The sequence below is a fragment of the Oryza brachyantha genome, chromosome 4 (genome assembly GCF_000231095.2).
Source record: "Oryza brachyantha chromosome 4, ObraRS2, whole genome shotgun sequence".
Taxonomy (NCBI): domain Eukaryota; kingdom Viridiplantae; phylum Streptophyta; class Magnoliopsida; order Poales; family Poaceae; genus Oryza; species Oryza brachyantha.
Window position 1 is genome coordinate 1,641,759 of NC_023166.2, and position 55,627 is coordinate 1,697,385.

The 55,627-nt window shown below is 39.0% G+C and overlaps 1 protein-coding gene and 2 pseudogenes across 1 annotated transcript; 1 reads left to right on the forward strand and 2 right to left on the reverse strand.

Annotated features, from left to right (window-relative positions):
- The first annotated feature begins 13,701 nt into the window (after positions 1-13,701).
- On the forward strand, positions 13,702-15,747 carry LOC102711695 (annotated as a pseudogene).
- Positions 15,748-25,666: 9,919 nt separating this feature from the next.
- LOC102711970 lies at positions 25,667-27,901 on the reverse strand. Its single transcript, XM_015835877.1, has one exon. The coding sequence runs from the start codon at positions 27,899-27,901 to the stop codon at positions 25,667-25,669; it is 2,235 nt and encodes a 744-aa protein (XP_015691363.1).
- Positions 27,902-42,349: 14,448 nt separating this feature from the next.
- LOC107303982 lies at positions 42,350-44,275 on the reverse strand (annotated as a pseudogene).
- Between the last annotated feature and the right edge of the window lie 11,352 nt (positions 44,276-55,627).

The following is a 55,627-nucleotide window of genomic DNA, read 5'->3' on the forward strand; positions in this document are numbered from 1 at the left end:
GACCAAGGCTTGGCGGTGTAATTTTATCCAGTAGTTAGAGTTAGTTAGGATTTTATCTCTAATAAATTAGAGTCCAACTGGGACTTGTTTGTTTTTTTTTATCTATTAGAAACCGTGTCGGGTTAGAGATAGAGTTTGTTATTTCTTTTTATCTATTAAGAGTCATGTCCGACATAGACTAGCATCCACCTGAGGGTATAAATATGTATGCCCTGGGTCATTGTAAATCATCTACATCATAATTAGATCAACTACTTTCGGCGCATCATCACCCTCCTAACTGAGGTTTCAACTCAGGCGGAACTTGGCAACTGACGCGGGGCTGCATCGCTTCGATCTCCGGCGGAGGGGTAAGTCCTTCATTCCGCCGGGCCACGGTAATCGCATCGGCTAGATTATGACTGTCTCGGTTAGGTCCGATCTTTTAATCTAGTCGTGCGATTGCCAATTATCGTATTAGTTTCAGGTTAGATCACTTTCGTGCTTTGAGTTGATCCGGTCGACCACTTTGGGCGATCTATGTTGGCATGATATTTGCTATTTGACATATTCAATCTAGTACTGTCTCGGTTCGGTCCGATCAAATAGATTGCGTTTATCAGATAGTTTATATCTGATCAATGTATTTTGCTCACTGTTTTATCGGACTAACAACCGATAAATTATCAGTCATCGGCTCGTTGGCTTAATAGCAATCTAGATCTGTTTAGCATTTAGCCTGACATTGCTAGACGTAATCTTGAACTGTCTCGGTTGGGTCCGATCTTCTATGATCATTCTTAGTGATCTGGGCTAGATATTTTATAGATCTTGATCGTTTGTTAGTCGTTTATAGCCGATGGTCTTTGCCGATCTACATATTTATCATATTTACATCTATAGAATAGCTGATCGCCTTACCGTGCTATTTTTATACCAATTGGCTTGATTTAGTTTAGATCGGCAGTTATTTATGTTGCATCGGCTTATGAGAATTAGACGCAAATTGGTTTTAGCCGATTGCAGCACATGATTCATTGTTTATTCCAAGTAATTCGTTGGTTTATTTATTAGCCTTATCGATCTTCATGTTTCCTATAATTATATCGTGCTCGATTGTATACTGTCTTGGTTAAGTCCAATCTCTATACGTCTAGTTCAATCTGGTTATAGGGGCTCGTCCGATTGACTAAGATTAATAAGTAACTTGGCGGATTACGTTGGTCTAATATTTTCTCTATCTATATTTCTGTTGAGTCTCTAGCCGATCCAAGTTCTTTACAGCCGATCATTCATCCTATCGGCTAAACGCTGCTACACTAACATTCGATCGGTTGGATATTTAGTTACCTATCGGCTCGATAGCCGATCGACTTGTTTTATTCTCCATCTTATCAGTTGCAGGATCAAACTGACTAGCACGCCCGCGCATTCTAAGATTTAGGTCCTGCACTGGAGCTATCTAAGATTGACTCCCTAGCCTTCGTGTGTGACATGTCAGATCATATTTTTGACGTCAACATCAATTAATCTATCACTTATTAAGTGTAATCTTATGTTGCATCGGTTCACTCCGACCTATCAAAATTATCCTTAGTAAGCTAGATTAGGTAGACTGTGTGTTGGTAGATATATAATTAGTATTAAGAAACAAAATAATATAATTAGCATGTATTTTTTTTCAGACGATACAAATTCCAAAAGCCGGGGCTCTTTCCAGTTCATATAATTATAACATTTTATAAAACAATATTATGAAAAATAATTTCATCTGTGTTTCATCACTAAAAGTATATTAAAAAACTCATTTGTAACATCCCTTGTTTAGCAAAGGTATTTATTTTAAGTATTCGAGTGCGCAGGAGGATCACTTCTTGAGTAGGGAGGTCGATATACCCTTTTTTTGTTCGGCCATGAGTTGCGGATGTAGCGTAGAGTAGAGATGATGAAGGAGGATATGTCGAAGAAATCCCACAAACAAAATACTTTATATATACAGGTTCAAGTTGTGCTAAGGCATAGTACCCTACTGCTGTAGTGTGAACGACTGAGTATGATTTTTGGTAGAATATAGATGGGAGGAAGTTCAAACTTGAGGCAGCAACCGGGAGCTTCTCGGGGTGCTCTCCTCTTTTTTTTTACGTGTGTAACTGATGGCAACGGGGTGCCCGATCTTCCGTTAGGTAATGGTAACTATCGACTTGGTGAAAACTTGATACACATTATCCAACTTCTCAGCACGATCCAAACATTGTAATCGTATCACCATGCCTCCTTTGGTTATCAATTGAGTCAACCCGATTGACCTCGCCGAGAAGGCTAATCCCAGCGTATGAATGGAAGATACAATCAAGAAAAAACATAGCAACTTAATTGCATATGAATAATTAATCAGGAACTCGGAGTTAGGGTTTTAGAAACTGATCTATTGGTGACATTGCGATGATAAAATTAATCTAAATAAAACCCAAAAACCCAATGTGTGAGGATGCCGAGTAAACATAGGGTATCTAAGATATGGTTCCCTTGGATGTGCCCCCTTAATAGGCTCTAAGGCGTTACACGACCCAACGTTCAAAATGACGGTGTCATTGCACGCTGGTAGAGTTTGGATGTTGACTTGTTTCAATGATTTCCGTTGAATCTGATATAATTTTAATGTCAAACAAAATCCATTGGATATATTATAAAATTATCTTTTATTGAACATGTGGATCATCAAAAATAGAGTCTATATGCATCCTAGGCGTCTGTTTTACTCCAAACTGGTTATGAAGGTCGAGGCAGACTCGATCTCTAGTTAGACTAGGCCTCTTACTTTACTTGGACATCCCTAATGGTATTATCTAACTCCACATCTCTCTCCGAATACTTCATAATCCTCTCCAATATTTCTATGCATGATAAAAATCATTAGGTAGTAATATATTCTCAAAACTATGAAAATAAATACTTAGGAATGAGCTCACCTATAATTTCAATTGGCAGGCACGAGCTCTAGTTATTGGGCCTTGCATAATAACTTGTGTGTACGTGTATCTAAAGAAGTGATGTTCTCATTAGCAAGAGTCCCAATTTCTTCCTAGATATGTCTCTCCTTTTATAGTGGATACCACAATGCCATGGGTCGAATGGGTACAGTAGAACCCTCTAGAAAGACAATGTTACTAGGACCAAAGTGCTGCCCTAGCCACAGGGGTATCATGGTCGCCCAAGCCCCTGGATAGGGGCCGGTTCAAGGCGCATCCGCTCAGCCATATGGGGCTTCAGGCTAGTCCAACCTCTCTCAAGGTTGCTTGAGCCCGTAGGGTGAAGTCAATTCTCGCTAAGGAGGGGTTAGGGTAGTCCGACACCCTCGACATCGACGGTGGCCACCCCCTCGTAGGGCTATGCACAGGTCTCTCTCTGCCACAAGCCATTAGGGTGAGGATCCTTGTTACCATAGCACCGATGTAGTATATTTCTTGACTTTTTGTCTTGTTTTTAATTAGTTGAGTCATCATTCCACGTCAATTAAATTTAACCAAATTAAAACCCTAATCAGCAAACTTAGATCATCTTCTAAAAGTGCATCCAACATAACATAAGTGTATAGCGGATATAATTTATTAAAATAGTAGTATATTTATCATGAAATGATATAAGTTTTTAGAATTTATTTAACAAGTTTACACCCCCTACAAATTCAATAAATTCTAAACCAGAGCCATTATCATCTTCTGAGAATAAAAAGTTCAATAGAAAAGTTGATTTAATAATAATATTAATTATTTATATATTTTAAATAAATAATAGTGCCCTCATGACTCATCTCATTCTCTTCTTGTAGTTCTTTTCCTCCTCTCAAACTTATGGTGTGGTTCGTTCGAGCAGTTTCAGCCGAGCAATTTGCTCCACATTAAATGTGGTAAATCGCATGATTAACTATGTATTAATTATTTCAAGTTAAAAATAAGTTTATTTGATTTTTTAACCAACTTTCCTATTGAAAGAAAAATTTAAGAAGGCATATCATTTACTATCTTCATCTTAAAGTATAATTATTTTTGTTTGTTTAGTAAATATTAAGGTTTAAAAAAAAATACATTAATAAATGAGAAACTAAAGGGACGAAAGGATGCCGAGGTTAAAATATATAAAAACGTTAAATGGAAAATAAAGAGAAGTATTTAGGTTCAAGACTGAAATATCATAAATACTACTCCTTCTCTTTTAAAATATAAATATTTATAGATTCAAATATTACATCTCAGTACAAGCATTTCTATATCAATTTTAATGATTATAGATTCAATCATATATATAGAAAAATATAGAAAGAAAATCTAACTAATTTAAATTTTAATATTAACCATTAAAATAAATAAAGAAAAATTTTAAACATCTTTATATTCTATACTAAACAATTTAGAAAAGGTATATTTTAGAAACATTTTCGACATAAACGAGGGAGTTGCTACGTGTACAGACATGGAAACATCTCGGTTCTGTCAAAATTTTATGTGTAGACCACTCGGTGCGCTAAAACATGGAAAAGTAAAGAACCGGGCACCCCTGCTTTCCACGTCTGACTGAAACCACCCACCGCAGTACAGGTCCAGTCAACGGAGAGGAGTAGGATCAATCTCCGATGTCACTATTCTCATATACAGTGAATTTAATAGTTAATTAATATAATAGTTATCTATAAACATTATATATATCATACATATTTTGTTTTAAAGCCCGTATACAGCTAGCTAATTAGTAGCATAACTTTCTCTCTCATTTTATTTCTTTAAAAATATACTTATAGGCCAGTCTACTGCTCTATTAGGGTCCTGACACAACCCACGCCACCATCGCTGCCTCGGTTTGGATTTGGCTGCCATCTCTTAATTTCGTCTGGTCGCATCGCTCTTCGATTTGGATGCCAGCTGCACTCTCAACACAGTAGTCTGCCGCTTAAGCTCCTCAAAAGCAATTTTAATGGATCTAATTCATCCGTAACCAATATGATACGTAATTCATATAATAACAATCTATGAAATACTACCTCCGCCTCCGTTTCATAAGTTTTTCGAGTCTTAGCTAGATTCATTCTTAGATAAATGTATATAATTTATATATGAGTCTAGATTTATTAACATCCACATAAATCTAATCAATGCTAAAAAGACTTACATTATAAAACAGAGGGAGTATATACTTTTATATCACATCTGTTACACACATTATGTCTTAGAGTACGTGCTGCAGCTGGCTACAAATATATAGCACACCTCCTTCTTTCTCATCTTTTATCGCCTTAAAATATATTTATAGCTCTACTACTGTACCGGCTCTTATACCCACAACACTAAGAGCAAGTATAATAGCAGACTATAAGCCGGCTAAATAATGAGGTGAAGGAGAGATACGAGGAGAGAAAAGCAAAGCGAGTTGTAAGTTTATAGCCGGCTCTGTCATCAGAACCAACAAACTTTATAAGAGATAAGCGAGTCATGTATTAATTACGAAGAACTAAAGGGGGTGTTTGGGACAAGGAACTAAACTTTAGTCTATTTGGATTTAGTCCCTTTGTCCAATCAAATGTTAGGATACTTATTATAAATAGTAAATATATTATAAATAGTAAATATAGACTATTAATAAAATTTTTCTTAGACTAGTTCACAAGACGAATCAATTAAGCTTAGTTAATCCATAATTAGCCTATACGATACTACGGCAAACATGTTTTAATTATAAATTAACCTAACTACTATATAAATATACTGAAACAAACTCTTATAGCCGGCTTGGTGGATATATATTAGCCTTCTCTAGCAACCTACTGGCAAATACTACATCCACGAGAAACACTTCGCTTCTTAGTTTTGTGTGCAGTGTTTGTGTTATTTGAAAAAAAATTAAAAATACTTTTAAAAAACTGCGTGGAAACTACTATTCATTTTTTTATATAATAACAATAAAAATATTAATCATTTTTTTTAAAATAAGATGAAGAGTCAATTATTATATTCCAAAACTAAAAAGTAAACTTATCGAAGAAAGCACGCGTGTATAGACAAGAGAGAAAATATACGCCTCCATCTTTGATTTTTCTTGTGTTTAATAGCTAAAATTTAAATTTTAATCTTAAATTAAGAGTTGATCATGAGAGTTTTTATTATAATTTGTTTTTTAGCTTTAGTTTTTAGATGCTATAACCACATTATAATATTTTTAAAATTACTTTTTATTTTTAAATAAGTCGTTTGGCCTTTTTCTTTTGAAACCTAAAAAATGACGCTAGGTTATTGGTTCCTACGTAAGAGTCGGCTCAAACTGTTTGAAGATAAATACATTAAAAACATAAACAAGATAAAGAAATAAAAGAAAAATATTTAGATGAATGAAAAGATAAGGACCAAGTTTTTATTAAGTTAACAGCCCCAATGGAATTTGTATGTATATAAACGAGGTTGTCTCACTGCAAACATGCCATAATATAAATTTATGACCGGTAATTGAGTATTAATACTATTAAACTTGCATTTCTTACTGCTCTCCGTTTGTTTTATCACGCCGTATGTCAGCGAAGCCGAAAGTATAGCAGCCGTCTCGCCGTGTATTTTTATTTGTGCATCCTTATTCAGTGTTATTCTATCTTTCGCTTCTGTTCATATTTATATTCTCAATTTTAAAATTAAAGTAGATTTATTGGTTCGTAGTTTATTTTTTGATCTTAATTTCTAAATCGTTAATAAACGTATACAAAAAATTTAGATAAAATTGTCGGCTCAGTTTGCAGACGGCCGTCCTGTCTTCTCCTGAGGCGACGGCGAGAGCTCCTGCTCAATGGACGAGCGCGACTCTACTGTACTGCTTGAAAACAATCACCTTCGTCTTTTTATTACTAATTATATTTATAAGCTAAAATTTGAATTTTTAACTTTAAATAAATTCGATGGATCTTTTCACGGATCTTTTCGCTGAAGTTTATTTTTCAGTCTTAACTTTTAAATCTCTCTCTATATATATTTATAACTATTTTTGTTGCAAAATATGTTGTATAAAAAAGCCAAACGATCACTAAAAATTATTTATAGTTAATCTTTAATATAAGTAAAACATTAAATAGCTTACGGACAATAAATATAACTTATTTTTTCATGTTTGTACAGTAAATTAGAGGTGCGTAGACACGACCCCCTATGTGGGTTGCATACATGAGGACGATACTTTTTTTATAATTGTATTCTTTGCCCACCATTAGATCGAGAAACCAATTGATAAAATCCATACTATAGTCGACTCAAACACTAATCGCTGCAGTGTTTTTTCTAGAGCAGTGCTATGCATACGATGATCATAAGTACGATTAACGACAGGGAGAGTAGCGGCGCGAATTGGTACGCAGCGGCAAATCACGCGACAACAGCTAAAATCGTACATATTTCATATGATTTCGTTCGTACGTTGCAAGATCGACTCTTAACACAAACCTAATATGTCATATAGGACTAAACGATGAGGTGAAGATAGAAGAGAGAAGATAGGGGATGAGTCACCCCTTGTGCAGGGATAGCTTCCACACACCATCTGTTAGAAAAAAGACAAAGACAAAGAGTTGATTGATTAATTAATTTTTAATATTAGAGTATTAGTACACTGGAGATAGCGTAGAGGCGATGTGTTGCATGTGTCATCTTTTAATTGATGAGTTGAGATAAAATTAGAGGTGGCATCTACGTCTACTATAAAACTTGCTCTAAGTTATTATATGAAGATGGCCGTCGGATGAACGGGATTTGAATTTGTCATTAATTGGATGTCATGGTTTTTTGATGGAGTATTGTACCATGGACATGGTTAAAGGTAGAGTCTAGTATTGACTCTTTCCCATCTATATCGGCAACACTTAGTTTATAATCATATGTAAAAAGGTATAGTCATGATTTCTTTCAACACTTAGTTTATAAGCATATGTATAAAGGTAGAGTCATGTATGGTTTCTTTATTAATAAAATAAAATATTTTTATTACTCTTTTTTTTTATCTACACCATGCAATAAATTTCCTTAAATAAATGCTAGGAGTCTATTCTAAGCCATTTCCACGCGTAACAACCATTTTTCTCGTTCTTCCATTCTCTTTCCTCTGTATTATTATATTTGTTTACATGACAATTGAGAGAGTCAATAATAGCATTTGTACGTGTCGTAATTAATATGGAGAAGATTTAAAGTCAACCGTGCTTATCTATGAGGACCAGTACCATTCCCATTTCCATAACTACTATACTATTGTTCTTAAGTACATACCACATCCGTGTAAACGAATTTTTGAGTTTTTGATAGAATTTCTGACTCTCATCTTATTTGAATCTTTTATGATTATTATATAATAAAACATGAATAATACTTTACTTGTGACTAATTTTTTTAATTTGTTAATAAATTTTTTAAATAAGACGGATGGTCAAACCTCGACACAGAAAACTAAGAAATTTGTTTATTTTGGGACGGAGTAGTAAATATTAATGGCCTTCCGTCTATCATGGCATTATAAGTTTCTTAATATATTACTACATTATCTAAATATTATATTATAGCATAAGGTATTTCAAAGTCATATTTCTCACTTTTAAATTTAAATTTTAAGACTCATTTGACTATATTTTTTTTAGGAAAACACTATAGATCACACATATAATAGGGAATCAAGGTCCGGGATATATATATATCCCTCCATCAATATTGATTCATATTTAAATATGTTCTATCTCCTTTTTATATTATAAAACTTTTTAGCATTGTCTAAATTATATATAATTTATATATATTTCTAGATTCGTTAACATCCTTATGAATCTAGGCAACGCTAGAAAGTCTTACAGTGTGAATGGAGTAACAAATTATGTCAGTGTGAACCCACTAGAAGGGGTAGCTTTATGGTACAAATAAACAAATTTGATAGCAACAACAGTTTTTCGAGATTAGTAAAAAAGAGAGCCCCACAACATCTAACATAAAAAAAGGGAAAACACCCTACTTTTAATTTGCACTTAATTTGATAGATAATTTCTTGCAAAGATGAATTAAATACTTATGTAGTATAAAGGTAATGAATAACTTGGAAAATGCACATAAACAATGCTGACGAAGAAAATTTGTGGAGAAATTGCACTTTTTAAATATGAACGGTACCATCTGATTAATATTATGCACATAAAAGTTTCTTGAACACACGCTACGATATATACCCGCACATGCGGGACTGGATCGTTTGTAGTACTACAGTGGATATGCGCCCTTCTAGCGATGGTATAACATTAGCATCAATGATACTCATTGCGTGGCTGGGCGAGCTGTGCTTATGGACTATAGTCCCTTCATCATAGAAAATAATCAATCTCTGAAAATAAATTTAGACATACTATTATCTAAATTCATCTTTAAAAGTTGATCCAAATTCATCATAATAAGTTGATTTTTCCAGAACCGGGCAGTAAGATGGTGCATGTTGCAATAGTTTGTTTTTAGTACATCGGTCGTCCTTGTTCTATAACGGAGTACTACTACTGTGGAGAAGATATGAAGCCAACCTGCTCATCTATAATGACAAGTACTAGCCTTGTGTCCAGCTTTGGAATGGTTACAAGCTTGAAAACCTGAAAACACCGACAACTTTGAAAAAGCCTAGGGTTAAGGGTATCCCCAACAGCTCATCTAAATTTAGTCATCTATATCTTTATTTGGATGAACATCTAAACTAGTTTTATTTTTCATATATCTTTGTACTCCACTAGATCATCCATATATGACATCCTCTATATTTCTTTACAGGATGGATAGAGATCATTCAAATATAAAGGTTCTCTCCTAATATGAATGATATCTAAAAATAGATAATATAATAGTCGTTCTGTTGGAACTCAATTTGTAGCCTTCATCCTCTATGTTCAGGATAGAGGATGGGATAGATGAGCTGTTAGAGATGCTCTAAGGCAGGCCTAGGCTCTGTTTTGCTGCTTGGGTCTAGATTTTTTGATCGGGCTTTTTTCGGTCTGGGCTGGCCCTGGGTTTTGAACAGGCCTCCTAATGATAAAGTTTGTACTCCTTGCGGAAAATAAAGAGTTAAATGATATATTTATAAATAAAAAAATTGATATAGAAGTTAATGTTAAAAAATAAACTATGATAAAAAATCTCAAAATGTACTTGAACCGTAAAGTTCAAAATTTAAGTTTTAATTTATATAATCAAAAGATAATATCGTAAATTTTAGTAACCAAATCTAGGCGTAGGTACGTAAAGATTCTGATTCGTCCAAAAAGTTGGTTAGCTAGGACAGTACGGTGGATAGAGAAACGTACGAGAAGGCAGTAAACTCACGAGAGAATGTGCGTGCACGTGGAAATTGGAAAAAAAAGAGTGAGAAAAAAAAGGAATATAAACCGTACGAGAGGCTAGCATGAACACGTGGATGATGCGCATGTACCAAATGGCTTGAGAGCAGCAGGACGCACGTATGGGCCGAGTCGGCCTTCACACTGCGTTGTGACTGGAGAGTTCACACCGAGAAGATTTGAAGCCAACCAACCAGCTCATCCGAGGACAAGTACTATGTCCGGTTCGTTTGAAGACTAAGTTAACTTTGTCCGAGAAATGTATTAATAGATTAGTATATTAATTAATTATTAACTATTAAAAAATATAAAATAGATTAATATGATTTTTTAAAATAATTTTTCTATAGAAATTTTTTGTAAAAAGTATACCATTTAGAATTTTAGGAAGTGTGCGCGCGGAAAACAAGGAGAATAAGTTAACTTAGGGCAGTCCCAATGAATAGTTTCTTGATGCAGTTTCCAAGAGAGAAAGAGGACAATTAAAATGCAATAGAAACTATCATCCACAATCCATAGTTTCTACCACGGTTTGTATACTAGAGATAACTTAAATGCAACAAAAACAATGAAGAGATCAACTGTGGCAAGCAACTATATAGTCCCATTCATTTCTACGTATCATATGAAACATCTTACAACAAAGAACATATATGAATATTGTTCATCATCCGGACTACCGCATACAATTTCCCAAACCATATATTAAACATACCAATCCAAAAAATTGTTTAGCATATCTGGACTATTAATTTCATTAAGATGGTTAGCATATTAGTTTGATTACACAGTTGCAGCCTCACCGGCGGCCGGAGCAGAGGTCGCAGCACCGTGGGCAGCTGGAGAACCAGATCCTCTTGCATGGAACCATTGATTCGATCCATTCTTTGAGAGGAGCGGCAAATGAGGGCACGGGAGATGAGCACGCACAGGAAGAGTGAATCGAGAGCGCGTACAGGAAGAGTGAAGCAGGGGTGCACGCGGGAACGGGGGAGAGGGAACCAGAGTGCGCAAGAGAAGTCAGCGGCGGCGCAAGGGATCCGAGAGAGAAGAGGAAGAAACGACCTGAGTCTCCCCATCGCTAGTTCTACCGTTTCTTAGCGCATCGGTGTGCGAGAAGACTCGGTTTCGTTTGGAGGAAACGGTGTCTCCAATTTTCCTTCTCTCTCCATAATAAAGCTGGTGCCACCTTAGCAAATTACAGAGTTATCAAGATAATTAAGATACATAGAAACTATCATTAATGTCCCATTGAGATTGCCCTTAGAGGGGGAGCCGAACGCGACCTAGGCCGCGTTCGCCCCCCACCCATAAGTTAACTTAACTCTCTCGTTTTCCGTGCACACGCTTCCCGAACTGCTAAACGGTGTATTTTTTTTGCAAATTATTTCTATAAAAAATTGTTTTAACAAATCATATTAATTTATTTTATATTTTTTAATAATTACTTAATTATGTACTAATTTATTACTACGTTTTTCGTGTCGGTTAAGTTAACTTACCGCTTCTCCAACCGAACACGGCCTACTGTGTCTCAGTTTTGGAATGGTTATTATGCCCGCGGATTTCAACTGCAATCTGGCTCGGTCAGCCCGGCCTGAAAAAGTTTGAGCTGACCCAGCCGATCATGCACAGGATCAGGTCTAGGTCTAGACGTTAAACCTTAAAAACATGAAAACATCGATTTTTTTGGAAAAGTCCAGGGTCCGGGCCAGGCCGGGCCTAGACTTTGTTTTACTCGAAATGTTGACCTCGAGCCTGGCCTTGGGCTTTGAGCAGGGCAACTGGTGATAAAGTTAACTACAAGCAAACATGCGTCCTACTCTTTCTGTAAAAAAAAAAAAACAACTGAGGAGCCGAACGACATATTTAACTACAAAAGACATGACGATGATATCAGACTAATAAATAATGGATGTCGTAAACTAGAGTCAACGATGATGCACCTTATTGCCAGCTTCGCGTTAGAGATTCTCAAATAAAATTAAGTAATTAAGGATTCTCTTATCTTGTGTTGGTGTCTTTTTAGTTTATACAACTCTACATATGAATCTGCACACCGGCATGTCACCACGACATCGTGTGAAGAGGCAATGCCATAACCCAGTCCTAATCTTGCTTGGTGTTCTAAGTCGCTATCTCGGCCAACTGCAGGGCCTGCATCTCAGCAGACTGCTTATTTAACTTACCACAATCTTTTATAAATATTAAATTATGAAAACAATAAACTGACACTCCAACACTAGAACAAATAAATAGTGCTTAATTCCAAATTTCATCTTATTAATCGTAAAAGGATATTTATAATCAAGCATACTTGGATTCCTTTTCTATATAATTCATAATTTAGACAAAATAATATAGTTGTTATATATTATAAGATGTTTTAGACATAAATGCTAATAAACATACACATATATATATAACTTATACATTGATATATTGATCAATCAAGTCGAGTCCAAAGTTATTATAGTATAAAACACCGTAGTAAATATAAAACTTAACCGAACGCCAGATCGACAATTCGCATCATATTTTTGGAATAAAATATTTAACTGTCGCATGTAACCATGATCTTAATTATTGAGAGTTTGTACCTCTGAGATCAAAATTATATAATAAAAATACCATAGACTCTTTATTATTAATTATGATATTTGGATATAATACATATGAAGTTTCCCATCTTAGACTAATTAACTAGTATTTTACTCAAATACATAAATAAATATTAATTAAATGAGAAAAATAACCGTCATGTACGTTCAGCATTGAGAAAATTTTTAATATGCATGATACCAGCAGTGATAGGCGCCCGTGCATGGAACTGGTTTGCGGCTACTTAAGTTAAAATCAGACGGATCATCTCACTACAAAACCAGTAGCAAGCTAGTAGACAAGTAAGCACTCTGTTTGGAACTATACTTAATTAGCTACCTAATAGCATGGTCCCAAAATTTGCTATAATCAGGATCTACCTAATGAGGTCTGGAGATGCAAGTAAGCATGTACTGTCACGTGCATGGCTCGTGTCACTAACTCGGTATCAAAAACTTGTTTGGCTTCTGGTTGAAAGTGGACATGAGACTCCTCCTCCTTGTTGTTTAGTACTCCTTCTAGTGAAGAATCTACTCGATCCATAGCTTCAAGAATGGAGTCAATAGCTGACTCGATGGTGTACTGTCAATGCTAGCTAGCTAGAGCTTTCTTCAAAGTATCACAGGTAAATTATAGCTATATATCTTGCTTCCTCTGATTTGCAGTCATGATCAATTAATTAGTTTAACCTAGAGCTTGGAATTTGCAGTCGCAGGATTACACCGGGAGAGCTAGCGCATGCAGCAATGGCACGAGGGCCCTTGGAGCTGTGGAACGCATGGGCGTCGCAGATTCTGGTGCTCCTCAGCCTCACGCTGCAGGTCGTCCTCCTCATCTTCGCCGGGATCCGCCGGCGTGAAGCCCCCGCCATGCTGAAGTTTCTCCTCTGGCTCGCCTACCTGCTGGCCGACTCCACCGCGATATACGCCCTCGGCCACCTCTCCATCGGCGGTTCAGCGCGCGAGCACAAGCTGGTGGCGTTCTGGGCGCCATTCTTGCTGCTGCACCTCGGCGGCCCGGACAACATCACCGCCTACGCCCTGCAGGACAACCAGCTCTGGACCCGTCACCTGCAAATTCTTGTCATTCAGGTCCTCGGAGCCGGGTATGTCCTCTACAAGCATATGATCCGCAGCAGCGAGAGCACAGTTTTGCTGCTGGCTAACATCTCGATGTTCATCGTCGGCCTTGTCAAGTATGGCGAGAGGACATGGGCGCTCAAGTGCAGCAACTTCAGTAATATCCGGAACGCTCTCAAGGATTTACCTAGCAATCAACTCCGTTGGTACAAAGGGTATCTACGGAGTGAGGATTACCAGCACTCCAGTGATGAATTCCTTTTGTAGCGGGCTCACTCCCTGTTCCACATATGCAAGCGTGGGATAGTAGACTCGGTGATCGTTGTAGATGCAGATAAAGACGACACTGAAACTACCAAGATAATCAGGAAGCTCAGGAGGGAGCTGGAGCTGTCCCTGATGTATGACGTCCTCTACACCAAGGCAGCTGTGATCCACACCTGGACCGGCTACAGCATCCGGACCTTGTCGCCGGCCGCCATCGCCACCTCCTTCTTATTGTTCCATCTCAACGACAGCAGGGATCGCCATAGGGGAGTAGACATTGTCGTCACCTATGTCCTGTTGTGTGGTGCTCTTACGATGGAGACGACGTCGCTTCTAAGTGCTCTGGGCTCGAGCTGGGCGCTTGACTTCCTGTGCGCCATGCGTTGGAGTTGGCTTCGCCATGCGGCCCTATGCACCGGAAGGTGGCACCGGCTCCGCAGGATGGTCCTGTCCCTTCGCAGGCTCGTCACCACCATGACAGGAGGCTACATGAACAGATCAAGGAGATGGTCCGGCACCATACGGCAGTTCAACCTGCTCAGCTTTCGTGCCGCGCAAATCCATGCAACGGATCGATGGCTTGGGAAGCTAGCAGCGATGCTGGGGATCGACGAGTGGTGGGACAGCACATGTTACTCCTGGAACGAGGAGATTCCGGAGGAGGTGAAGGAGGGTGCGGTGGAAATGGTCTCCAGGAATGATCTCAACACCATGGGCATGCTCAGGCATAGGTGGGGCGAGGTGGCACTTGACAAGAAGCATCCTGGGCTGCTAGCAGAGCTAGAGGGATGGCGCCATGGTGTCGACTTCCACGAAAGCATCATCACCTGGCACATCGCAACCGATCTCATCCTTGCCAAGAGAGAAAACAAACAGCCCATGGAAAGAACAGGAGGCAATGGGGTCCAACGCGTCCGCTCGATCAGGGCACTGTCCAACTACATGATGTTCCTCCTTGTCACTCGCCCTGACATGCTTCCTGGCCTTCCTCAGAACTGGTTGTACCAACGGACTTGCGATAACCTTGACGAGATATTCCAAGAGCATCGTGGGCACCTCATTTCTTCAGGCAGCAAGGTTAATAACCGGATCTTCACGGTGCTGGGTGCATTGCTCCGAGGCCACAATAGCATCAGGCGTTTTGGGCTCAAGCAGACGAATGAATTCGCCAAGATCCTACTGATGGGTCTCAGCCACATGTCTGGCGAATTTGATCCTTCGGTTCCTCGCCTCAAGTTTGCACATCAGATCGCTCAGATAGTGTTGCAATGGAAGGAAGCAGACCCTGAGGACGTCCTCCTTGACCTGTGGACGGATTTTCTTATCTACGCAGCCAACCGATGCAACAGGGAGTCCCACGCCATGAAGCTCAATAGTGGTGGTGAGTTTATGACTCTCGTGTGGCTGATGATAGAACACATACATAAAACAAAACCCAAAAAATGAGAGGCATATGCCATCCTATCGTTAGTTACTATATATCTGTCGGAGGACTTTTATAGTGCTTGTATTTCTAAAATATCATACATCCGACTGCTCACAACGAAAAATAACTCATAAAAAGTATCAGAGGTACAAACGTACCAAGGGTTAAAAAGTAATAGTACACAAAGTCAATTATGTCTAGAAAACTATAGAGGGACTGCAAGGTACCGCAAAGGTAGTATGTAAGTGGATATATTGAAAAATATCAGTAAAATATCATTTACATGATGTGGACAAAGATTATGTTCTGTTATAGACTGTTTTTCAAAATGAGTTTTACTCCTATCCTTCTTTTTTACCTCGAGGTACCGGTACCTCGAGGTACCAAATCGTTTCTCACCATTAGATCTAGCTAAGTAAGATGTGCACTGTTGGATCCAACGGCCAGAAACGATTTGGTACCGTGAGGTAACAGTATCTCGAGGTACAAAAGAAAGGATTGAAGTAAAATTCTTTCAAAATTCAGTCGTTCTGTTGTATTCGGTTTTCAAACTTTAGCCTAATTTAGGTGATAGAGATCATATTTACGTGATCTTCAAAAATCTTTTCAGTTTGTCGTCAGATTTACATGGCAATTTGGTGATTTGGTTTGATAGATAAATACTCATGTGGGAAGGCATTCAATTCATTACATTGAGGCCGTACACTCTAATTTATAATACAACAACATAAATAGTCCATCCTTTTCCATACACACTACTACGTCAGTGTGTGAGCACATATTCACATCAAACCATCTAATACATATATACACTGTTCAAAACAAAACCAATATTAGCATATAATCAATAATTCAACCCATAAAACAAGAGCATTTTTTTCATCAGGTACCAATTGAAATCCATCCGTTCAATTTGCAGGGATACGATAGGGATAAAAAAATGAGCAATTTTACGATCCAACGAAAAAGAAGTTTTCTTTAGTCTAACAAAAAGTACCTCGAGGTACCGATACCTCACGGTACCAAATCGTTTTTGATCGTTGGATCTAACAGTGCACATCCTATCTAATGGTGGGAAACGATTTGGTACCTCGAGGTACCGATACCTCGAGATACTTTTTGTTGGACCAGAGCAAATCTCCCAACAAAAATAACAAAAGTACGTTGAGGTACCGGTACCTCGTGGTACCAAATCGTTTCTGATTGTTGGATCTAACCGCGCACATCCTACTCAGCTAGATTCAATGGTGAGAAATGATTTAGTACCTGTGCCTCAAGATATTTTTTAATTTTTTATTGGACAAGAACAAATTAAAAAAAATTGGTTTGTTAGGGTGCTCGCATTAGTATTGGGTTAGCCTTCACGGCCGCACCGACAAGCAGCGGCTAGGTCACAGCTTCAGCCTCAACCGCCGGCGGCAACAGAGAGAAAGCAGGACGCTAGAAGCGACTGCGATGCTGCTGCTTGATTAAGGCACTAATCACACGAACACGTCGATGGGCATCATCATCAGTGCCGGAGCCACGTGTACGTCGCTGCCGTATTCTTGCCGGAAGGCAAGGGGGACGCCACCGTCACCGTGTTCTCGGCGTCGACGAACGGCCCTCCGCCCACCGGCGCCGGCGCTGGCTCCATCCCCCGTGGCAGCTGCAGCTTGCCGTAGAGCTGATGGATGATCTCATCCGTGGACAAGAATAAGACTAACGTGAAATTACATTCTTACCCCTGCAGCTGAGTAAAGGAAACACATCACCTCCTCCCTGCGATACGGTACAAACACATACCAAGTTCATTTAAAATTAACGAATTTTTTGGAGAAATATTATTTTTTTATGAAAATTGTAAAACTGTAGGCCGTTGAAGAGAAATCGTAAAAATAGTATCCAGTCAAACAGAAAAATAGCATATGCATGACGCTGTCGAACAGGGAAAAAACGATAGGACGTCCCACCGTACCCTCAACGTTCGATTGGACCCACCAACTAACCGGGAGAGGGCAGTCAAAGTGCAGATCACCGATAAACCTTTCCCACTGCACCTGTCGACCTCGAGAAGTTCGATTGGGCCCCGGCCTATCGTGTGACAGGGCGGACCCCGTGAGCTGCAATATATTTTCTTTTATCACAATTTTCTAATTAGGATTAATTATTTTGTAATAATATAATTTATCTCCTAATTAATATAATTAAGATTTATCTTCTAATTAATACAAAATAAAGTATTTAGAAAAAATTATGCAATTTCCAGTAAACAACGTTCTTTTGTCACAATCTAACATGAATAAAAAAATCTTATGTATAATTATCACTATATATGGTGATTAGATGATACATGCACATATATATATTAATAAATAATTTAATGTGGACCAAACAAGTTGTTTATTTATTTTATGAATGACATATGATATGATATTGTATATTCGTAATAAAATTTAAAAAATACAAACGGTCAATCATAGGTCTGAAATTTAACGACGTCTTAAACACCGAACGGAGCAGTAAAAATACTAATGTGTCAAAAAATAGCTCCCATAATCACCTATGAGTCAATCTAAACACACACCAATTTATAATTTAAATAATATATGTATTTATATATTACAAAATTTATTTTATACTCGTTTCTTTTTTATCTAACACCGTTGGTTGATATATATAAAAACACCAAGTGAGTTTTACAAATACCCTAGTGTGAAAAATATCTCTCGTTATTTAATATTGCCAACTCAAATGTGTATATAAATATTAGTATATATATAAATAATATATCATTTAATCCATATCTGATCTATTTTTATTTACTGCTGTTGATTTAGGACTCTAAGGTTGACCATTCTTGTTGATATATACATATCAAAAATTATTTATTTATGAATTTGATTTATTATTACTTTATTAGTAATTGGACTATAAGAATGACCGAATAATATTTCTATGTTTGCATAACAACTTTGAAAAAGACGAACGATTAGATGAAGTTTTGACCGAGATCTAATATGGTGGTATTTGTAATACTCCGATCTTTTTATGACCCGTTGAATTTTGGATCTATATTTGACTAAGATTTAATGTAGGGATGATAGATGGAAAGTGTGCATAATTTTGAGAGCCGGTAAATAAAAGGAGGGTTTAACGGAATGTACGCGTTATTTGGGGAACCTATAAAAGGAAGGATGGCTGATTGAACGTGGACCGTCCGATTTGAAGCAGATGATATCAACTGCTGGATTTGTCTAATGAGTAAATCTTGTTGGTACACTATAGTGTAGTTTAATACTACATCTCTACATTAATATTTTACAAATATAAATATTACAAATATACAAGCTAATAAATAAATTCTACAATAATATTTTACATCTAGAACAGCAAGAAATAAATATTCTACAGCAAGGAAAATTGGGCAGGGTCCTATCGAACTCAGGGGCATTGCCTAGGTCCACAGTCCGTAGTTGACAGTCCCTGTCGTTTGTGGGTAGGACGATAGCTGACCTATCGAACTCCCAAAGTTCGACGGGTCCTGGCCGTCTACCGATCGTTCTTTAGCCGTTCGATAGGATTCCTATCGCTCTTTTACTGTTTGACATGGAACTAGTTTGGTGATTTTCGATGAACGGACTCCAATTTTACGATTTTCCATAAAAAGAATAATATTTCTTCAAAAAATTCAAAATTACTAGATTTAGTACCTCATATTACCTCCTTTTTCTCAAGGATGAGAAAAATACTCATAAAACAAAGTAGGTATGGCCTTTGCCACATGAGACATCGTTGTGTAATCAAAAAACGAACGGACAAATATAATGAGCAGATTTGCATACCCAATAGCATCCACGAACCTCCAGTCTCCACGACCTAATGAATCTATGCCATGCAGCCGCCTCCGACAACCATAGGCAAGGCCACACAACTTTTCCTCAGCCCTCTTCCTTCATCGCCCCTTCCTTCAGCCCCACCTCTGTCGACGCCCTTACCTCCGGTCATGCCTCCACCGCTAGCCCTCCCTTGTAATAGATGGTCAACCACCGTCCCTTCCTCGTAATAGATTTAACACCATGTTACGTACGATGTAAACTAATGAACGAACATAGCCAACCTGGCTAATACCTTTTCATACGTGGAAGGAAACCACATTTATCATTCTAATACTATCATATTTACATCATTGCCATCTATTATAACTTTTTCTTTCCGTGCCTTGCCCCTCACATATCAATGGCTCACGTCACCCCCACCTCCTTATACCTCTAGGTACCTCGCAAATATTGTAAAATCTCTCAACTCTGTTTGCACTTAATTATGAATTTGGATGAATTTTCACATTAGTTAGAGCATAGCTTTTTTACTATAATTCAAAAGGTACCATGAGGTACCTATAAACCTGCATATATATAAGTGATTTTAAGTGGGCTAACCCACTAATCCACATAAAAGTAATTTATATATGGTGGTTTTGTGGATTAGTTCACTTGCATCACAACCAGGGTGTACCATATTTTTTTATCATAAAAATTGTACTTACAATTACTAAGTATTTTGACGTATCAAGTTTTACACTAAAATTTTAGTACCTATAGTTGTTCTCAGGATCGTAAAAATTCTTGTCAATTATGTCATTTGCTTGGACAAATAAATGTTAAAGAGAAAAACTGGGATACCCATGTTAAAAGAGGTGGATAGGGTATGGTGAAAAAAAGTTGAATTAATTGCTTGATGGAATAAGCATTATAGCAAAAGCACTTATATTTTTCGGACAGACCAGACGGTGCAAAATCTTCTATATTATGCGATCGTGGGAGTATTATAATTAGGTAGTACAGCGACAGACATAACAACAAAACTAGTGATGCAGATCTCTGCCTTCCAATAGCGAGATCAAAGAGAAAACACAGTAAATACAACATGTTGCATAGAGTAGCGAGATCATGTAGCAACATCACCAGCACGCACGATGGCCGTCGGACATCTCGACCAGCAACGCCAAGCAACCAGCCAACAAAATGAGTTTTCTTTTGCTCCCCATCAATTTGTCGTTTGATTAATTTGCACATAAATTTTGTTCTCACCCACTTGTCAAGAGGGCTTATTTACTTTCCATGCGTATGTACTCTGTTCGTTCTATATTTTCAAACAGATAAGTATTTGGTTTTAGTTTGGTCAGGCAATATGAATATGATTGAGCGATTCTTTAAAAGATAATTACCATAGGACTAGTGCAGATCGGGGTATGTCAAACAACTATATGTTAGTTTCTACGACATGTATTTATATTTATATTTACGACATGTATTACCATAGGACTATATGTTGTCAAACAACTATGTTTTTAAGACATCAAGTGTAAAGAAACATTTTAGATGTTTTACCAACCGGTAAGAAATGTTTCAACAGGAATTGTTTCATCACTCGGTGAAAATATTTCAGACGTTAGGTAGAAAAAAATGTTTCAAGAAAACACAACATTAAAAAAAACTAACTACAACATGAAACCGTACTAAATAAAATATCATGGAAAACACAGTAAACGCCATATGCAATATCTCGATAAAAGAGGGTGAAATATTTGAATATAAAGATGATAAATTGTTATGAGATAACACAATACTGTATACTCCCTCTGTTTAATATTGTCAGACTTAATTTTAAGCTTTGCTTAAATTTATTCATTGATAAAAATATATAATTAGTATGTACGTTTATATTTATTAGTATCTATATAAATCTGATCAATATTAGAAAGGAGCAGTGCTATGTATTAACAACAATGCAGTGACGTGTAGTGGTGCGGATCGGCACGGAGTGGTAAATCACCGCGACGACGGCTGGAATCCTAGACGGCTCGAATGATTTCGTCATACGTATATCATTCTTCATTAGAAAATTTTATGTTGTGAAAACGAGGGAATATCTGGCTTGTTATAGTTGACGGAAGCTATCTTCATCCTCTGCTCCGGTGATGGTGCAATCCTACACGAGGTGAAATACATGGATTGAACCCAGGCCGGCTGTTTGTGCTCACATGCGAGCTCACCGATAGCTGGGTTTTCTTGGGCTGGCTGCCTTAGACCTGGGCTTCCTCGACTGAGTCCGCTTACACCCAATTCGCTCAGCGTGCTGAAGGAAATTTTTTATTTACAGTTTACAAAGACAGACTTTTGGTTAAAATATAGCAAAACTAGCTAGACCCAACGCCTAGCTAGTGGACAATATATACGAAAGATCCATTAGTTCAACGTATATCCGACATGATAAACGTCCATTGATATCCATTGGATAAGTGGCCGATAGGGTTTGGCATATTTACAAGGAGGCCCCTTAGTGTCCACCTATTAGGTGATTCAACTGAAAAAGGACCATCTACAAAATGGCCATGTCGAGAGCGCTGGAGAGAGGATCGGGTGGCTGATTTTGCCAGCGGCACCCTTGCCCTCCTAGTAGGCATTTATTAACTTCAAAGTGGTCAACTACAAAATCGGCCGAGCGGTCGTGATATGGGGCTGGCAATATTGTTGGTAGCCCCCTTAACGCCCTGTAGTTGGGTGTTTTGTCATGTATATTCTTTGAATATATATATATATATATATATATATATATATATATATATATATATATATATATATATATCATATTGTCCATGCATTGTAACGAGATCTTGTCTTATTAAAAAAATATCATTAGCATGTTATTAAAATAAAGTTAATAAAATTTATTTGATAATAGGTCTCAGTTATTTTTTCTTTCAAAATAGGAGGAAGTTGGTGATAGGGTATGGGATAGATTCACCACCACCAATACTCTTTTTTATAGGAGTATAGATATTTGGCCGTACAAACGTACATTTTGTATAATTGAACTATAGTGATATAGTTAGCAATAGTTTAGGGGGATGATATTACGTAGATGTTTTAATCAGTAGTGTTCTTATTTAAATAAATGTGATACCATAGTGTGAATAAAAGTTCACGATACAATGAGTAAAAACATGGATGATCGAATAGTAGGTTTATATGCGGACATTACAGAGATAGTAATGCTTATACGAAGCATAGTGAGGACATGCATGGCATATGAAACAAGAATGGATACTATCCTAAAACTGCTCGACGACGGATCGCCTTGCTTGAAATCCCATTTAGTATGTATGTTCAGTAGTTTTGGACTCTCCTTTTAATTGGGTACCACGGTTTCTTTATGCTGATTCATTCCGAGAATTCACACGTCCTTGGTGGTGCTTACTGAAAAAAGTGCAATCAAAATTAGTGTTTGTTAGGTGGTACTACCTCCGTCCCTAAATATTTGACGCCGTTGACTTTTTAATACACGTTTGACCATTTGTCTTATTCAAAAAATTTTATATAATTATTAATTATTTTTATATTATTTCATTTATTGTTAACTATACTTTTATGCATATATATATATATAACTTTACATATTTTATAATTTTTTAATAAGACGAATGGTCAAACATATATAGAAAAGTCAACGGCGTCAAACATTTAGGGACGGAGGGAGTAATATGTCACACCCCACTCCGGCACCGTCTATAGTGATAATACAAGAGGGGATGTGCTACATGAAAACGGTACGACTAAGATGCATCGTAGCAACTAATAAACATGATATCTTTAGTAAATCTCACCTTTGAACTGAGTACTCTGGTTGACCAACCTACAGAGAAGCAGTATAGTACACGAGTGTCACACCACAAAGGTCACGACCTTCGTGGCCAATTTTTCATAAACATACTTCTTTTCAAACTTTCCATCAAGGGATCGGTTTTAGACGCATTATAACCATCATAATATTTGTAATAAGGGTGTCTTCGACAGTCATACATTGAGAGCACGAGTATCAAGACAACAGTGGGTGACAAGGGTTTAAGGTAATCGGCAGTCAAGGGAAGACGGTGATTCAAATAGGTTCAGGGCCTTGCAGGTCGGCCCATGACGGTAGCTAATTCATGTGTTTCTAAGTCCATGCATGCTTCACAATAAAATAATTTTAAATTAAATTATGATATAAACAAGGCCAATGGGTAACTTGCCGTGGGTATAGACTAGGGTTGACAACGGAACGGGGTGCGGTCACGTTTGGCAAGAACGACCCTGACACCGGCTCTGGCCCCGACCCCCCAAAAGACACTGTAAAGAGAGAGGAGGGAGTACTGACACCGTCGCTAGAGAGGGGGGCGGCGAGGACGTTGGCGGACACGTTGGGTCGCCAGGCCATAGCACCACCATGCGGGTCGCTCGCTGCCCCGCGAGTCACCAGGCCACTACGCAGGTCATCTCCGCCGCCGCCTGCTCCCATGAAGACAGAGTGTGTGAGAGAGGGAGAGAGCCTGTGAGAGAGAACAAGAGAGAGAGTGAGAAAGAGGACAGTGGAGTAGTTATGGGTTTAAATGGGCTTCTAGTTTTTGGGCTTCAATTTGGTAGTCTTTACTCTTTTAAAGTTTACCATACCTCCCTCTCCGGGTCCCGCGGGTAACTTGTGGGGATAAATAGTTCCCTAGCCCCGAGCAAAACCAGGGCCCTGGCCCCGAATCCCCATGGGTCAAAATGCTCCCCGCCCCCGCCTCCACGGAAGAAATTGCCATCCCTCGTCTAGACCTTCGAGAAAACCGTGTTTCGAATATATTCCGTTGATGTTAACTATGCGTAAAACGAGAAAACCAAGCAAAACGTTAAAAATAAAATAATATTAGTAATAACTAATAGTGCTCTTGAGTATATCACGATTTTTGCAAAAAAAAATTAGAGACCTGAATGGAATTTTTCTGAGTCACGGAAAAAAGTATGAATTTTTGAAGTTAAAATGAATTTCTAGAATTTCTGGAAAAGGATAATCTATTTTCAGTAGGGCGTTAAAATAATACACTTTTGCTATTGATCAAACGTTTGATTTTTTGTTTTTCTATCAAACACGCGCCAATGCATGGAAGGCTGGGGAAGAGCATGTATGAGCTTTTTAACTTACGTGCACGTCTTTAAATTGTTATGCAACGGTAATGACCAGATTTGATTGATGGAATTAAAATTTTGAAACATTTTGATCGCTAGGTGGACCCAAAAAAATGCGTTCTAGTCCTCTCCTTTTGTGCTCTTTCCTGATGGTTGAGATTTGTTTGAATTTATTGCTTCAATGGAGGTAAGATGAACACCTTAAAAAGACTAAGAAATTTACATTAGTTCATAGATAAATGTTGAAAAAAACATAATAATCTTATAACCTAAAACAAATGTAATAGTATTTAATGGTATCAAAGTTTTATTCTAGAAAATAAGATATCACGGGTATTTATTAAGGACGGTAAAATTGTCATTTTTATTACAACAACAAGAGCTCCACGCGCGGGACTAGTATGCTGTCAGAACAGAGGAATATCCTCAGTGTGACGCCGTCCGATCACCTGGCGATCCTGCAAACGACAAAACCATATGCTAAATGAGAACCCACTAATTAAACCCATTGTAGACTTCTCATACCTATGTAAAATGGAAATACAATCTTTCAAAATTAACTACTTGTACCGTTATACGAAGTGATGAGATGCACAATTAAATGTTTCAGATACTAAGGCCTTGTTTAGTTTCCAATTTTTTTCTAAAAACATCACATCGAATTTTTGGACATCTAAATAAAGTATTAAATATAGATGAACCAAAAAACTAATTGCACAGTTACGGAAGAAATCTTGAGACGAATCTTTTGAGCCTAATTAGTCCATGATTAGCCATAAGTGCTACAGTAACCAACATGTAGTAATGCCGGATTAATTAGGCTCAAAAGATTCGTCTCGTGGTTTCCAGGCTAGCCGTGAAATTCGTTTTTTCATTCATGCCCAAAAACCCCTTCCGACCTCCGGTCAAACATTTGAAGTGACACTTCTCCCATAATTTTTCTCAATCTAAATACCCCCTAATGCTCACATGACTAGGCAGCAATAAACCGACCGGTAGTAGCACCATCATCTCTGCCGTCACTGTTGATCCGGAATATGCCAGCGTGTTCGACGAGGATCCACACGACGGTCGTGAGCTCACAGCCACGGCTCAGCTGCTTCGCATGGGAATCTCTCGTACATTTAACGGACGCGTTAATCAGGAGACGCACCCACTCCTTGAAGATGCATTCCAGCAGTTGTGTCATTTTGTCATTGCTGGAGTAGCTGCACCTCTGATCGTTTCGCATGAATTTCATTAGTTCTGGAAACATCTGTCCAAATTTCAATTCTGATTTAGTGTGCGGAATGTTCTCCCTGTAACCAAAACATAGCCATCGCAGCATAAGCTCGGCCAGTTTAATTCCGTCTGACAGAATCATGTTCGAGTCGTAGAGCTTGCTTACAAAGTCTGGCTCCATGTCCCGGGTTCTATAGCCTGGCCTCCAGTTGCTTTCATTCTTCAGAACTGTCTTATTACCCTCTTCCTTCTCCATGGCACGCAGGATTTCAACAAGACACTTCTCGTTTGTTCTCGTGCTGTTGCAGGAAGATCTTTCCTCTGTCCATATTTTCTCGAGAGCGAGCTGGGTGGTTTCGTAGAGGCTGCGAAGCTTGAGACCCGGTAGCATGCTCGGGCGCACGGCGACGAGGAACACCATGTAGTCTGATATCACCTTGATCGGCATCGCCAGCTGCTTAGACGATGATGCATTTGTATCACATTCAGCGAGGCAGAATAACACATCCGTGGCGATGTGCAAGACAAGGACGGACTCTTGAAATTCAGGAAGAAAATGTAGAGCTTCTGCTAATTCCGTAACGGATCTAACATGAGCTGAGCAAGTAAGTGCCCCTCCCATTTCCTTCCCTTCTTGTTTTTTAGATATTATTACTGGGTATGCTAACCACATGTATTCCCAAATACAGTCGAACAACTTCTCCTTGACATATTCTGAAATACGAACACCCCTCGAGTAGTGGTATTCGTACTCCATCCACTGCTCGTCCGATGCAACCTTCTTTACCAGAGCGCTCCACTTGCTGGTCGTGTCATGGGTACTCTCGTGCAACAAGTTGTACTGCCCAATGGTGCCCGACCATGTCCTGTAACTAGTTGGCTCCTTCCCAAGAAGCCGGCATGGATGTAGGGAGAGGATAAAACGACGGAAGGCGCGCCATCTCGCCGGTAAGCCATGAACATGATGAAGCCAGCAACATGGCCTGTCGAGCAGGAACGCGTAGCTCCATGTCGACACCACTGCTCGGAGAAGGCATCTGATATCCAGGAGGACGGTGCTTGCCATCAGCATGTACGTGATGGAAACGTCGGAGCTGTGATGGCCGTCTTTACCTTGGAACCAAAACAGCGGCAACGCGGTTGCGCTGACAGCCGGTGACACGACACGGACGCCGTAGCCGAACCATGTGTGCGCCACGGCTGCCTTGGTGTAGAGGACGTCGTACATGAGCGAGAGCTCCATGTCGACCACCCTGAGCACCCCCTTCCATCCATGGCGGAATATCTCTGACCTGACGGATTCAAGATCAAGAGGATGCTCGTCGTCCAAATGATCAACAAAGGAGCCCTTGGTGATGTAGAGCAGGTCGTGAGCGACGAGCAAGGCATGCTCGTTCCCCAGCTCCCTGACATCTCTGAAGAATCTTCTTCTTTCTAGCTTGCTCCTCTTGCTCGTGCTCCTCATGTTCCCCAGGTCGGCCTGCCTCATCGCCATGGCCCTCTCCACATACTTGGCAACGCCGATGGCAAACATGACCACGGCGACCCACAGTAACGCGCCGCCGCCACCGCCGCCGCCGGCACTGCTGCTGTATATCTGCTTGTACAGGACATAGGATGCTCCGGCGATCTGTACCGCGACGGTGAGCGCCTGTCTCCCGGCGAGAACGGTGTCCTCGAGGGAGTAGGCGGTGATGTTGTCCGGGCCAGCGAGATGCAGGAGCAGGAACGGCGCCCACAGCGCCAGCTGCTGTTGCTGCTGCGGCGTCGTGCGGCTGAGGGACATGCTGCCGAGCGCGTACGTCCCCGAGAAGCCTCCCAGCTGGTACGCCAGCCATAGGAGGAGCGCCCGCACGCCGGTGGCTTGACGGCGACGGATCCCGGCGAGGAGTGCGAGGAGGTGGGCGGCGAAGCTGCACAGCACCACGATCCGGATCGCCCAGTCGTTGACAAACAGGGATGTCTGGTTCAGCCATCCTGCCGCCATGATGAATATTAATGATCAGCTTTGATGGTCTAGCAAACGTTGATTTACTGTTCGATCGACGTATATATATATAAACGGCAACCCGGCCGACTGATCAATCGACAAAGTTGTCAAACTGACTAGAGTTTGGTCCAAAACTAGGAGCTTTTACGTAGTACGTTTGTACACTCAACTAACTCAGCAATTGACTAGTGCTTAGTCATTTCCCAAATTACCAACTTATATACCCATGAGTTTTATGACAACTACGGTTCCAACGACGAGGATAAAATTTTTATTTTTAGTCTCGCTGAAAGATAACAAGTCACGATCAAAACTACTGCCTCTGTCCAAATATATAAGAGATTTCAAGATTTTAGAAAAAAAATAAAATTTTTTACTATCCTTAAAAAAATACCTCGAGATACCATATTTTTTAGCGTAAAAATTTAGTATATACCTCGAGGTATAATGTAACTTAAGGTATTAGAATTTTAGTGATACCTCATGGTACTTCACAAGGATGATAGAAAACCCTTAAATATAAGGTATCTTCATCAAATGACTGAATTTTTTTTACGCCTACCCCTAAAAACACAAAGCCGTTAGAAAATCCTGAAATATTCGCTGCAACAAGGACCTTGGGTGCTACTTAGACCCTTGTAACCACTAGGCTACAAGCCCTTTCGCAAATGATTTAAATTTTTTAATCCATCAGTCATGTTTTGAGGCTATTAAATCTGCTTGAAGATTTATGTGTGTTGGGCTTGGTGAGGCGAACATTTGGGTAATGGGCTACTCGCCCTCACGCGTTGGGCTGTCAATAGTTTGTGTCTGTGTCTTGTGTGCTGACCCATTAGCTGGCTGTAAGCAAGAATAGCAATAGAGAAAGAGGTGAAGCTTCCAAAGAAAATAACTACATGGTATCAGAGCTAGGTTGTCGGCGACCTCACCGGTACTGAAACCCTAGCTGGCGGTGCTCATGGAGGTGAGGCCGGAGAGCTCGGAGGCAGCAACCAGTGGCGGTGGCCAGCTGTAAGCAGGCACAACAGCAGTAGCCGGTGGTGACGGCCGACTGGAAGCAGGGGCGGCAGGGTTGGCTTTGGCAGCTGCACGGAAGAGCGTCTACAGGGGAACGCGCAGGTGCCTAGGGGCGAGACGCCAGCAGTGACGCTAGGCAGTGGAGGCAGGGTGCAAGTGGAGGTAGAGTAGAGATGAGGAGGGAGAGGAAGGAGAAGGAGTGCTATTACTTTGTTGGTCGAGATTTGTGGGGTTGAAATAAATTTCAGGAAAGAGGCTACTGCACTCTATGCTGCAGTTGTGTTTTCCTGTGAAAACTGAGGTTATCAGTGTTGTTCTTGTTGATGCTACTTGATTAAAATGGGAAAAATCAGGGACTCACGCTAGTGATAAGTAAATTGGTGGACATGCTTGCAAAGAAACTTAGTGAGGTTCCGGCTACAAGTAATGTTGTGTGGCATCTCATACCGAAACAATGAAAAAAATGAGCTGATGTAAAATGATATTCAGTTGGAGGACATAAAAAATTATTCAAGTTGGTCAAGGAGAGCATTGTTGATTTTGAAGACTAAGGGATTAGAAGGATATGTTATAGGAAAGTGAAGGAGTCTGAGAGCACTAGTGTAGAATGGAAGACTTGGAGCACAACCAACTCTTTAGTGGTGCCATGGATGTTGACTTCACTTATCCCTGCTATTGCTATAACTGTTGAGACCATCTCTAGTGCACGTGAGATGTTGAAGTTTCTCACTAATCTCTACTCAGGAGATGAAAATGTTATGCTAATGGTGGAAGCAGGGAAAAAGATAAGTGCTTTAAGACAGAGGGAGCAATATATTTCTAAATATATTGCAGAATTGAAGCATTTGCGATCTGTTTTGTTTCATTCTGATCCTCTTGGGCTAGAGCACCCCAATTGTATAGCAAAAATGAGAAAATGGATTGAGCGCACAAAGGTCATTGAGCTATTGAAGGGTTTAAATTCAGAGGTTGAAAGGATAAGAGATGCATGTTTCATCAAACCACTCTTCTTAACTTGGATGAGTCTATTGCAGCTATGGCACATGAGGAGCTTAAGAAAAAAAAAAGTATTACCCAGTGTCACACCATCTTCAACAAGTCCCACCTATGTAGTTGCACAAAGTACAGAGACCAGAGAGTGTTTCAATTATGGTGAAATTGGGCACCTCATGCGTGATTGCGGTGCTCTATGTAGGCTTAGTTATGGGAGAGGAAGGTGTGGTGATAGGGGTGGAGTAAGAGGTGGAAGAGGTTATGTAGGTAGAGGTAACAGAGACAGAAACTGAGTATAGAGGTGATCATAGAGCTAACGTGGTCACTCTTGAAGAGGTTCTTTTTATCCTACAAATGTTGATTTTGCCAACATTCTTCATTCCACCTCAGGTAACTCAAAACAAGCATTTATGTCTATCGCTATTTCTAATTCAAGTTGGAGATTAGACTCGGGTGCATATAGACATGTCACGTGTATGTGCGGAGAATTTGCATCATATAAACCATACCCATTTACACAAAGAAAACAATTCAATCTACTGATGGAACATCATGCCATGATAAAGTTTTTCATATCATTATGCATAAAAAACTAAGTTATTAACTTAAAAGTCAATTATATGTAACATCAAAACATGCCAATGATCACATATTATAAAATAGAAGATTAGACCGAACGACGATAGTTCAATTTTATAAATAAGCGAGGACATGCCCAAATCAATATTAAGCATCATTGGTTCTTAATTAATGACCTATGATGACCTATCGGCTTGCATTATTAGATTTAACAATTTTGAAGGCAATCCTAAATCATGTTGAAGATGACCATGACAGATTAGATTGAACCGAGAATGTATATGGTTAAAATCAAAATAATCAAGGATAAACCAACGATTTATAAACCTTGCAACCCAGCAGATAGGCCACTGAACATCTTACTTGCTATAACCCCAATAAAACAATTCATGCACATATCTCAATGTAATCTATAACCATAATTGGAAATAAATATAGTTGATTAGACTTAACCGAGAGAAAACCATGCTCATTACTCTCACGGATATAAACTAGATCAATAACATGCACAAATTGTGATTGGGGAATTGCAACTATTCTATACTAAGCAAAGTAGATTAAAATAATCACAAAACTCTAGGTAAGGCCATTGAATAGATCAAATAGAATATCATTCTAACTTGAGAAAGTCTTATTCCATCTATTCGACGAATTGACAAATATAAAGTTACATCTTGGAGTTGGTTAACCTCGATGCGATAGTTCACTCCGTCGAATTGGGTGGCGATGCACCGAAAATATGTTTATTGATCTATTTCTAATGATTGCAAAAGACGCGGACCTTTATATTTGCACCTTTGAAATTGACCCAAACAGACACGGACACATATGTTTAACTAACTTAACAAATACACATTCTATCTTTCCTAACAAACCAAATCCACTAACTTAACAAATACACATTCTATCTTTCCTAACAAACCAAATCCAATCTAAAGTACTATATTAGATTTATCCGTGTCAATAAACCAACTCCACACTCTTGACCGAATTGAACCTTTATCGACTTCTTTCCTCTGATTGTTCTCCTTTCTTCTCATCCAATTCAATCTCTGACTCTAGTCTGATTCGGACTGTGTTAACAATTTCTCCCCGCCTTGTCCAATTGTATTTTTAACCATCTATGACCAAATTACCGCATCTGCATGAATAATGGTCAAAAACCAAATGTTGCTATTAACAATGTGCCTATAGGTAGATTTAGAAGAACCATGGAAGTTACAATGGGGAGGGAAATTCTACGACGTTTGTATCACTGCCGACCTATCTTGGAAGGACATCCTAAGGTTTCAGTGCTTAGTGTGAAGGCAGAGCACACGATGTATGAAATTGACATCTCGACAAATGATGACATATAATATCTTAGTGACACAGTAGGACATATTATACTCTGGCATCGAAAAGATATAGTCGGATCAAGTTCACCGCAACCACTGCCTCGTCAACCAGCTTTACCATCTCCGCCTTATCCAGAAGCCCCCTTCTCCACTAGTTTTGCCTTCTTCACAAGCTGTGCCCTCTTCACAGATACATTACTTAAGTATTAATACAATCCCATGTAGTTAACATTCATATGAAAGCATTTTTTCTATCCTTGAGTAGGTACCATAAGATACCGTATCTCATGGTACCTATTCAAGTATGGAAAAAATACTCTTCATATGGGCCATATTACAACATCATCACCTCACCACGAGCTCCTTCCACTGGAGACCCCACAACAACATCGGTATAACCGCCTCCAACGCCCACCCTGTTAATTAGCTCCAACTTCTCCACCAGCTCGGTCCTTCACAGTCCCTGCAAAGGCACTGGCAGCATCTCCAGTGACACCATTAGATGCGGCATGTCCAACCGTTCTGCCTGCAAATAAACCCTTTTCAGAACCGCCTATGCCAAATAAAATAAAAACCCATCAACCCAAGGCACAAGACAAAGGCAAAAGAGAGATGGATGGTGCAAACTTTTCACGAATGGGATAAACAAATAATGCCAACTACTAATGCATATATGGAGAAAAGACCTAAAGGCCTATCAGAGGCATTAAGTATAGTTATAGGATTTGTCGCCACCCCCGAGAACGTCGTGGTGGATTACGAGAATGAGAAACCACTCCTTCCTTCTTTCGTGCTCGAGGATGGAAATTTTCGAATGAGAGGATGTCATAGCTGGTACACGCGAACTAGTAGAGTTGGGACATATTATATATCATCTTGGCACTAAGCGATGTTTTCATGGATGGCGAAAGCATAGTATACGATGGATTTCAGAGACATGCATGCAATGTATCGGTGAAAAATCTTGACTTCAATCTTACTTCAGCCTTGTGCATCTAAGTGAAGTTATAGCTCTTATATTTTTAACAAATCATTCCCAACATAGGCCATCACACACCATCGAACTTAGTCCAGATTTCGCATGGTTGAGAGGCAAATATTGTCTTAAGAGAAAGAAACACATTACAAAACTGGAAAAGAAAAAGCAAATGAACGTTGGTGTCTACATAAATGGTAGTTGCATCCAGATAAACCATGTATAATAACGTTGTACAACAACAGGTAAGTTCAATTCTATGCATGATAGTACTAATTAAAAAATTGCTAACACTTATTTTGATGTAGGGATCCTTACATATGTTTCATTATTATCCGAGGCAATGCAAGGTTATCTAGCTATCAGGGTTTCATCAACGTTTTAGATTAATAAGTAATTTATGTGTTTAATTTGTTGATATATACCTTACATTGGAACACATTAGTGTCATCTCTTGATTAATTACCAACTCTACCAGTGCATTCCTATACTACCGAGGAAATGACAGAATATTCGAGATAGATAGAAAGAATTTCTCATCCTCAACAAATGGCCGTCAATTATGTACGTCCTGCAAAATAATTAATTGAAGTGCCACAAACAACCTGCCAACACCGTATAATGCGGATATTATGAGCGGCACTACCTCAAAGTGAATGGACAATACTACAACCACCCTCAAGATACGAGTATATATATATATATATGAATAAACACCCCGTACAACTAAATATTTTATCAATTAATTTGGATGTAATTCATGTATTCAGATACTGAGAGTTGATGACAATGGCAAGACACTCAACGATAAGAAGATTGAGAATATGATTTGAGACTTCTGTCATTTTTTTCATGGTGAAATCTGTCATATCAACGGTGAATTATTTGATAAGAAAGGGTACATGACAATGGACAAAAACTGTAGAGAAATTATCAAGTGGGTATCATGCCCAGAAATTCACACAAAAAATTTTCAACTAAGAGTGTATTAAATCTTTGTCCAAGACCAGTCAGGGTACATATTTGACAAAGTTAATTACACTTCCACATCTTTCAAACAAATAATATAAATAATCTATCGAGTGCAGCAAAAAAAGAAAATAAAGCTAGCTATGCATGATCCCGATGCGACGGCTCCACTTCACGCCTAGAAATCCTCACACAAATTTCTGAACTTAATTGTGCATTAAAATTCTCTGTTCAGGACCAGCCAGGGTACACAAATAGACAATATTGATTACATAACCATTGTTCTTAGAAACAACTTATAATAACATTTAAACTAACGAAAATGTTGCGAAAAGATAACGCAGGCTAGCTCCAGCGTAGCGTGGCTCTAGTCCACAGGTAATGACTTCGACGGTGGACAGAATACTCCTGAGAGTCACCTCCATCAGCTTCAACCTCTAGCTTTGAAGAGGAAAATCATGCAAGACTAAGTACAAATCACCGTACTCAACAAGTAGCATGGAATAGGAGAAATAACTGATGCAATTGATTACAAGGAATATGCTAGGGTTAATTGCAACAAAGCAACATTTAATAAATAATAGAGATTTAAGTAGAAAAGCAATAATAAATAAATAAATAAATAAAATTTGTAAAGTACCAACATCACTGTCCAACGTTACACCGCGTTGTAACAGACCCAACCACTACTCAACGTTACACCACGTTGCAGTAGTTCCCAAACCACAGTATCAGTTTACTCAGGTCTTTACTCAGGTCATTAAAAACAAGTATCAGTTTATTCAGGTCATTAAAGGATTGACTAATCATAGTGAATCTAGCAATTCGCCCTTAACGATGGGCACAACTATTCGAATAGGTTTACTCTGATCAGAGGTATACTATTGCACCCATAAGACAAAGTCCCACTACACTTGAACATACGCTGACATACCACCATGGCATAACGGAAAGGAACCTGTGATAGGACCCATCACATAACCCTCTCTATTCAGTCGCACCACACTGCAGGTTTCGCTCCCTCCTTTGCACCAAGGCGGTCAACCCCCTCTTGTGCCTAGGCGAATCCGAAAGTAACATAGACCGTCACAAGGTCCATCATTACTCCATCACGCTCACCTAGCCTGGGTACGTCAAATAGTTCACAATTACACTTTGATTCCCACCGTTGCCCATTCTAGCTTGTGGTTAGCACTAAAATAACTTCTAGGGTTTTCTACGAACTGGTCCTTAATTGCCATGGGTTCAACTCTCTACGAACTGGTCCTTAATTGCCATGGGTTCAACTCTCAAAACCATGCACTCACAGTCCACCATTATCAATACTTTAGTTGGCATTAACCCGTACTGGGTATTGAATCATCATTAACTATTCAGAACTAGTAATGATTAATGTGTGATCCTATGAGCTACTTGTTCTAAGCAAAGCTAAGCATTACCTAGCCATAACTCTACTCAATTTACCCCTGGTATAACATGAATAAAGATGGATAAACAACGACATAATAATAGGTTACCCGTAAAATAAATACAGTAAATTCTTTAATTAAAACAGTGCATGTTTGAATAAATAAAGCAAGCATTTTGTAATAATAGGTCCAATATGGTCAAAGATGAATGCCACTTGCCTTGCTCTGCTCCCTGGGGTACTTCAGCGACGATTTTGAAGTAAATCGACGTGTCAACGGACTCCAAATCTAAGCTGCAAAGCACATAAATAAATAAAATAGACATAAACTCTACTGAAACAACACAAGAAAATATTTTTAATGGATTCTTGGCAATTAAATGAATTTAATGAAATTTGAATGGACTTAAATGGCGATCGAATGAATTAGTTATGAATTTTAGAAGTTTAACTGTGTTTTAAAAAAAACCTTAATGATTTATTGCGCAATAAAATGAGGCGCTGACGTTAGCGAGGAGAGGGGGCGGCTGACAGGTGGGGTCCACCTGTCGGTGAGAGAGGTAGGGAGTGAGGGGATGACAAGGGGGGCCCACAGGAGGAGAGAGAGGGGAGGCTGGCCGACTGATAGACTGGGCCAACCGGTCGGTGAGAGAGGGAGAGAGGGAGGGGGGGAGGGTGACCGGTTGACCCAAGGGGCCCGCACCGCTGAGAGAGAGAACATGGGAGGGAGAGAGGGGACGCGGCCGGCGGCGTCCGGCGATGACCGGCGCGGCGGTGCTCGGCGACGGCGGCGGCGGGACCGGTGGTACACGATGACGACCGACGACGGCAAGGGCGGCTGGGGCTCGGCGCACGGTGGTGACGGCGGTGCGGGCAGAGAGGGGGTGACGCGGGGACAATGACACCGCCGTGACGACGCGGAGGCAACGCAACACGGGGACGGTGTGACATGGTGAGGCGATGGCGCCGCGCGGCGGCTGAGATGGTGACGGTTCGTGGCGGCGGGAGGCGATGGCGGGTGACGGCACGACGACAGCGTGGTGACGACGATGACAGGGAGAGGCACGCGGACTTGCGAGCATGGATGCGGGCAAGCTTGGCCAAGGTGGCCCGGCTCGGGAGGAGGGGCTGGCGTGTGCGGGAGGAGGGGAGATAGGCCGGTGTGGCTGCAGCCGGCCCGGGAGGATGGAAGGGAGAGGAAGAAGGAGAAAGAAGGAGATTTGGGTTGCGGCCCAAATCCAAAAAAAAGAAGAAAAAGGAGGGAAAAAGAGAGCAAAAAGGAGAAAAAAGAAGAGCCTCACTTTTTGCCGGGTTTTAAATTAATTTTTGGAGCGAAATTTTATACTCTGTAATTTGAATTTAAGTCCAGTTAATGATTTGCGAACTTCGATTTATTTAAATTAATTCTTTTTCAGGGGTTTTTCTTGAGTTAATTAAGCCAATCATTGTTTAACATTTTCTTTTACAATTTTAGGCTTATGATAGAAACTCTAGGTGTGACATCCACGCCATAGGAAAGTCTCGATGGAGGACGAACTTCACTCCTGCGAATTACCTCCATCTGACTCATACTCTGGCTCTGGTTGGAAATTAGGCAAGACTGAGTAGCACACAAAAGGAGAATAAATGAATGCATTTGGTAACAAGGAGAGACTAAGGTTAATTTGCATAAAACAAAATTTACTTACCAAAACAGTAAATGAAATAGAATAACATAAAACAAAATAAATAATTGGAATCGACAACCACTGTACAATATGACACCATGTTGCAACACGCCCATATCACCACTGAATTACAACAGTTCCATATTAATGAAGTTATTAGGGTGAGATTAATCACAGTGAATCTGGTAGTTCGCCCATAATCGCATGCACGTCTATTCGAATAGGTTTACTCTGATAAGAGGTGTACTACTGTACACATAATACACAGCCCCACAACATGTTGCCATGCGCCGACGTGCCACCACAACACATTGGAAAGGAAACTGTGATACGACCCATCGCATAACCCTTTTATCCAATCGCACCACACTACAGGTTTCTCCCCCACCTTTACACCAAGGCAAGCAGCCCCTTCTTATGCCTAGACGAATTCGGAAGCAGCATAGACCGTCGTGGGCTCCATCCATACTTCTTCACGCTTACGCTTGCCTACGTACATCGGATAGTTCGAAAGTATACTACAAATCCAACCGTTGCGCATTCTGGCTTGTGGTTAGCACTAAGTTACTCTTAGGGTTTGCTGCGAACCGGTCCTTAATTACCATGGGTACGACTCTCAAAATCGTGCACCCACCTCCCACGATTAAGCAATATTTAGTTGTCATTAACCCTCACCGGGTCCTGAATCAAAAACAACAAGTATCGAAGTCTAGCATTAATTATATGATAAACCACGAGCTAGTTGAACTAAGTCAGGCTAAGCATGTGCTAATCCTAATTCTAAATAAATTACCCTTGGTATAACAAGAATATTGATAGGTAAATGCCCGATAAATAAATAAAGTAAATGCAATGCATATTTGAATATAAAACAAGGAATTTATAAAAGTATGATCAATATGTTCAAGGTTGGGTGCCACTTGCCTTGTTCCAAACCTTGCGGGATTTCTGCGACGACTTCAAAGTAGACCGGCGCGTCAACGGGTTCCGAATCTAGGCGACAATCAAAGCAATCAAGCAAAAGCATACTATAAGTATACTAAAACATAGCAAAAAGAATATTTTTAATGGATTCTTGACATTTTTGTAGATTTAATGAAATTTGAATGGACTAAAACGGAGATTAGATGGATTTTCTATGATTTTTAGAAGTTTTATGTGTTTTTAAGCTAAATAGATAAGCCAAAATGAATTATTGCGCAAAAAGGAGGTTGACTGATGTATGATGAGACAGGGGGGTGTGGAGCCGACAGCTGGTGCCCACTAGTCAGTGGGGCAGCTCGCTGACAGGCTGGCCCCACCGGCCAGTCGGGCCAACTCAAACAGAGAGGTGGCGATGGCCTTGGCCGAGGGCGTGGCGGCAGTGGCTACCCGAGAGCGGCGCGGCTACGCGAGCAGGAGACAGCGGCTCTACGGCATGGTGGCACTAGGCAGTGCGGCGATGCATGCAAGGCGATCGATTGGTGACGCGGCGGTGCTAGGTGTCGCGGCTAGCGCGTGGCGGTGAAGCGTAGGCGAGGAGGGGAGAGGAGGCTCACCGGTGGCGGTGCATGCGGGGACCAGCGCGAGAGTTAGAGGGCATAGGGCAAGGTCGACGACGGCGACCGGGGTATTTATAGGAGAAAAGAGGCGGCGGCGGCACGCATAGGGCGGGTGGCCGTTGGCGTACGTGGGCGGGACTTGGCGTGAGAAAATCACACGGCGGTTGGTGGCACGGAGGCGACGTGGCACAGATGGGGAAGCGTGGGCCGGAGGTGGACGATGGGGTTGACAGGTGGACCTCACCTGTCAGTCCCACCTAGGAGGAGAGGGAGGTACGACGGGCCTTGGCCGCAGGCGGGGAAGGGCAGCTGGGCCTTGGCCGAAGCAGGGAATGAAGAGAGAGAGAGGGAGATTGAGTGGCGGATTAGACTTAGCCCGTGGTTTTGGGCCAGCCCAAGCGGTAGAGGGAGAGGAGGGAGAGAAGGCGGCCGATGAGAGAAAGGAGATGGGCCGAGGGCCCACTCAGTTGGAAAAAGGTCCAAGAAAGAAAGCGAGTGTTTACCTCTAATTTTGTCGACTTTTAATAACTAATTTAAGCACTTTTTATATACATAAATCCCACTTTATGTTTTGTTAATGATTTGAGATGCTCCCGGGATATCTTTAGAATATTCCAATAAGCTTTGGATTGATTAAATTAAATTATCCTATGTTTTTCTCCTGAATTACTTAGACTATTTGTTTTCCGGTGATTTAATAAATTTATTTGGGCTAGGGTAAAACTCACGGCGTGACACTGGGACATTCCAATGTTCCCTTTAATTTGGATGCAGAGTAGGACATTTCATATGAACAATTTATGTTTTGAACTAATATGGCTGTATTTAATGAACTGCAATTTAATTAGTGTGTTTCATTCCTTTGAATATATATATATATATATATATATATATATTTTATTTCAATCTAATTTTATCTTCATTTGAAAGTTCTTATTTCAATTTAGTTTATATTACAAACGTACTGCCTCACATGGCAAATAGTAATTTTGATATACAAAGCCAAAATATACACTTATTTATATAGGGCTAAACTAAAATATATATATAAAAATATATGCAGCCCTGCATGGCTGCATTGCATGGTGTGCATTTTCATAGGCGGTGCACGCTAGCACCGCTTGCAAAGTAGTTACTAACGATTGAGGGCAACACAACGCTTAAGAAAATGCATCTTTGCAGGCGGATCATGCGGTGCGCCGTCTACGAAGACCATGTTCACAGGTAGCTTATGAGGTACGATGCCCGCAAAGAATATTTTCGCATGTGGCTACCGAGCTACGTGCAAAGATTTCCATCATCGCAAGTGATTTATTACATTTGGCTCTCATTCCCGTATGTAATGATTTGTTCTGGCCAGCTGTAAAAACGGTTTCGTGGAGTAGTGAATTACTGCTGAAAATTTTCTGATGACAGAATATTTTGTCACCAAGAAATAGTGAAGATACGGGGACTATCACAATTAACTCATCACTGCTAGTAGGTTTTGTGATGATGGAAATCTTTACCGGCTATTATAAAGAAAATAGTGTTGGCATTGCAATTTGACACATTTGAGCCATCACTATTCACTTGTTCAGTGAGATTAAAACATTCATACTGATTATTAACGAAATGGTGACAACAAGACAATTTGTCAGTACAAAACCATAGAGACTAACTTCGGTGCATTTTACTGGTAGTAGAATTTAATCTATACCGTTGATCTATTTTTATCGTACGGTTGTGATTAAATTATACTACCAACAATGTTAGGTGTATTAGAAATTTGAATGGGTAATATTGTTATTTTTATTGTGATCTTTATTAAAAAAAATTACAAAATACTGCTAATCAAGTAATTAACAGAGTGCAAGAATACCTCTTTTCTACTGGGTAAAATGTATCGGAGAGTTGCCCATATTGGTAATGGTGACGGAGGGCAGTTTCATCACTAGATTTTGTCACTGAAAAGCAAATCCACTCTACACGAATTGATATCTTCTATTATTTTCGCCATAATTGGTAAACGTGTTCTGTCAAGAGCCACAGGACCGTTGTTAGCTCACCTCCACTATCTATCTATTATATATATAAAAGTAATAGAAAAAGAAGTCTCCACGTTATCTCTCACGGGCTAGAAATTCTGAGATTAATCGAAGAAAAATAAGAGAAAAAACGAAAAAAAATCAGTCGGAGAAAAAGAAAATCTATTGATGATTATTAGCAATTCTATCTTCAATCGGACAAAAGAAAATCTGTCGAATCCATCATTAGCAAATTCTATCTTCAATCGGACAAAAATAAATCTATCGAATCCTGGTCATTAGCAAATTCTATCTATCGTCCCTAGCTTAAGTTCCGATCTCTGTACACGTGTTGGAATCGGACAATGAAAATCAACGGAAAATATAACGGTTTTGTTGGAATTGAACAAGCAAAATCAAAGGAAAATAAGAGAAAAAGGAAAAGATAATATGTTTTTGAATCGGGCTAAGGAAAGAAAAGATCAATTAAAAATAAAGAAAAATAATAGAGAGTCCATGTATAAATATAGTTTAGAAAAATCCAAATCACGGATTTAAAATTTTAAAATAATTGTTATTGAGGGAAGAGTCCATGTATAAATACAATTTGAAAAGACTTAAAAATTTGGTTAAAAAATTAAGAGAAAGAGTCAATATTTAAATACAATTTAGATGTATCTAAAATTTGAATTACAAAATAAATACTATGCATAAAAGAGTTTACATAGCCATACAGTTTATAATACAAGTAAATGGGTTTCCATGTCAAAAATATAATTTAGAAAAATTAAATTCGAATTAACAATTAAAATATAATTATTATCAAAATAATAGATACTATATAAATATAATTTATAACAATGCTAATTTAGCAGCAAAGAAACTACAGTGAGTTCCGCGATGATGATTGCCTATGCTTTGAAGCAGCATGGGCTAGCTACACATGGACTGGAGGTTAACAAAAATGTTGTTTGAGAAAAAACGCTACTACAAAACTTTATATATATATGTTAATCTTTTACTGTTTATATGGTTAGATGTTATCACATGTCATCAAGTTTAGAATTGTTAATGAGTCGAGCTTGAGTGAGCTCGCATGAGCTCAAAATCGAGCATGTATTATGTAATAGGAAAAAGAGTCTCCATGTTATCTCTCATGGGCTAGAAATTCTGGAATTAATCGAAGAAAAATAAGAGAGAAAAAAAGAAAATATCAACCGGACAAGGAAGAGATAAAAATAGAAGAGCACTGGGCGCATGCACGCATTGATCGACCTCCATGCATTGAGACGGGGATGTTGGATTTGCGATCGGACAAGGAAAAGAGAAAAAAATGTTTTTGGAATAGGACGAAGAAAGAAAAGATCAATTAAAAATAAAGAAAAGTAAAAAAGGACTCCATGTGTAATCAAGTTTACAAAAATCCAAATCTCAGATATAAAGAAAAGAGTCGATGTGTAAATACACTTTAGAAAAATCTAAATCTTGGATTAATAGTTTTAAAGTAATTGATATTAAGGGAAGAGCCCATCTATAAATGCAATTTGGAAAGATCTAAAATTTTGGTTAAAAATAGAAAAAATTAAGAGATACAATTTCAAAATTAAAAAAAAGATAAATAATAAAAAAGTGTCTGCGTGAATAAATCTCGGATTTAAAAGTTTAAAATAATTGATATTAAGAGAAGAGTCCATCTATAAATATAATTCGGAATCATCTAAAATTTCAGTTAAAAAGAATCAGACTAGAAATATAATTTCGGCATTGAAAATAAAGAAAAATAATAGAAATAGTCCATATGTAAATACAGCTTAGAAAAATCAAATATTTAGATTAAAAACTTTTACAATAATGTTAATTTAGAAAATTTTAAATTCGAATTAAAATTAAAAATAAATTATTATCTACATAAGAGACCCATATAGATTCAATTTATTGCGCGGGCCACCGTGCTAGTTAAGCTTCTTTGCATGGGATTCCCTGCTGCATCGGTTGGCTGCATAGACTAGATTATCGATCCACATTTCGAGGATCATTTGAAATACGCAATGAGGATCTGGATCTATTTTATTTGTAAAATAACCTTCGCTCTCTTTTTTGAGTAGAAGTTTGGCCAGATCAATGGCATAACTGGTGCGAGAAGTTTCATGGGCGTAGGGTATCTCCTCGTCGAGTAGATAGCAGGCAAGCTTCTCCCTTTGCGGGCGCCAAGAATCAGAGTTGGGGTTATCACGTAGGCGGAATTGTTCCATGAGCATGATCCAGACATTCTCACCAGGATGACGATGAGTAGGGTCTTCGACCTTGGCTTCACGCCAGATTTGTACCAAATGATTGATGGATCGTTGGTACAGCCTATTTTGAGGAAGGCCAGGAAGCATGTCAGGGCGGCTGACAAGGAGGAGCATCATGTAGTTGGATAGTGCCCTGGCCGCCTCCACCTCGGGCGCTGCATCGTGGTCCTTGGCTCTACTACTTCTGACCACCACAAGTTCAGTGGCAATGTGCCAGATGATGATACACTCCTGGAGCTCAGCGCCCAGGTATTGTTCCGTGATAACCTGATCGAGATCCTTCCAGTGTTTCAATGTCTGCTCTCCCCAGTTTTTCCTGATTACACCCAGGGTATTCACCTCATCCTTTTGGAACATCCTTTTTAATATATCGGAACACCATCTCCTTTACCTTATTCGGAACTTCAAGAGTCCCTGAGTAATGGAACATTTCCCACCTGTCCTCCAGCCCCACCATCTTTGCCAAAAAGCCAAGTAGATTACAGGATGTGCCACGACGAGAGCAGAAGTGCAACATGTTATACTGACCCATGGATCCCGACCACCTTCTTGAAGGTGTGGAGATTCCCATGACCTTGAAAAGGTGGCGAAGAGACACAATTTTGCGACGAAACAATTGCCATCTTCCTCTGCACAATGCCACATGCCTAAGCCATTTCCACCGTGTGGCACACAGGAAGGGAAACGTCCAACTCGAGCTTAAAGCACCCAGCAGCGAGGTCACCTCTAGGAGAAAAGCACCGCCTAGCAAAACATATGAGATCGCAATATCAACTATGTTTTGACCATCTTTACCATTGAAATGGAAGACAAGTAATGAACCGGCTGTCACGAGAGGCGAGATGACTCGGATGCAATAGCCAGTCCAGCTACTGATCACCCTCGCTTTGCAAGGCATTCAAGTATTTCCTCGTCACGCGCACGGGCATCTCCAGCACTGGCATCTCGAGTACCATCAACAATGGCAAACTTGCAGATGTGGAACAATGAATGAGCACAACGGACGAGGAATTCATCGTCAACTGCCTCTCTCTTCGATCCCCTCTGATGGGGCTTGTCCCCAATGTAAGAATGACACTTGGTATGTTGATCCTTCTCCTTCTTGAGTGAGCTCCGGATGGTGCCGATGTGGCCGCGCCAGAGCGCCCACATGTCCTCTCCCCGTACATGACAACACCTATGACGGACATCAAAATGGTGGCGGCCAGCAGTGGTCCGGACATACGAGGCTCCCAAGACCTGCCAAAGGGCGGTGAGGGCGTGTCGGAGCCAGAGCTTGCTGTCCTCGAGGGAGTAGGCGGTGATGTTGTCCGGACCACCGAGATGCAGCAGGAGGAATGGTGCCCAGAATGGCACCAGCCGGCGGGTCGCACAAAGAGAGGTGACCGATGGCGTATATCGCGGTGGAGTCAGCCAGTTGGTATGCTAACCACAGCAAAATTCTCCTCACAGGTGCAGCTTGTCGGCGACGGATACCGGCAAACAGGAGCAGGAAGAGCTGCAGAGTGAAAAGCTTAAGAGTACCAGGATCTGGGGCGACCACTCATTCAAACGGTCCAGCCACTCCAGCAGCTTCGGTGCCATTGCTGGTCATACTCATATATAGATCATATCCAATATTATATTAGCTGCACTTATAGAGTTTTAGATCAACATGTACATATGCATAGCATGTCAGATAAAGTGTATGCACGCTTCGTCATTCGATGCTATTAAGAAAAAGAAAGACACATGCGTTCAACATACAAAGTACGTACCTGTGAAGCTCGAGCTAGAACCACGAACTAGCGACAGACGAATTAGCTTTAGCTACAGTAATAGTAACACACGACTTCACGTTAGAAAACAAATTTTGACTCGCTTGTTGCGGCTATATATAGATGAGCATTTCGTGATCATGAGTTTTACTCCCATCTTTCCTTTAGTGCCGTGAGGTACCAGTATACCTCGAGATACTAATATCTTCACTCGTACTATACACCCCACGATTAAGATGGTATCTCGAGGTACTATATAATTGTGACCGTTCAACCTATCGTCACTAATAGATAGAATTTTATATAAACTTGATTATGAGGTGGATAACACGAGTAAGGATTTTACTATCTTATGGTACTAGTATATCTCGTGGTAAAAAAGAAGAATAGCAGTAAAACTCATGGGAGTAAAGCTCTTTCGTCGTACTCCAACAAACCAGCGACAGCAAGTTGCACACTTGCACTCGTATCCAACCCCAAGCTAGGCAAGACCAGCTAGCCACGCTGGCGATGAGTCCGTCAAGACTGCGTGCTTGTACTTTATACAAAAAATTTTTTATAGAAAATTGCTTCTCAGTAAATCATATTAATTCACGCGTACGTAATTGTTCTAACTAATACTTAATTAATTATAACTAATACTTAATTAGTTATATGATAATCTATGACTCCGTTTTGCATGAGGGAAGAGAAGTTCTCAAACTTGGCTTAACGCAGCCTTAGTTAAACTTTTTATAGCAAGTGATCGAAATATATAGTACAGATTATCTAATGAGGATGGACTTTTTTTTTTTACAAAAATGTAATATGGGAACAATCGATGACTGAACTGGATCCAAATCAGTTGCAGTCACAATAGTGCATTTTACGGTTGACAATGTTACTATAGTGGCGACCGTGGAACGATCTTAATTCGACTGAACCGCATGCCTGATTGTAATCCTAGAATCAGTGATGTGATTGAAATATTTGAAATTTTTAGGTGCCTGAAATGTAAGCAATCCGAATTCTTAATATGTGTGTGCGCACGCAGGGAATATATCTACTTGTCTGGTGAATGTTTTCAAATTTGCCGTGCTTTGCATGTTGTCAATCCATTTTGTGTATATTAATTGGAAAAGACAAAAACTAGGTCCGATCACCTGAACCATTTCATCGTATATCCATCGAACCGAATACATACGACATGGACATGGAACCACATTTGGATGCTCATTAACAATGCATCCTTTAGTTCTTCCATATGTAGGTAGTAGCTTAGAGTATAAAATATGGATTTTATGAGACAGCAACAGCGACGCTGAGGACAATTTGGTCGGCTGGGCCCAGCCGTCTCCGTGCAGCTACGACTCCCTTTAAAAGGAGTAATAAATTTATTACTTCAGATGGTAAAAATTTGGCTGTGTAGATATACAAGTATTAATTGACTGAAAAAAAATGTCCGTGCATTGCACCGAGTGAAGTTAATTTTTATTATGTTAATTAAATTAAATTTTGATTGGATATAAAAGACAAAAAAAATATTACTACTTGTAGATTTGTTTTGATATAAAAGGCAAAAAGAAATATATCAAAAAATGGATATTTACCTAGCACATCTAGATTAATGACCATAGGTTAATGACCAATACATTAAACTCATGACCGTTCACTTACGAATTGCATGCACTACATGGTTCTACATGACGAGACCCACTTAAGGTAGATCACTCGTGCAGACAGAAGCCTCATGCAGAACGCGCAACATGTGCGACAAGGCCCGACTGGCCCACTCGAGCAAGACGAATGGATGACGGATGACGGATGACGGACGACAGAAAACGCTATTAATTTTTATAAATAGCAAAGATTTGGATTATAGTCAAGAGGGGCCCAATGGAGGCTGCGCCCCAACCACGGGGAGAACACCCCAAGGCCTCCTACACTCCTTTAAATAGTTAGCTACCCCTTTAGAGTTATTCGGGTTTTGTTTAGATCAAAGTATAGCGCCGTTACTTTGTTGAGTTAATCCCGTGATCGGTTAGATCGTCGGGTTGCTTGTTACTGAACCCCAACATATCATTTATATTCAATTCATATTTGCATATCAGATTGCTTTTTATCTTGTTCTCGTTTGTTTCTTCGATTTACTTCCAGGAATAAGGTTGATTTGCATCAGCAAGATCAAGAACCCAAGTAGAGGTGTATCGATCACTAAGGCGCAACACAACATCGTTCAGTACGGTTGTAGTCGGATCGTCAATGTTTCTTCTAAAAATCGTAGTTATCATAGCTCTGAAAGATCAGGCCACCCCCGTGCACATCAAAACTCAAAAGTCAACCGTGTTAAATAAACAAAAGTGAAGGGACTACATTTTATTTAGAAAGTATGCTGTTATCATGTTATCATGGTTTCGAAAATAAGTCTAACTATTAATCTATAAAATATTTTTACTACTGTTTTTCCTTGTTTTTAATCCTCACGTAGCAAATTATGTTTCCAATTTATATATGTACAAACTAAAGATTGTAGTTGATGAGACGTTGTTAGCCATAGCAATGGTATTTATAGTTCAACAAATATTCATAATGAACCATTGTACATGCCCAAAATCATTGGAAATATCTAAATTACCGCAGTTCGATTGCATAGGGCTATATTACAATTCAGGCAATTTCGTTTCATACCCATACAGTGTTCACCTAAAAACACTAGACGCTAGACCGACGGTGACCCCCAGTCTAGTGTCTAGCTAGTCTAGACGCAAGTGTAGACGATATACTGTAAAATATATAATTGGTATTTTTTCAGTATATATATAAATAGAGTCAACAATTCAAAGAGTTCTAGAGAATACTTAAGAACAAAAAAGTGTGATTTAAGCCTTACCTTATTTTTCAGGAATTAATATTTGGTTATCATCAAATTAGACCTTCCATTATCATCAAGATCGCCAGAATATTTTGACTTGTGTTCCGAAAACATAAACAAATGTGACATTGTTAGTATGTACACTTATAATCATGTCTTGTATAGCCAAAAAATACAATTATCATCTAGTATCATTGTTTAGATGTGACTTTTGTGGTTTAAACTTGGCTTGATGCAGTCTAATTGTGTGGACTAGATGGTCATAGACCGTCTTTGACTGACTAGACGAAAAAATGGTCTAGGGCACGGTCTATGCTCTAAACCAGACGATTGTATGCCGTTTTGCGTCTATACGCGGTCTAGACTATGGTCTAGGCGAACATTGTACCCATGTTCAAATCTCTAGTACTGATTTTACCATAATTTTTAGGGTTTTTATTTTTATCCCTGCTTTTTTAAACTCAATCCACAATCTGCTGCTTTTGGATGGAGGATACCAACGGTGTTAAGTCGGTAGTAAAAGTACCCTTTCTTAGCGATTTTATTTTTATTCCTATATATTTTGTCATATGGGGTGGAGTTCCACTTGCACCCGTGGTAAGTAAGAAACACGTTAGCAAAATCATGAACTTGGTTACATTTCTCTATAATTACACGCAAAATAATTTAAATGTTTTATGCGTCCACATTACATTACATGGTACTACCGTGCTACTCGTAGCATTGCAGTGGATCTTGATGTGGTTAAGCTAGCGGGTGAAGGCATAGAAGACAATGCCGATGTAGATGAGCAAGGCGGTGGGCGCGAGCAGCACGAGGGCACCCCAGCAGCCACCTGGGGCGCCGGCAGTCGAGGCAGCCGAGCTTAACCTGGACTACGTTGATGAGCGCCGTCATGAGGAAGCTGCACACGGAGCCCACCGTGGACGTCAGGATGCCGACGCGGAGCGTCACCCGGTTGATCATCACCGTGCAGCTGAGGGTGGTGGATCCAGAGGAGGCGCCGCGCTCCGGCGGCGGTAGTGTGGGCTGGCGCGCACGAATTGCTTGAGGCGGAGCGCTCACAAGTCCCAACCACTGCCGCCTGCCGCCCAATGCCGTCTCCCCTCCCTGCAGCAGCTGCCCGGTTCCTGGAGAGGACGATGTGAATAGGGCCTCTCCCTTCTCTCCCATTGTCTTGCTATTAAGAAAGGCAAATATGTCATTCAACAATTTCTGAATTAGATTTTTAATATTTATTTCATTTCACTGTTCAGGGTTCATTAAATTTCATTCAAAAGAGGAGCAGAGTATGGATTGAGTTCAAAAAAGCAAGGATAAAAATAAAAAACCCTAAAATATATAGGTAAAATTAGTATTAGAGATCGAAACAGAGGTTGGAATGAATTTGTCCCTTTACAATTTCGTTGATTCTTCTTTAGAGTTGTACTACTTGCTACTTTGGTGTTTCTTTCTTGGAGACTTTTAAGGTACACCTGAAATAATTTGGACAATCCATTCCATCAGCTCTAATGGTTGATATTACTCTTACCTTCTAGAAGGTATTGGTCATTATTTATCATCAGGGTAAAAGTGACTTTTAATTGCATCATTACCAACGAAACACATGTGTACGTTAAATTAGTTGGTGTGTCATTTGACTCATTTGAATAGTAAGTAATTTAATGCGGCTTACCATTTTGGTTTAATCACGTTATTTTTCTTTACTGTATATGGCACTCAGTGAAGTTAATTGCAATGTTAAATCACATTCGTTATGGCAATCGGTGACATAAAGGAACAAATCAGGGTATTGGATGCTTGACTGCATTCATTGATTCGCGTGTATAATCTGCTAGCGACATGTTCAAAAGTAGAGCCTAGTATTGATTCTTACGTCATCTACGTCAGCAACACAAATTTATTTTATAAGTGTATGTATAATGATAGAGTCAGGTATGGGTTTCTTCGTTAATAAATAAATATTTTTTTATTACTTTTCTTTCCTTATAATCTATCTCATGTAACAAAATTTTCTTAAATAAATGCTAAGAGTCGATTCTAAGTCGTTGCCATACATAACAACCATTTTTCTCTCTCCTTCACTCTCTTTCCTCCATATCAACAAATTTGCATGCGTGGTGTTTAAGAGAGTCAGCTAATAAATACAATTATACGTGCCCTAACAAAATGAAGTTACAGATTTTTTTTTTAGCAAATGAGAAGAATACATATCGGTTTAGAAGTGTTCATCTATGTACTTCCATATAGTTTGTCTAGAAAACACATTTAGAAATTTATCTATAAGCACTTGCGTAATACAATGACATAAATAATTTGTCCATGAAAAACATTGAAATAATTAAGTGCTTTTTAAGGTCAAATTTAAGCACTTGTGCGCCGTGGCATGTTCGGTTATCTATGACTATATTTGCAAAAGGGATATGTGATCCACTATGACGGAATGTACTGCATTTAAAATATATTGGCATGGATAGTAATTAACAACATACCATATCTATTAGGAGGAATGCAAGTAAGATTTGCCCATTTTACCCTTTAACAATGAAGGGTCCAGATTTAATACTGAGGTAAGTGGAGCACTCTAAAAGAGCTCTTCTCCCTACCAAACACTATTCTATTGTTATATAAATAATTAGCTAGTTGTGTTGCTTCTATTAGATAATTAGTTTATATCCCACGTGTTCCTACCGAACGCATGTATATAGAGCTTGAATGAAACAAAAATAAGTTAGTATAAATTAGATGGAATATCAAAGTATAAATATGTTCATACCTGAATCTTGGCTTTACAAATGATATTAGATTTATTTAGGCATCCATATTTATTAGTTTTGAGCGTATAGCTGCTACAGATATGTCCGATTTCCTTAACCCGACGGCCAATTTGTGATGGTCTAATAGCGGTCCACGAGAGCCATTTCATCTCTGATAGGATTAAATATGGACCGTACATGTGCAGCTAGGTGCGCTCCGGGAGAGCTGCGACGTGGCTTACCTCCAAGGGACTTTTTAGACTGGAGCCTGTCAGAGTCAGTCTCACCTCCGACGGCTACAGTGGGAATGATTGATCACGATCATAAAACTAATTAAGCTCATCACATCATTTCCCTGTAGAGAGAATAACCAAGTTTTATAGGGTTAATGAAAGTATTCAGATTAGTTTTAAAAATAAAATGCTTAATTTGAGATATTTTAGGACGTTTGGATGTAGGGGGACAAAAATTATCATCTAAAATACAGTGGAGGACTTGAGATATCCATTGGAGACCGAAGGTTGCAGGTTTAGATACCCTGCCTCGATGTATGTATGTACAGAGCTTTGTTTCACTATATCCATGCCTGGAGCATGATTGTATATCATATGGCATACGCTCCTTGCTTGTAGCTAGGACGACAAGACACAGCCGGACAGGCAAGCAGTTGAGATTAATTAGCGACCGGAAGCATTCGCGGCCGATCGATAGGCCTCGCACTTGCACGCGATGCGATGGCTCAGGCGAGCAGCATGTAGGAACCATGCTAATCAGGCAGCAATGCATGTTGCCAACTTGGTGGTGCAGTGGCCGGATGCATGGGGTACATTGCCGTACGTTAGGTATGTACTGTGTATCAGTGGACTGAATAATTTGGGACATATGGCCAACTTGCATTGCAAGTGCGTACCTAGGTTCTAAAATATAAATATTTCTAAGATTTAAATTTTATACTGAAATATAATTACTTCGGCACTGATTCTTATCTTTTCAATCATTCTACTAATTCTAGAGCCAATCAAATGCTTATAAAAAGAAAAAAAGTAATGTAATCAATTTAAAATATAAAATTTAATCACTAAAATGTCTAGAAGGAAATCTTTGGACATCTTCTTAATATATGCTAAACAACCTATAAATGTTTATACTTTAGAACTAAGGTAGTATTATATATCTCCGAAAGATTAGAAAGGATTATGATACAAATCAAACCGGCATTAAATAATTGTTAAACGCTATTACCTCATATCGCAAAATATAAACATTTTTAGGTTTTCTAGCATAGATTAAAGAGATATCAAAAGATTACATCTTAGTCATTTCAATGGTTACTTTTTTGAATTTTGAAATGATTTGATTTCATCTTTCATCTCTAACTATTTGATTGGTTCTAGAACTATTAGAATGACTGAAAACATTAGAATGAGGGCAGAAATGATTATATTCACACCAACATTAATTTACAGTTAAATTCTACTTCTTCGGTCCTAAAATATAAAAGTATCTTTAGGTTATAAAGCAGAGAGTAAGGATCAACATAAAAGACTATGATACCATTTAATAATGAAATATGAATGATGGTGAAATGGTATTACATGTGGTAAAACAGAAAGAATATTGAATAAAAAGTGATTGATTTCATATATAGTATTATAAAAAGTGCTAGAAATGCTTTTATTTTGGAACAAGATTTAAATGCTTGAAAGAATTACATTTTTCGATGGAGGGAGTAGAAACTCTAACATAAATGATTAATTGTCAATATTTTCTCATCGCTTCTGCTCATGCTTATAAGCTAAAATTTAAATTTTCAAACTTGATTTTGGAGTTGATTTTAGTGTTTTTCATCACTGTTTATTTTTTGCTTTTGCTTTTGGATCGTTTAGAACATATATATCAGTTTTATTGACAAGTCATCGTCATTTATAAATATGTTATTTGACTTTTTTATAAAAAGCTAAAAGACGTGGGCACGTCAGCACATGTTTATCTAATTGAGCAGCACGTGTTTATCTAATTGATTTTGGGAAGCGATCTGATCTAGCATTAACTCTTGGCCCGGTAAAATTTTATTTTTACTCAAACTACACTAGCGGACAAAAACAACCGTCAACATACTAGCCCTCTCCAAGCCCAGTCATAATGGTTGTTCCTCTGAATGATAATCATTTCATCGGCATTGACGACAGAATATCTTATTTGTCATAGTTGATAAACCAATATATATCACACGTATATGTCTCATCACGGACCATTAACTAGTCAGTTGTGAGAAAAACATCTACGTTGAAACGTAGTATGTTACTATGGGCCCGTTCGTTAGGTTGGTGGATAAGTTAACTTATTCGGCATGGAAAACGTAACAATAGATTAGTATATGATTAATTAGTTTTTAATTATTAAAAAATATGAAATAGACTAATATGAATTTTTAAAGTAACTTTCCTATAGAAAAGTTTTACAAAAAATATATCGTTTAACAGTTTGGAAAGCTTGCGTGCGAAAAATGAGGGAGATAAGATAACTTAACTTGTTGCCTATGAGTTATTTTTGATAGGATCTAACTTACGAACTGTCGCGAATAATTAAAAAACCCCTAAAATATTTAAAATTTAGTAGGCATCCAGGTCTGGTGTGACAGCATTAGCCACAAAATCCTCAATATTTTTTGTGAATGATGCATCTGTGTTGTATATCTATATGGTATATGAGCCTAAAACCGGGGATCTTTCTCTCCATGAAGAGTACCCTTTCCGTATTAGGTAGAAATGTTTGCAAACCACAAATGTTCAAAACGTATAGAACATATTTACCACTTTCAGTAGTCTCAAATAGACGGGTTAACACGGATTCATCCACCGCTATATATTTTGACATAGGTCCGTTTGTATACCTATACTAATTAGGTACTTGTTAGGAGCTCCGACTAAATCTGACCGTTGATTACGTAATTAATTCAATCTGAACCGTGGATGCAACAATGTTTTAACGTCATCGGCCCGTCTACCATAAAGGTTGTGGGCTCTTTCCATAGCCCATCTGCTCCTTTATCTTCAGTCAAAAATATATCCGGATTCCAGAAGACGCACGTAAATATATCTAAGAGAGAGAGAGAGAGGGGCAGATAGCATATTGGAACGGAAGGCCGCGAATAGAACGCGAGCGACTTTCGCCTCACCAAGTTGCCATTGTCCATTGGCAGGCACGATCGGAAACTTCAGCGCAGCCGGGAGTCGCTCGCTCCAGACGCCAATTCGAATTGCATCTGTTGAGTTTGCATGTCACACATGCATGTTCACCGACCAGCAAACAGAAAAAAGGAAGTTGAGAAGTACTACTACTCAATTATGTACTCCCTCCAGATATAATTAAATGACGTTTAAGAAAGGCAATTAACAAAGAAAATAGACTAAACTATTTGTCTGAAACGACAACTAAACATGACCGGAGGTAGTATTACGATGAATCGGCGGGAGAATCAATCTCGTCGTGATCGAGCAGAGCACGGGAAGTGCGTTTGGATCTTTAAACGGCGGAAGAAAAAGGCATGCGTCAACCCATCCGTATGTTTTCCTAACCTCTTCGATCCTTTTTTTCCAGGGCAGATCTACTATTTAGTTTTTTTAATGCACCGGCCAAATACCATCTGCATAAATACAATTCATTAATTGTTGACCAAATTATTATTTATTCTCCTTATCCCACGTATATATATGTAATCACATTAGATTTCTATATCGATCATGATTGTGGACGTTTGCATGCAAATCGATGCCTATGCTAATTGTTCACTGTATCCTCACATTAATTGAAGAATAGTGAACAAACCGAAATCATCTACCTAGGTGGTATCATCGAATTAGGAGTGACATATATAAAAGAACAGCCAAGACACATCGCAGCTTCCTAATTGTTAAATAAACATCAATAAATAAATGAAATACTAAATTTCAGACTCCTACGAGGAGGGACAATCTCATATTTTCAATTCTAATTTTCAGAATTATTAAATAAAAAATTTGGACTCCAAGGCGAGTTCAATTTAACATGGTTATAGAAAAGCATAAAGAACGCATTTGATACTCCAGCACTTTGCACTGATTATCAATTCTACAGTTTAAAATTATTTAATAAAAAAATAAAATCAAGACATTTTAATGTGTAGAATTATTAATAAAGAAAATACATAATGGAAAGTAAATTTGGGTATGATTTCTATAGCAATTGCATAATTATTGACATTTTGAGTTTCAGGGGAAGATGCCTAGGCACCATGCATGACCAGAGTATCTTGCAGTGAAAACATTGGATGTTAAAAGCGAGCGTCAGTATGGAGTAAGATTTTGTATATATTATTATTGTCAAAATTCACAATTATTTTCAATAGGAAAATTAAATTACTATGTTTTTATTAATCTATCTGTCAATTAAAAAAATAATTCTATGTTTTAAAAATATAATTTGTACATATTTTATATATGGAAATAAAATATAACAGTTCTGTGTAAAAATAAAGATTCTTTTAAAGTATATCTGGACGCAAATTCGCTAATATGAAATCAATCAACTGTCATTATGAGATATTTTTGAAAATAAATAACCAATATTAATATTCTAGAGTATGATTAGGATTTTTAAAATATTAATATAACCCGTGCAACGTAGTCTTGCCTAATTACAACAGATATTATAAGAAAGGAAAACTGTCATGTTGTAGTCTATCAAGACTATTCCCAATAAAGTAGATCGGATATTGAGTAGGTTAAAATTAATTAATTATTAGTCCTATCTAGCTAATTTTCTTATTTTACTTATTGTTATATATCATATTGGTCAATCATCATCTCAACTATCAACTATCGGCCCAGAGGCCGATCGGCTGGTCGAACTGTAACTTTGCTTTCTCCTCCTTAATTGCAGGGTCAAATTAACTGACACAGCTTCAAATCAAGATTTAGAATCTGTACTAGAGTTAAACAGACCTTTCACGCCTTCGCATATGCTACTAGCTCAATTTTCACATCACATCGGTGTGAATTTTGTGTCAACAGATTATGAAGAGGTCGGGGATTGTTGTAGATTATATGGATACCCGTTATTCTCATATAGAAGGCATAAACGGCTATGAGTAGGCATTGAGCCGAAGCCATGATATATGGGATAGATATATGTTGCCATGTAATCCTTCAACAGGAAATAAAGTCTCAATCAAATACCATGTACTCATATAGAAACAAAAACCGTATTCAGTTAGGTTCCCTGTCTTGTAACCATGTCTCTCGGTAGATAAGGGGAGATAGGGGGCTCTTGAGGATAGATTGATCACGTCGATATTAAGGATCCCACCAATGAACATGGCTAAACCATACTCAGCAGGAGTAGAGTTTTACTTCAAATTCGAAAGTCAAACCTAGATAATTCATTGTCTCATGCGCACCATCTTATGTTTGGTCTTATTTAAGTCATTTTAGTCTTAACTAGATTCATATGAATACTAATAAATTTAGACACATATATTAATCATATACATTGATCGAGGGATACATGAATCTTGTCAATGCCTAAAACCTTA

Coding starts and splice junctions, on each gene's coding strand:
- LOC102711970 (XM_015835877.1), bottom strand. CDS start 27,901: ATGGCGGCAGGATGGCTGAACCAGACATCCCTGTTTGTCAACGACTGG.